At 40.9% G+C, this 72,089-nt stretch overlaps 1 protein-coding gene across 1 annotated transcript; it reads left to right on the forward strand.

The window, feature by feature from the left end:
- Positions 1-2,264: 2,264 nt before the first annotated feature.
- On the forward strand, positions 2,265-58,656 carry stmn2b (stathmin 2b). The gene is made up of 5 exons (XM_087985811.1): positions 2,265-2,405; positions 48,728-48,823; positions 49,314-49,492; positions 54,447-54,638; positions 57,830-58,656. The coding sequence occupies exons 1-5, from the start codon at positions 2,387-2,389 to the stop codon at positions 57,887-57,889; spliced, it is 546 nt and encodes a 181-aa protein (XP_087841937.1). The 5' UTR covers positions 2,265-2,386; the 3' UTR covers positions 57,890-58,656.
- The last annotated feature ends 13,433 nt before the right edge of the window (positions 58,657-72,089 follow it).

A 72,089-nucleotide genomic window follows, 5' to 3' on the forward strand; every position in this document is an offset into this window, starting at 1 on the left:
CTTTTTTCCCAGTTATGTCAAAAACAACTAACAATCATCTTTTTTCTGCATTAAGACGTATGAGTTTTGCTGTAAATTACATTGGAATATTACATTATGCCTTGGTGAAGACAATTCGTAGATTTAACCCTCACTATTTGGGAAAACAATAAATACTTTATTTTTCAATCATAATATGCTACATTTCAAATGTCTAGTGAAATATGTTTCAATTTTACTATCAGTTTAATTACCAATTCAAATATTAGCTCAATTATAAATGACTTAACAAGTCAGCCCTGAAAGAAATCTTAAATGGAAGCTAAATTAATTCAATACAATAGTGATTACATTTTGTTAGACAAGCAGACAATGGGTTAGACAGCCAAAAAGTGCAACATCCGTTGGTTTAGTGAAAGTTATTGACTAAATGTATCAATTCATACAGATTTATTTTGTATGAATATAATGTACATTCAATGTTGCAAAATAATTTAGTTTCTGCATTTATTTCAAATTTTAAGGACCATGATTAATTGCTGAGGCAAGCTTTATGCTTTGACAGACGGGAAATAATCTTCTATGCGAGAACTATGGATCATGAAACCCGTAAGGCACAGATTCACGGACACCTCAGAAACACACAGCAGCATATAGTTCTCTACGTTCTCCTAGTCAGGACTGCAATCCCTGTACTCCACCCACAAACATCAGCACTGCAGCTAAAACCCCATTTTTAAATCTTAGCACTGCCTGTCATCTCTGCTAGTGCCATAATTAACTTGGACATGTTTCATATAGCTTTTCTCTGAAATGCTAATTGTCATGTCAATTTTAGTAATAGTGTCTAGTATCTGTAACATATCTAGAACAAGTTCTTCTTAAATGCTTTAGCGCAATAACAAGACATCTAAAACTAACCTTCAGTGTAGCTAGCTTTGAGTAGTCAGATGCTAGAATTGTGGCAAAAGTGAGGACTGATCTAAACGATGCTAGAATTGTGACATCTTTTTACATTCGGACAGATATGTTAAGAAATAAATGCAGCCCAATATTCAAGCCCACTAAGGTAGCATTTATATTTCATAAATATAAATGGAATTTCTCGACTCGAGTTCGGATTGTTTCGGTTGAACTGGAAGAATGATATTTACTGGTTTTATGCTGTGTCAATTACAATAGAGAGTCAAGTGGACTTTGAATAATCATATTCAACAGTGCTCATTGTGGAAATGAAAGCAGCTTTTATAGTAAGGAAAGCAAACAACTTTGTTGTAGTGACGGCAGTGGTGGTGATGGTGAGTTCAGTCACCCTGCAAGATTTTTGGACACACTTATAAAACCAGGGCTAAATAAATTATACGCGCTGCCTACAATAGGTAAGATCTCAATCAGAAGATCAGTGCATGCTTTTCACCATGTTATGGAAATGCAGCTGCAAAAAAGCTGGCTGCAGTTTTAAACCCTTGGCTTCATTAATAGGAAAAGCTAGAAACAGTGAAACAAATGAGCAGAAACTAAGGGGAAGTGTCTCCACGTACTGTTGCCAATCGTTACAGCACAACACTGCTGTTGAGAATTTGCCGTGAATTTCCATTTTCCACCTGCCAGCACCCTGGAGGCTTGCTTGATCATTTCTCTGTGCTTTCAGTGTGTTGACACCACTTTCTTTTTAATGATAAAAGTACATTAGCTGAATGAAAGCCTTACTTCAAGCATATTTCAACACTGCCAGTTAACCCCCAAAACCCAGGGCATTTGTTACAACTAAAGACTACATAGCAACTGTGGCTGTACTCACAATGGATTCATTGAAACTCGAAGTGTTTCTTTGGAGTTTGCTTTCAGGCAGAATTTAATGGATGTAAGTAAGGGCGCGGCTGTCGCTCCCCCTCACTCTTAAGTGCTGGAACATTGTAGCAAATGTATTGAAAACATCCCATTTTCAACAATTGCGGTTCAGCACCACGGACAGCGCCTAATGCCTGCGCAGGAAAAGCACTCAGAAGAATTTTCAGCTATTATAAAATATACTGCTTCCAAAACATCAATTATTGATAACAGACATTGAACATCTTGCATGGAATGTGCCACTGGAAAAGGAGGGGGGGTGACTCAATATTTATTAGCATTTTTAAACTGCATACTGGCACTTTGTGCTTTAGCATCATTGGTGGATCAATATTTAATACCTGGAGATCCAGAGAATACACCAGTCATGTCAAGGGATCTCTTCAGCCAATCTGCTTTGCTTGGCAGATGATTATTATTCATAGAAGTCAGCCTGTATTCTTTCCCTTCCAGAGCTCCACACTGCTGACTCAGTGCCTTATTCAGTCATCTCTCTCTACGCTGCTGTAGCTGGACCCTTTTCCCTCCCAGCTGCTGAGTATTTGCATCCTCCACCATGTCTAAAACAGCAATCGGTAAGAATTCCTTACTTTTCGTAATACCCGTCTTCTTTTTTCTCTCAGCGGAAAATTTTGTGTCTTCACCTATATAGGTTTTTTTTTCTTTTAAAAAAACAAATCTGTTTTGGATGGGCTTATTTCTAAAAAAAAGGAAACTCATGTAATTGACTCATTCTGCTAATCGCTAAATGGAAAGTCAATTTTCAGCATTTCCTCAAACATATCTGTTCTGTAGTAAAGTGCTTTCCAAAATGTCCAGACATGAGAGCAGCACCTTGAAAATTATTGACATTAGCTTTATTATTCGTAATTTGTTGTAATTGTAGATGAAAAATACTGTCATGGTTAAAAAAAGAAACCTTAAAGTTTTAAAGGCTCGATTAGATGTAAAACATCAGTGTAACAAAAGATAGGAACTTGGTGCAACGTTTGCTTTGTTATTCTGAAATTGGTTTATATTTTATTCCTTAATGGATGTAAAATCCTTAACATCTTCTGAGAATAAAGGTACATTTGGGTATTTTGCGGTGGTGTGCTTGCTACGTTTTTTTTTGTCAGAACACAACACAATGCAGGCAGACCCCACCCATGTGGCTTTTCTTTCAGCATTGAGTTACCATTTAAAATGTATCAGTTTTGATTTTACTTGGATGAAATTCCAGTGGGAGATATGAAGATCAATATTGTAGAAATTGCAGATATTACAAAAATAAAAATAATGAAACCTTAACAGTATTAAATATGTTAGATCAATATAGATGAACAAGTGTCTGCAAAATTACAGTCCACAATTTAATAAGTGAAAAATTGTATTAAAATCAATAATCAAACTATTCAAATGCTGCAGTATTTTGTTATTCACACTTAACAATGGCTTAGAACTCAAAGAAGGAATGATGCAGCAAGACATTGTGTCAGAAAACTACCAGATGCTAATTAGAAGGTTCTGTCCTATTATTAAGTATTACCATCTGGGATTTTCAACAATATGAGCACATCACTGAAATTAGTTCTCTCTTTAGAGACAGATGTCTCCATTTAGGCTTGTTCAGTGGATGAGGAAAAGAGGAAATCTGTATGTAAATTACGTGTGCAGTCAATGGCAAAGAACAAGGTGGGAAGGGTGGGGTGCTTAATCTGAGATGGAGCTGTATGCAAACACATTGAAACTAAACTCTGGGAGAGCAGCCAGCCCTGCAGTGCCTACAACAATGATCCCTCCCCACTGCACCAATCTAGTAATCAGTATTGATAATTTGTAGTTGTGAGAGACTGATCACTGCAGAAAGCCCTATCAAGAATGCTGTTGCCATGGAAAGCTCTTCGATTGATTAATAAGCAGTTCATGTGTGGCAAACTGCAGTTTTGGCAAAAGACAAGGCTGCTGTGAGCAGTAGCTGAAGAAGGCCATCAATGCGAACCAAAGTTCAAAGCAACAGAAATACCAGACATGTTTTGTATTTGGATAGCCAAAACAAGTCTCAGGTGCTGTCTAGGATTAAAGCAATTGCACGGTTATATAACCACATCATCATATTGTTTACATTATCATGCTGGGTACAATTAGACAGGAATTACTCCAATTTCCCTTAATGCAATATCTTTGACTCAGTTGTTCCTTAAGAATATTTGTATTATTCAGCTTTAATGTTGCCAACTCATTTGTTTAATGAAACTGCAGTTATTGTGAAGATTTTAATTTCTAGAAAAGTAGCTAATTCTATTCTGCCACTTTTTTAAATAGTTTAATCCCAGAATAAATATAAAAATTCAAAATAACTGCTATTGTAATCTTATCAAATTAATATCAAGTACAGATAAAAATACAAGACTTTATAGTAAATTGGTTCCTGAAATGGAATCAAAGAATATATACTATTAACTGTGTATAAATGGCATTTTATATATCATATATACCTTCAATAGTTTATTTACTTTGTCTTGCAAACCATAAACCATCTAAGCTTTCTCAGTTAACCAAAAATAATCTTGGTTATTGACTTAGCAAAAATCACTGCCCATGTCATTCCATGACCATCCACCAGACAGTGCTAGTCATGATAAGCAGTACAGACTCAATTAACCCTCCCCTCATTCAAGAGAGGACACCATGTGTCCATATGGTGCTCTTTCTTTGTACTGCCTGGTTGGAAAAAGCAATTTCAAATAATAGACATCTCTTGGATTAAAACCTACAAATTGTAGTTTCATGTGAATTACTCAGCCACTGTATATTGGAATCTACTTTTTAAAAAATCTCTTAAAGGAAGTTTCTATCCAAATTCTTGCCCATTTGACATTTTCCTTTTATTCTGTATGACCTTGAACAGAGGTTGTTTTGTTTAAGCACACAATTAAAATCTGACCTTAATTGCAATTTGATTCTCACCATTTAAATCCCCATTTTCTTTATTATCAAAATATTATCAACACATTCATTGATGTTTACTCAAAACAAAATTAATATTGGGGTAATTTATTTTAGTTATTTGCATTTCATGAATACTAATATTTCAGGGGAAGATTGGATTCCATTTGCATTGCTCTCATTTCAATGAGGTTAATTTTTGTAGCTCGAAAGAAAACAGAATTGACTGTTGATCAGAAATATTACCCAAGAAATCCCTTTCTTTGTTGAAACTTTATTTCATAATAAATAAAAGCATGAAATTACTTTGAGGTAGCATATAGAACTGTCATTGATCAGTAATTGTCTAAACACATTAGCTAGTGTAAAAATGAGTCTTTGAGAACAGTCTATAGTTTGCAACAGATTGATCATTGCTCTTGATATATTATTGCTTGGGTATTAATATGTTCGGAAATATAGAAACATGTATTGTATCTGTAGATCTGATAAGTCGCCAATATGCTTCCCTTCCAATATGGCTGGCTCATCACTATCCTCAGGGGATAAGTAAGACAGTCAATAGCACCAAACCACTATAGGCTATTCCACTATTTTCAGAAAAACAACGGATTAGTTAAGCTATTAGCCTTGCCAACAATGTCCAAATCCTGAGCATGAATTTAAAATAAACCTTCCACATTCTTTCAAACCAAACCTTGTCTCGAACTTCCTCTGTTCTTGTACATTTTGCCATAAAACTACTGCTCAGTCGCAGCAATGAATATATAATTGTGAATTCTTCCTTTGATGACATCATGAATAAAAGCATTGCTGAAATCATTCTTATGATCATATTTAGAATTATGTTAGTAACTGATAGAGATACAATTCTGTTGTAAGGCACTTTGTAAGTAAACAATATACATAGAAAACAATAGGTCTAGTTGCTTTGAATAATGCAAAAGTCACTCAATTGGGTGGAATGTCCAGTCATGTGCAGCATCAAGAAAAATTAAATATTTAAGAGAATATTTCTGGCTTCATGAAAGCAAGTTCTAATTTATTTGATGTTCTCCATGAAAATAATTCTGTCACAAATTTCACCAAAGGAAATTATAGACAGGAGGTAAAGTATTGATGTATTGAAAATAATATAATAACAATAAAATAAATTTTTTGACTGATAAATACAAAGCAATAAGAACTACATATATTGAGAACAGAAGCAAAATACTGTAGGTGCTGGAAATCTGCAATAAAAACAAAAATAATGAAAATATTCAGGGAGTCAGGCAGCAACTGTGAAGAAAGAATGTTTCACTTTTAATCAGAATTGAAGATTTTGGAATAGCAAAACTTTTAGTTAACCTCAAGTAGGAACAGTACAGTTAAGAAATAACGGGCATGTGAGGTGGGGGTGAATGGGAAAGGAGTTAGGGCTGGTTTTTGTGGGTATCACTGAAGCAATAGATGATTTTTTGAAGTAGGAAACAATGTAATAAGACAGATAACTTTGAAAGCAATCTCTGATGTGTGGCAAGAGGAGGCTAAATGCTCTGCCAATAATATTAGAGTAAGACAGGAGAGAATACTCAGTTGGTTAGATTACCACATACAGAATAAGCTGAATGGGATGACAAAGGCAGTTGCTGTAATGTTCTAGAGGTCATTATAGATGGGAATGGGAATTTTGAAATCAATATGCTGAGGAATGAGAGACCAGTGGAGCTTAGCCAGGGCAATCAGTAATTGGCATTGGTGATGGGGAGGTCAACAGCAAAATTCTACATGAATTGAAGTTTATACAGGATAAAGCTTGGCAAATTGGCAGCAAAAAGATTGAAAAAAGCAAAACTAATGGTAATAATGGCGCAACTGAGGGGTTCGGCATCAATGGAGGTGCAGAAAGGAAGGAAACAAAAACAGTTGACATTGAACAGGATAAAAAGGTAAAAACAATGACTGCAGATGCTGGAAACCAGATTCTGGATTAGAGTGGTGCTTGAAAAGCACAGCAGTTCAGGCAGCATCCGAGGAGCAGGAAAATCGACGTTTCGGGCAAAAGCCCTTCATCAGGAATACAGGCAGAGTGCCTGAAGGGTGGAGAGAGGGTGGAACAGGATACTACATAATTGAGTTTGAGCTAGCTTTCAGAAGAGTGACTGTGATCAGGGGCTGCAAGAGTACGGATATCTTAAAAAAAAGGTTGCTTCCAGTTCACCAAGTTACAGAAATATAGTCTATACTTAATTATGCATAAATATGCATTTTAACCAGTGCATTAAAGCAAGGGAGTTGTCAATCCCTTCATAACCCTTCATAATTTAGAAGTTCTAGCTGGAGCTTGCCTGGACATTGAGATTTTAGGCTAATTTCTGACTATATATTCATGCTACTGAATATATTCATGCAAGCATTGAGAAAACTATTTGTTTGGGTTGAATTCCATTTTGTATAAAATACTGAAGGTTCTATTCTGCTGATGACATTGTGGGAGGATAGACTATGAATATCATTCAGTCTGGAGTGGAACTTTGCGGTCACATGAATGGCATTCTATGCATACCAAGTGCTTCATGCAGGAGTGACTCAGAGAAACTAATAACTGAATGTATTTAATTTACAATTGCCTGGCAATCCAATAGACATAACCTCTTCTCCAAACTTTGACAACAAAATAAAGATAATTGTAGCAACATTAAAAACTGAAATTTTAGGCAAATCATTCAGCTTAAGGCTTAATTCTGTGATATGCCATTCTCTGTGAAAGGAGATGCTCACGGAAAATATATTCCAGGAACTTTCAGGTCATCTATCTGTGATTGCCACCCATCCCCATCCTGTCCCATGAAAACTGAGCAAAACCCCTAGTAAAACACAAGTTATTACAATTATCAGGAAATTCACTGATACTTTGTATGTTAGAGCTAACATAGTCATAATCATTTTGATACAAATGTGAATTCTAATTTGTTTTATAGTAAAAAAAAGAGTTGGGGATGTTTCCTTTATATTTAAAAAGACATATAACTCTGTTTACATCTATTTGAGACTTTCATTTACTTTGTTATTAAAATTATTTTGTTAAAATATAACCTGATGTTATAGCTTGCTATGTAATCATTGTACAGTTTGGTTCAATATCATAGTGTTCAGAAAGGTCTATGTACCAAACCCTGGTCTGTGCTGTGATAACAGTATCTCAACCAATAATGACAGCAAGATTACTATGGTTAGTCTGTTGTTGGTGTTCGGTTATGTTTCCAAGTTTCCTGCTAGTAATCTCAGGTATGAGATTTTCTTGGAGTCTGTAGAAACTTGAGATTAATCTCCTGAAAACTGCTGCAAAAATCGAGGTGAGAATGATAGAGGCACTTAAAAATGCTGTTTTGCTTTTTATTTTCACCAAAAGTTTGATTATAAATGAGGGACAATAAAGGCTAACAGCCATGAATTACATCAAGGTAACAAAGTGGCTGCTTTCTAATTGGCATAAGAAAATGGTGAGGCACTTGGAAGAAATCATGTGTTCAAACCTCTTCGATGATATCTAAAAGGAATTGACAACCCTATTGTGATCACCTGTTGGAAAATGCATATACGTGAGCAATTAATAGGGAGTTTGGCTATGAAACTCTGTCCATGGTTGCAAAGCATGCTGAGGCTCTAACATAAAGAGTGGTGGGCTCCTGAGCTCAACTAGTGGAGAAACAATGAGCATGGATCACTACCTTCTGTGTCACTGGGTCAAAATCCTGAAACTCCCCCACCACCCGATACTATTGTGGGGTCTACGTACACCATATGGACTGCAGTGGTTCAAGAAGCCAGCTCGCAACCATCTTCTCGAGGAAACCTGGGAATGGACAATAAAAGTTGGTTCAGCCAATGAAGCTCACAAACCACGAATCAATGTGAAGAGAAAGGGAGGAATTTTTTTAAAAAAGGATAAAATGATTGTTTTTTTTAATGTGTCTAATGCTGTAGATTTTTTTTTAATTGTAGCTTTTATTTTATCTATTTGGAGTTAAGTACAAAGGAGCAGGCTTGTGGAACAGCAAGTCACTGCTTAAACGTTCAGTGTCTCAGGGTGCCAGGATTCAGCCTTGCACCTGCAATTTCCCCATGAGGTAAGTTCACAGATTACACTTGTACAAAACATCACATTCAGGGAAAAAAAAATGGAAAAGTAAAGTCAATTCCCCAGAGTGTCCCTGAAGCAACAGATTACCCTGTAGTGCTGCTAAGCCTTAACAACTGCAATATTTTCCATTATAACCTCCCCTCCCCCACCACCATTTTGATTCAAAATGGTTCTGTTGCAAAGAAAACCTTGAACAGGAAAGAAAATCCCAAAGTGGAGTGCCACTTGACAAAAAGGTTTTGAAGAGCTTTGTCAACTCCAAATCTGCTACAATATGTGAAATCGACGATTTGAAAGCTGAAACAGTCTAAGTGTTCACAAAAAGGAAAATAGTCTGACGTGAAAATACTGTGGTAATTAGCAACTATCATTTCGCTGTGTCAATCATATTGCTGCAGTTTATTATGTTTCATAGTGATAGTTTCCTGATTTTCTAATGCTTTCCACCTAACAAAAATAGTGGGTTGCTATACAGTGACCTTTGCTGATAGCTAAGTAATGGTGTCTCATTTTACACTCATTATCTGATACTTTCAAGAGAGGAAAAATCAATAAATATGCATGACTTAATGACTTTAGAAAGGAAAATTGATGGCCCTCATAATATTGACTACATCTATCAGAAATCCTGACCGAAATCTTATGACATTGAGGACCACCATGGCCCAACTATAACACAGATCCTGTTTCAGAGTAAGGCCATTGACAAAACGATCATTGTAAATGCAAAGAATTAATTATTACCATGGGGAAAAAAATGATGCATAAACTTCAGCAAGTTGTTCTGGAGCTCTCCCACAGCTTTAGTTTTGAATCCTGTTTAGGTTTGGTTATATTCTTAGAAAGCACAGATTCCTTGTTGGAATGGAAAACATTAATTATTACACAAGTGTTTTTTTATTGCTTGAAATGTTTAATGTTTTATATTTGTAACTTGTTATTTGTATGTTTATAATTATCCAATTTATGCCATAAACTCCTTTTCTTCCATACAATACGTTAAAAATTTTAGGTATGTTTATGGAGACTTTATTATAATTTCGAACCTATTCAGCAGTCATATCATGCTCTTCTAATCTATTGAACTCCTTTGTTTCAGTAGAAATCTCAGTCAGTCATGGTGAGAATATTACTCTTAAATACTTTCACATTAAAGCCTGTGCTATAGTCAGTAAATGTTATGATAATGTTGATTATTCAAATATGAGTATCTAAAAGGAACTTGTCTTTGGAAGTATCTATTTTATCTCATAACTAAAAGTACACTGAAATATTAATCGTATTAAATTATAAAACACTACAGCTACATGAACCACGTAATGCTCCTGTCTTGATTATAAATCAGATTAGATAATGTTATGGTCATTTCATGCAAATTCCATCTCCAATCTGTTCTCTCCTTTCTGAAGACAACCGTATACATCTTTTCTGTAGACTGCCATCAGCATCTATCCCCAAACTGCTATTTTTTATCATTCTTACAGGACATCTCATGACTATCTTTTCTGGAACTTAACACCTTTGTCATTGTTGATGCTGTCATTATTATCTTTCCCAAGACACTCACCACTCTCCTTACTGAGGGTGTTTATTTATACCGCCTGGGGTTGCCATTTCTAACTTTTCTGAAACTATCATCACTATTCTTCAGTTCACTACCACAGTTTCCTTAGAAAATTCTTATTCTGATGCAATGAGTCTAAAAAAAATGCTTCAAATATTAGCAGTCATTCAAAATTAGCATCTGATAATTTTTAAGGCCTCTAATCACCCACCAACAATTCCATTTAAATTGATATGCTCAAAAGAAGGAAACAGTTCTTTTTTTTAATATTTGCTAATCTACTTGTTCAGAAAAGTTATTGCACACCTCTGGAGCAGGTGGGAATTGAAGATAGGTCTGCTGGTTCAGAGGTACTGACACTACAACTGTGCCAAGATAGCCTCATAGATTTTTTTATATAAGAAAGTGCTCACACACAACTGATTTTTTTTCCCATCACCAAATCACCCATGGTATCTTTTAAACTAAATGATTAATTTACATACATACCTGTTAAGGACAGTACAAACTATCAAAAGTTAAGGAAAGAGCTAAATCAAGCAGTTATTTTTAATTTAACTTATCCCTCTAATCAACCTATTCAGAGATGTAACTATACACCTCTGGAGCAGATGGGACTTTAAATCAGGTCTCCCAGACCAGTGGCAGGGACACTACCTCTATGCTACAACAGGGCCCTTATAGTTTGTTTTAATGTTACTAGTGATGTGTTAAACCATTTGTAAGTCATTCACATGTAGTGATCTACTTTGAAGTGAAGCTATGATTGGTATTTGGACAAATGCAGCAGCTTTTTACACATGGATATGACAACATTATTGCTTACATTATGAATAAGAAAAGTTAATATCAATCTGAGCCTCTCAACTCTTTCTTTTCTGTTAGAGGCCATTCTTTTCCAATTTCTTTTCCTCTGAATTTTCAAAGAAAATTTTGTGGTTCCAACTGGCCATGCTCTGAATTGACTTTGAATATTTGGGACTAGATTTTACAGCCTCCACTGAAGAGGACATGGAAAATAAATTGAGCAACCAACCTATAAACTCAGCACTATTCCTTTCCCCTACCACATCCTGCCTCACCTCCAATCTGTCCCCACATTACAGCAAGGTGAATAAAGTGTCAGGCAGCCAATCTGCTTTGAATCCTATTGAGGCTGTTAACTATCCAATTGGTGGCCATTTACGGGTTTCCTTCTGCCTCTGACATGCCATTGGGGAAGGGAGAAGAATCATGAACAGCCCAGCATATTTCATGGTTCTGGTTTCCTCAGCTGAGGGTAGTGATGGTGGGAAAGGAATGGGTTACCTTATTTGGGCTTCACTATGCTCTAAGATGGTAAACCCACTTTGTACTTCTCCCCAAGCTCTAAAGCCTGACCTTCTGTCCCCTTGCCTGCCTTGCTGGGGTCTGTAAACTATGCCTGATCAAAATGTTTAGACTTAATTTGAAGTCCAGGAGACATCTTCCTTCCAGACCACTGCCTACAGTGCCAGCAGTGGCCACTACTGTCTCCTGGCACTGTTGTGTTAACAGAGCTGCTAGCCAATGTGACCCTATAAATGTATATAAAATTATGAGGGGCATAGATAAAGTGAAGAGCCAAGATCTTTTCCCGAGGAAAAGTTCAAAACTAGGTGATAGAAGAAATTTTTAAAAGGGACCTGAGGGGGCAACGTTTTCACACAGAGAGTGCTTCATATGTGAAATGAACTGCCCAAGGAAGTGGTAGATGCAGATAAATTGTGATATTTAAAAGACATTTGCATAGGCACATGAATAGGAAAGGTTTGGAAAGGTATAGGTCAAAGGCAGGCAAGTGGAAATAGTTTAGTTTCGGAAACTTGGTCAACATGGATGAGTTGAATGGAAGGATCTGTTACTGTGCTATATGATTCCAAGACTCTATAACTCAAATGCAAGGCTATCCATTCTTGAGGGGAAGCCCCACTCATTGAATTAAGGCCAATTGCTGCCCATTTTGTCTGTGGGAAAGTCAGGTTTAAAGTCAGCATGATGCCACCAACCTTTTCACCAAAGGAGGGGAAAGGGATACATCATCGCAAAGTATTCACCACTTGAAAATTTACACATATTTGCTTAAAAAACTCAGCACATTGCAGTTTGAGTTGAGAGTGTGGTGCTGGAAAAGCACAGCGGGTCAGGCAGCATCTGAGGAACCGGAGAATCGATATTTCAGGCAAAAGCCCTTCATCAAGATTCTCCTGCTCCTCGGATGCTGCCTGACCTGCTGTGCTTTTCCAGCACCACACTCTCGACTCTGATCTCCAGCATCTGCAGTCCTCACTTTCGCCTAGTTCAGTTTATGATCCTACTCGAAATGAGATTGCCTTTGCATAGAATATAAATCTTCAACAATAAAAATTGTTATACCAGCAAAATAAAAATCTTATGGCCCACTTGTAAAGGGAAAACCAACTAGTATAAAGCAAGGAACAAAGGATAACAGGATACTTTCAAATTTTGATCAGAAAAGATTTAAACAATGTTACATTTTCAATATGAAATTATGATAATAATTTAAATGCAGCATTGCGTAACTTTTCCAGACAATATTTTGAACCAAAAAAAGAGAATAAATATTGTGTCTTAATTGTTCCACTCTTACCCATTTTCATTCATTCTATGTTCATTAGAAAATTATCTTGCAATAGGCATGTTGTCTTAAACGTCGATTTTGCCTGTCCTCGGATGCTGCCTGAATTGCTGTGCTCTTCCAGCACCACTGATCCAGAATCTGGTTTCCAGCATCTGCAGTCATTGTTTTTACCATATTGTCTTAAAGACATTTATAGCTATTTTGCCTCTTACTGAATCAAATGGCAGTGATTGAGCTAACCTATCCATTTTAAGCCAAAGAATGACTTTTTCAATCTCTACATAATGATATTGCATCTAAATAAATAATTTATTTGTTCCAAAAGCTCACACTGCGAAGGTTTATTGCTTTCTGTGACAATCTATATACTCTGAAAAATCTATAATAGCCTTTACAAAACTTACAAACTGTTCAGAGAAGGATTTCAATTGAATTATGTTAAGATTTATCATGTTAGTGGAAAGTAATCATTTTAAAAACTGGATCTTTGAAATGCAGTGAAAAGATCAGGGATTATTTCATACTGCTGTCAGAAATACAACCATTACTGGTATGTTGTTAACGCGACATATCCACCATGCCATGTTCTCACATATTCACACATTTAAAAGTATTTATGTCATCATTTTTAAATCAAGGACTTAAATAACTGCCGTAACTTCTGTTAGTTACCTGTGATAGGAAAAGCAATCACACTAAACATGAAATGCTATAAAATGGATTTGTAACTAATTCAATTATTTTTAACTTTACATCTACCAATTAAATTAACAAGTTAGTTTCAATTTCTCAGCCTGTTCCAAAAATGTTTATAACATTGCTTGAGTCACCATCTATATTGTACATGTTTCTATATGTAACATATCAGGGCTGTTGACTAACTGTTATCTACATCAACTGATAGTTAATGATCTTCTTCAGAATTTCTCAAACTGTGAGTCATAACCCCTCTCCCCCCCCCACCCCCGCACAGCAAGTTTGCTACTAAAATTTGGGGTCATGCACTCAGAAGTAGCAATCTGACAGAAAATTGCCATTAACTCTCCTCTTAGCCTTCTCCCCTTCGAGGAAAACAGTTCCATTTTATCCAATCTATCTATCTAACTGAAGTTTCTCAACCTTGGAAGTTTTTTTGGAAATCTTGTCTGCATTCTTTCCAACACATTCACATCCTGATGTGCGGCACCCAAAACTGTACACATTAATCCAGCTAAAGTATTAACTAGTCTCCTATATACATTCAGCATAACCTCCTTGTTCTTGTACTCTGTGCCCCTATTAATAATATCTAGGATACTGAATACCTTCTTAATTGTTCTCTCTACCTGCTTGGCTATCTTTAATGTCTTATACACATATACATCCAGGTCTCTCTGCTCCTTATCATCATTAATAGTTGCTTTTATTTTCTGCTGTTTCTCCATGTTCTTCCTACCAAAATATGTAGTCTCACATTTCTCCGCCTCGGTCTCTATCTGCCCACTTCACCAACTTGTCAATGTACATTTAAAGTTCAATAGTGTCCCCTCGCAGTTTACAATGCTTCCATGTTTTCTATCATTGATAAACTTCAAAGTTATTCCCACCATACCAAGATCCAGATTGTGAATATGTATCAAGAAAAACAATGGTCCTTTTACTGACCCCTGAGGATCTCCACTAGCCCTCTAGCACGTAAAATATCCACTGGCCATTATTCTCAGGATATGGGCCAAATGCTGGCAAATGGAATTAGATTCATTTAGAATATCTTATCAGCATGGATGAGTTGGACCGAAGGGTCTGTTTCCATGCTGCACAACTTTATGACCCTGCATCTATGATTCTGAGTTTCCTGTCACCCAGCCATTTTTAGTCCATGTTGCTACTGTTTCTTTTACTCCATGAGCTCTAAGTTTGCATTAAATGGCACTATATAAATGTGTTTTGGCTATCCATGTACACCACATCAAAAGCATACCCTCATCAAACTTCTCCATTACTTCTTCGAAAAACTCCAAGTTAGCCAAACACAGGCTTTCCCTGAGGAAATCCATGCTGGTTCTCTTTAATTAGCAGATTTGTCCATGTGGCTATAACTTTTGTCTCCGAATGATTGTTTCAAGAGGTTTCTCCACCAATGAAGTGAAACTGACCAGCCTATCATTGTTGGGTTTATCCTCACAAACTTTTTTGAACAAGGGAGTAATATTTGCAATTCTGAAATATGCTGGCACCATTCCTGAGTCCAAGAAAGACTATTAAATTATAGCCAGAAGCTCTAGAATTCCCATCTCACCTGATCCCTGTGGCTTCTCAACTAAATACCATCAGTGTATCTAATACTTTCTGCATATTAATTTGAACTCTCCAGTGACTGAACTTTGTCACCAGAGCTGTGTAGCATCTGTTTCCTAGATAAAGATAAAAAGTATAAATTTAGTGTGCCAACCATGCCCTCTGCTTCCATGTGTAAATCCACCTTTTAGTCCCAAATTGGCCCTATTCCTCCTTTTACTATTTTTGTGGCTACCAAAGACTGGAGAGCTCCCACACATGTTAGCTGCCAGTCGCTTTTCATAATCCCACTTTGCTTTCTCACCTCCCTTCAGAAACTCCTGCATTCAGTCTGGTTCTCAGGAGCATGTTCAGCATTGACAGAGTAGATTGTGAGAATCTGTTCCAATGGCAGACCTGTCTAAGACAAGAAGGCACAGGTTTAAGGTGAGGAGTAAATGGTTTCGAGGAGTTCTGAAGAAAAAGTTTCTTCACCCAGAGAATGGTAGGATTATGGAGCATCCTGCCTGAGAGGACAGTGGAAGTAACTACTCTCACAATATTTAAGAAGCATGGTGAGGACTTACAATGCCAGGACATAGTAGGCTATGGACAAAGTGCAGGGTAAATGGGATTAGTGTAGTTTGTGTTTGTTGGTTAACATTGAGATGGTGGGCTGAAGGCCTGTTTCCACATTGTATTGCTCTATGATTCCAATAAGCTTGCACCTCTCTGTAATGTCCTTGCAGATCTATTTCTCTACATCCATCTCACTAATTGGTGGCTGATAGACTACACCAAACAATGTCAGTAGCTCTTTTTTGGCTCCTCACCTCTAACCAAACAATCTGTCCTTGAATCCTTGGGGACGTAATCTTCCTCTGGCACTGCAATGGTCTACCAATACCCCCACAACTCTGCCCTTTTTGCCCTATCTTTTCTGAATATCTTGTATCCAGAAATGAGCAATACCCAGCCCAGGTATTCCCTGAACCTGGTTCCTATTATAGCCACAATATCATAATTCCATGTAGCAATCCACATTTTGTGCTCAACAATGTTATATCCTGTACTCCATGCACAGAAGCCCTTTTCAGGAGTGTAGTGCCTTTAAGACACAGGGCCAGTACAGACAGAGAGGCAACTGTAGACAGATTCCCTCAAATCCAAGGGCTCATTGAGTGCACTCGCATCAATAAATCAGTTCACCAGATTCCTGAATAGAAAAGGCTTCTGCTCCTATCCAGCTTGTCAATAGTTGGTCAATGATAGAAAATAAGGAAACCCATCTTGCAGGTCTACATTCAGTTCCAGGAGAGTTGATCCCTGGATGGTTCCTTCATCCTGCAAATGCCATAGATGCTGGAGCCCCAGCAGCCAACACCCAGGTTCCAGGTGTGACCGTTGAGGGACATTTGTTATCGTAAGACCATAAGACTATAAGATATGGGAGCTGAATTAAGCCATTTAGCCCGTCAAACCTGTTCTGCTGTTCAATCATGGTTGATATGGTTCTGAACCCCATTCCCCTCCTTTCTCCCAGAAACCCTCAACCCTCTTTCTAATCAAGAAACTATTTTTCTTTGTCTTAAATATGTTCAATGACTTGGCCTCCACAAACATCTGCAGCAAAGAATTCCACAAATTCTGTCTTCTGGCTCAAGAAATCCTTCCTCATCGCAGTTCTAAAGTGTCATCCCTTCACTCTGAGGCTTTGCCTTTGGTGCTAGCCTCTCCTCCTTCTCCAAGTCCAATCTATCCAGGCCTCTCATGTATTGTGTAAGTTTCAATAAGATCCCTCACCATTCTTATAAACTCCACCACATACAAACCCAGAGCTACTGGCTGCCATCCTGAAAAAGACCCTTTTATCCACACTCTCTGCATTCTGCCAGTCAGCCATTCCTCTGTCCCATGACAGTACCTTGTCCCTAACACCATGGTCTCTTATCTTACCTTCTGAATAGGTGGCTTCTGATACCCATCCAATACCCAGACATTGATACAGAAATACACTAGAACCAAATGAACCCTGCATGCATTAAATAGACCACTGGCATCATGAAATTGTGCTTCTCTTGCCATAGCAGATTAGGTGGTGCTGTCCAGTCCAGGTCAGGTGGAGTAACATACCTATATAAAAAAAAGGCTGAACCTGTATAAGGAGGACTGGAACACCACTCTTTTTTTCCCAGAGGAGATTAGGGAGGAGAGGAATCAGCAGGCTGGCACAGTGACAAGATTTGTGTTAATTCACTTGAGCAGCTCCCAGCTCTTGTAACAGATGAATCTGAAACTCAATTCCTATCAAAGAGAGAAATTACCAAACAAGCACACACAACCAAGTCATCCAATGGCCACACAAAAACTATCCAATTCAGGTTTCTACTGCCATTTACTAACCCCCTTCAAGAACACAAAGGTCTGATCAACTGTACAACCAATTGTAATTAATACGGGAGAAATGATTGGTCAAACAAATTTAGTGAGCTTCCTCCAGATGATACAATAATGCAACAACAACATGGTGCCTTCTCATCCAGAGTGCTCCTCCTCTGGCTGAAGATGAGATGGAAACACCGTGCTCCCTTGTCTTTGCTCACGTCTCAGATTACTGGAGCTTTCTATATTCAAGTACTCGCTCTACTTTTGGAACTCCTCCAAAGGCTGCTGTATCTGTATCATTGCAGCGGTGCCCTTTGCCCCAAGACCTAGTTGCATGGACCATTCCTCCTCATAGGGACCATGGAGATGATACCAGTGCCCCACCTCCCCTCAAGGGGTACCTCCTCCTCTGGCTTAATAACCGCCACAATCCTTGCATACTGGATAAAACCACCAGCGGGAATACAGCTGGCATTTACTCTGTGCCATCAATGATTCAAAGCAGCAAAGTTACAGAGCATCTCATTTCTTTTGGTGTGTGTCAGTAGGCTGCTCCTGCTTGTATTTCGAATGATGCTGCATGTGGGTCTTCAAGACCTTGGCTACTCACTCAGTGCAAGAGCTAATGTGCTCAAATCCCTAAGTCATAACACTGTATGGGCTCCTCCGCTGTCTGCCTATGCCTCTGCAATACTTTTGACAATTGGGAGTTCATCAGTCTTTGATTCTTCAGAGGAAACTTGAAGAACCTGAACCCCAGTTTCTTCAGCCAGTGGAGCATGGCTAGTTCTGAACTCCACCCTCTGAAAGGGGCTGTGAACAGTTGATTCATTCTTATTTTTCTCCTCCCTCCTGTTCATCCAGTGCTCCTTATTCTAAAGTAAATTCAGCACCGCTGAGTTAAGTGTGTGTCAGCGTTGGGACATGCTATGGATGTGTTAGCTCTGTGGTGTCTAACGTCTTCCACACACCACTCCCAGCCAATGAGAAGCCAGGCAACAACTACAGTGGGATATTCAACTCTACTTTATTTCCTCTGTGGGTCTGACACAAGTATGGTGATGGGGCTCCCCGCCCCAGCAGATACCTCCACATGATCAACCCAATTGCAGCTTAAGATTGACATGAGCTGTTACCTTCTTCAATCACTCTTCAATAGCTCCTTATCTATTGTGCCCCATCTCTAGGCAATTCACTGCAGAGGAAATTCACTAGGATGCTACCTGAAGTGGAAAATGTAAGTTATGAGGAAAGATTGGATAGGCTGAGGTTGTTTTCGTTGAAGTGAAGAAGATGGGTGGAAGACCTGATATAAGGTGATGAGGGGCACAGACAGAGTGGATAAGGAGTAGCCATTCCCATTAGTTGAAGGGTCAGTCACAAGGGGCCACACATTCAAGGAGAGGGCCAGGAGGTTTTGGGGGGGTGGGGGAATGTGAGGAAAATCCTTTTTACCTCGAGGGTGGTGACGATCTGGAATGTCTGCCTCAGAGGCTGCCTCACACCCTTTAAAAAGACCCTAGATGAGCACTTGGTAAGTCATAACATTCAAGGCCATGGGCCAAGTCCTGGTAAATGGGATTAGGTTGAAGATCAAGTGTTTTTCAAGTGTTGGTACAGACCCAATGGACCAAAGGGCCTCTTTTGCACTGTATGCTTCAATGTAAGGATCACCAACTTTAGTTCTCAATGATGCAACCGGTGAACTTGCTCTGATAATGTTACCACCCTGTGCATCCAGTCGACTCAGCTCTTGTGCAATATACAGTTATCTAGGGGTCGCTTATCTCTCACCTTTCCAGATTGTATCCAGTTATTGAACATTTTACAACGCTGGCCAGTCGCCTGCTGGTGATCTGTGCAACTGCCTCTATCCTGTGGATTTCAATTACTACCCTTAGGACTTTGCAGTCTGGCCTTGGCTAATGACTGCCCCTCACCCCGGGTCACTTAAACACATTGTCTTGAAAAATGGAGCCCCATTATTATCGCCTCAGGAGCTTCTCCGGCAGCCACCTGATGGCTGCGTGACATTTCCCACAGCAAACAGCTGATAAATAGGGCACTTGTGCCACAGTGGTCCTGGCCCAGGAGATCTGGGTTCAAAGTCCCACCTGCTCCAGAGGTATATAAGAGAAAATCTGAATAAGTTGATTAGGAAATATGCGTGGATAAACAACTGATGAAATCCCCAGGGGTGACTGCAAATGACCAGACAAGAGCTGAGCCTGACATGATAAATTGTGTCAGTTTCCAAAGTGCCCACAATTCTGAAGAAGGCTAACAGGACTCAATGCATAAATGCTGTTTTCCCTCTTCACAGATGCTGCTGGGCCTGCTGAGTGTTTCCAGTTGCTTCTGCTTTCATTTTACCCCAGTTTGACAAATAAACAACGGCTGATTGCCTGAAATTAAACAGCAGATACCTTCCTGAAATCTTCCACTTGCGGGAGTTAGGTTGAAAGAGTTCTGATGTAAGGAAGAATTTGTAAGAAGAATTCTGGGCCAGTTAATAGAATGGATCGCTGCAGGTGGTGATGTCGAACTATCAAAGAAAAACTGAGCCCAACAACCTCCGACCCATCAAAAACTCAAGGGCATTTCTGGGGAGTTGGATTCTTTTTGAGTTTTTAATTTCCCAATACTCAAAAATTCTTGAGGTTATCTCATGGGACATTTTACATCATGTACTCCTCTGAATACCATCTCTCCCAAATTAACTTTAATATTTTGATCTTGGAAGGAAGAAGAGGAGGTTCTTTATATATTATTGTAGGCCTCTGGCTACTGTCTCAAAACCATATTGTGTAGGACATCAAGCAGAACATCCACAGACTTGTTCAATATTCAGTAATGTTTACCCTGGCAAAACAAAGAAACTGCATTATTGCATCATTTCCATTGACCTCGTAGCTTCGCATCAATATGATTGAAGACCTTTGTATAATTATCCATTAGAGGACCCATTAATATATTGCAGTATAGTTCCACCATTTAATTAGACTTAAATTCTTTGAATCTACATATTCACTTTTGAAATTGGATTCCAATGTGATGAAGCCAATATACTTGATGCACTTTGCTTGTGGGCTTTAGAACTATTCAATATTCTCTTTCTCCTATTTTCTATCCAATTACCAAATTTTCCCTTATTACCATAAATTTTCACTTTAGCTGCAAATTTAATATGAAGCATCTTAACAAAACCTACTGAAATTCAAGTTATCTCACATCCATCACAGTACCATCATCTAACCAATCAGCTACATGATTAAAAAACTGAGTTAAGTTTTCTATTTGAAAGCTTAATTTTCATTAATTTCTTGGTGGTTTGGGTTTCTATCATTTACTTTTGATAAATGTCTTTAATTCAAATCTTTATATTGGACTCCAAAGATCTCTTATAGACTTCCATCTGCAATCTACAATCATATTCTCCATTACTGTTTTCTTATACACAATGAAAGACTGATAATATATTTTAGCTGCTCCCCTTCTCAACAACTCATCCCAATGTGATATGAATATCCCAACAGATATTAATATTCAGAGTAAGCCTATTTTGCCACGATTTCAAGCACTGAGGTAAATTATTGTCATTAATCCTAATCAAACATTTCCAATCTCTTTCGTTGTACTTAAAGGATCAAAACAATGCATTACCTTGTTTAGTACTATTTCTTTGCACTTTGCCTGAACAGAAACATCTCCATGCAAAACAATTACATTATCTCCTCCTGCCCACCTTGAGTCAACACTGTCTCATATTTTCATGTTTCTGTTAATGATCTTTCCTTACATTTCTGAAATGAAGTAAATATTAAAATGGTCCAATTATCCACAAAACAGTAGCAGAATTATAAAGGAGGAACCCCAGATGATTATTGGCGATTTGCTTATAGTTAGGAGAATTTAGTCTAAATGCCATTTTGCTCTCATTCACAATTTCACTTTCTCTTCTGAAGAATTATTCACAATATTTAAGCTTGTTCCAATGGACAACATCTAGGAATTCTGTCCTCAGCAAAACACTTTGAAATCTCAAATTACTGAAGTGGTTACATAAATTCTGCAGCATTATTATATTTCTATCAACCATTATTAATCTCAGCTAAGTGAATGCTTCTGTTTAGATATGGCGCTCTTTGAATGCAGGTGTGTGAATATACATAGGAACAGGAGTAGGCCATTCAGCCCTTCCAAAGCCTGTTCCACCATTCAGTGGCTGATCCGTGGCCTAACTCCAAGTAGCTGCCTTTGGCCCATATCCAATAATATCTTTCCTTAACAAAAAAAATCTAAGATTTAAAATTAACAACTGATCTAGCATCAATTGCCATTAGTGGAAGAGAGTTCCAAACATCCACCACCCTTTATATGTAGAAGTACTTCCTTACATCGCTCCTGAATGATCTGATCCTAATTTTCAAACCATGTCCCTAATTCCAAAAAGTGAAGGTTTGCAAATCATTTTGCAAACAAACACAAATGCAATAGGCAGAATGGCCAGGAATGTATTCCTCATTACAGCACCCCTGCCCCCTCCCCACCTTACTTCAAATCACAAGTTTAGTGCAAAATCTTTTAGCGAAATTCACATTTTAAGATTGACTTTCAATAATAAAGATAGATACAGGGGTGGCTGGAATGAGAAAACTTGACTATCATTTGAATATTATTGGTCATCCTTTAGCTTTAAAATTGCCTGTCACAAGTGTGCGTTACCAACAGTATGTAAAATGCAATGTGGTGAAAAAGTCTATTTCCAGAAACCATGACATTGAGAAATAACTAGGGAAGGCAATGGGGTAAATTTCTATTCAATGAGGCAGAAAAGGTGAAATAGACGGGTAAAACGAATTGAGAAAAAACAGAGAAGGAAACATTTGGTGAAGCCAACAGCTGAATGACATTATTCAACAGTTATCAAAATTTAAAAATCACAAAACTATCTCTTCACTACAAATTGCTGGAGAGTTTCTGCTGAAATGATTTGAAGCATATTAAATTGTTAATTTCCAAGCAAATGTTGCGCCACTAAATGAGAACTGAAATGAGACGTTTTAACAAGCAATCTCATTTGTAAATCTGTAAATATAACAGTATACTTTCTGTCAAACTAGTTCTTGCGCATTGTTCTGGTAACTCTTCTTCATTAAAACTTCGCCTCAGCTATGACACAGAGGGATTTTATGCATATATCATAAACAGCTAAAAAGCAGAAGTCAATGGAATGTAACAGTTAAACTATGACCCCATTAATTATAGAATACAAAACCCAAAATGTAAGACTATTTTAGTCAAATCAAGTTTTCAAGCCTCTGAGGTCTCTTCTGCAAGTCATTAAAACAAAAACCAAGAACTAAATTCTTAAAAGGATTTCTAAACTACAAATGCATTACATATCAGTGCAGTGTTTAAATAATTATTAAATATAATTGTGTTTTAGTAGCTTCACATTAAACTTGTCTAGAATGAGATGAGTTTTATTTCTTAATAGCTTTTTGAAGAGCTTGCATTATGATAAATTATTTTATCCACTGACTTCCATAGCAGAAACTGACAGTTTCGATATATATCATTTATTGCTCAATTGCACCACACAAAATGAGTACATTTTCTCCCAGAATTTCTCAAAAGGAAAATGTTTGCATGTACAATCTATTCAAATGTATTACTTATCCTTAGAGAACTTTCTGTTGTTGCCTGTTTCTTGTCTCATTTTTAAAGTCAAGCAATAAGGAAATTTGCACAAGACAAGCTAAAACAAATTATTGTGTGGCAGTTGCATTTGTACAGTTTGCAGTGTCTGTGTGAGTATGCAAGAATGTATCTGGTAGTATCTGTACCAGTGTTCATCCTCATATTTCACCCTCACTAATACTCAACACTGGAGCCCCCCAGGGGTGCGTACTCAGCCCCCTACTGTACTCACTGTATACCTATGACTGTGTCACTAAATACTCAACTAATGCCATTTACAAGTTTGCTGATGACACCACCATAGTCGGTTGAATCTCAGATGACAATGAAACAGACTACTGATGGGAGGTGGAAGACCTGGAAAAATGTTGCGCTGGGAACAACCTAGCTCTCAGTGCTGGCAAAACCAAGGAACCTATTGTTGACTTTCAGTGGGATGTTACTCATGCCCCCCCTACACATTAACATCATAGAGGTGGAACGAGTGGAGAGTGTCAAGCTCCTGGGAGTGGTCATCAACAACAAGCTTTCTTGGACTCTTCATGTGGACGCACTGGTTACAAAGGCCCAATGACGTATCTTCTTCCTCAGGCAGATGGGAAAACTTGGCATGATGCTGAATATGCTTGCCAACTTTTATAGGTGCGCCGCTGAGAGCATTCTGTCTGGATATATCACTACCTGTACGGCAACTGTACCATTCAACATCGGAGATCATTACAGAGAGTGGTGAACCTGGCTGGACAATCACAAAGGCCAACCTCCCATCTATAGAATCCATCTATCAGACCCGCTGTCAAGGAAAGGCCGCCAGCATTCTAAAAGATCATCCCACCCTGGCAATATTTTTCTACAACCTCTACCATCGGGGAGAAGGTACAGAAGCCTGAATACACGCACCAGCTGGTTTTGAAACAGTTTCTACCCTACTGTTGTTAGAATACTGAATGGACTCACATACTCTTAGCATTTGCCTGTGCCTGTGTTTTGGTTTTTGTCACTGTTTACCTGCTATTTACTTACCTGTGCTATTTAATTATGTGATCAGCCTGTATTGTTCGCAAGACTAAGCTTTTCACTGTGCCTCGGTATGCGTGACAATAAATTCAACTCAATTTTCAATTCAATCCGTTTACATATTCTTCTCACTTCAGTGAAACAATTAGAGAAAAATATATATTGCGTTCAATACTAATCTATTTACTGTCTAAACTGTACTGAGTGGGAGAAATTGGACCTCTGACTGTGCCCATTTTCATGCATGAAGTTGGTACAAAAATGCCCAATTTTGGGGGCTATGTCCTCAATACCTCAGGTGCCTGAAAGCTGCATTGAACAGGCACTGGTTCCCTTCCATGTGGCACTGACAAGACAAACTCCTTTCTAAGGATTCATCTCAAAGATTCACTTACTCTGAGTAAGCATTCTCTGATGAACAAATAATCTTAAATTTTTCATATGCACATCCCAGCTCCAAAGCACCTACTGCAGGCTACTCCTGTTGTCCTCATTTATTTATGTTTGTCTGTTCCAAACCCCCTGGGTTTACCTGAATATCTTTGTCAGCAACACTGCAAGCCAATATAGGCCTTTCTAAACTGGCAAAGTCACATCAGACAAACAATTGACCTCTGTAGCTCACGATAAATATGCTGACGAAATCTGAGGCCCAGTTGTGGACAAATCCCAGACTTGTCGTCTCTGGCATCTATTTGGGTACCTGAAAACAAGCTTCAGCAAATATTTTGGTTTAAATAAACATAAGTTGAATACCTATAAAGAAATTAATTATCACAATATCACTAATTCTACATCTATGACAGGTAAAGAGTACCATATTAATAAAAGTGGATAAAAAACTCAGGATAAACATCTCATGGGAGAAGTATATAGAATTCAAATTTAAAATATTATAGTGTAATTGCGCACCTGTATAACAATTTATTTATATGTTTGAAGATAGAGATTTAAATATACATTTCATGTCATGCTCTCTCTTTTTTTCCCCAAGTAAACAGCATCCCATTTTGTGATAATCTATCATTTTCTTTTGCAATGGGTAGTAACAATTAGGGCATTACAAAGGCTTCTGAGAGGCAGAAGGTGAGTTAACCACCACAAAATTCCCAGTTTTTGTTCAGCTCTTGGAGCCACAATATTTAAATTGCTGATCCAGTAAAGTTTCTAAGCAATACTAGCCCGAGGACATTGATGGTGAAGATGCAGTGATGACAATGCTATTGAACATCAATGACAGACGGCGAGCTTATTTCTTATTGAAAATGGAAATTACTTGGCACTTGTGTAACACAAACGTTATTTGCCACTTATCATTCCAAACTGGAATCTTGTCAAGTCTTGTTGCATGTTAGAATGGACAGCCTTAGTATTGAAGGGTATTGAATGCTACTGAGCATTGTGAAGTTATGATCAAACATTCCCATTATAACTTCTTCATGTGGGCAAGGTATTTTATAATGCAGTGTAAAATGTCGATATTATGGACATTTGATAATGTTTGAGCCAAGATTCCAAGGAGATATGAAGCAGTGTTGCCCCAATGGAATCCAAACTGAGCATGGGCAAGCAGATTATTGCTCCATAAGTACCGTGAAGCATGATCATTGAAACCTTCCATCATTTGCAATTAAATGAGAGTGGACTGATAGAGCAGTCAGTGGCCAGATTGGATTTGTTCTGTTGTGCTGGATAGAACCAATTTAGGCAATTTATCACATTGTTGAGCAAATGGCAGTGTTATGGTATGCGAAAGGAGCTTACTTAGGGATGTGGATGGTTCTGGGGCGGAGTGCTGTAGCTTTCCTGGCACATCTTGGCTAGGAATGCAACTAGTTGTAGAGCACAAGTCTTCAGTACAAAGAATGGCGTGGCCTTTTCTGTATCCAGTGCTTCATGTGTTTATCATATGGAGTGAATCAAATTGGCTGAGTACTGGTATCTGTTATGCTGGTAACCACAAGAGGAGGCTGAAATGTATCATCACAATAGACAATAGACAATAGGTGCAGGAGTAGGCCATTCTGCCCTTCGAGCCTGCACCACCATTCAATATGATCATGGCTGATCATCCTTAATCAGTATCCTGTTCCTGCCTTATCTCCATAACCCTTCATTCCACAATCCTTGAGAGCTCTATCCAACTCTTTCTTAAATGAATCCAGAGACTGGGCCTCCACTGCCCTCTGGGGCAGAGCATTCCACACTCTCTGGGTGAAGATGTTTCTCCTCATCTCTGTCCTAAATGGTCTACCCTGTATTTTTAAGCTGTGTCCTCTGGTTCGGCACTCACCAATCAATGGAAACAGGTTTCCTGCCTCCAGAGTGTCCAATCCTTCAATAATCTTATATGTCTCAATCAGATCCCCTCTCAGTCTTCTAAACTCAAGGGTATATAAGCCCAGTCGCTCCAGTCTTTCAATGTAAGGTAATCCTGCCATTCCAGTAATTGACCTTGTGAACCTACGCTGTACTCCCTCAATAGCCAGAATGTCTTTCCTCAAATTTGGAGACCAGAACTGCACACAGTACTCCAGGTGTGGTCTCACCAGGGCCCTGTACAGCTGCAGAAGCACCTCTTTGCTTCTATACTCAATCCCTCTTGTTATGAAGGCCAGCATGCTATTAGCCTTCTTCACTACCTGCTACTCCTGCATGCTTACCTTCATTGACTGGTGTACAAGAACACCCAGATCTCTCTGTACTGCCCTTTTACCTAAATTGATTCCATTTAGGTAGTAATCTGCCTTCCTGTTCTTGCCACCAAAGTGGATAACCATACATTTATCCACATTAAACTGCATCTGCCATGCATCTGACCACTCACCTAACTTGTCCAGGTCACCCTGTAATCTCCTAACATCCTCAGCACATTTCACCCTGCCACCCAGCTTAGTATCATCAGCAAATTTGCTAATGTTATTACTAATACCATCTTCTATATCATTAATATATATTTTAAAAAGCTGTGGACCCAGTACTGATCCCTGCGGTACCCCACTGGTCACTGCCTGCCATTCCAAAATGAAGTCGTTTATCACTACTCTTTGTTTCCTATCAGCCAACCAACTTTCAATCCAATCTAGTACTTTCCCCAAATACCATGCGCCCTAATTTTGCTCACTAACCTCCTATGTGGGACTTTATCAAAAGCTTTCTGAAACTCCAGGTACACTACATCTACTGGATCTCCCTCATCCATCTTCAGAGTTACATCCTCAAAAAATTCCAGAAGATTAGTCAAGCGTGATTTTCCCTTCATAAATCCATGCTGACTCTGATCTATCCTGTTACTACTATCCAGATGTGTCGTAATTTCATCCTTTATAATAGGCTCCAGCATCTTTCCCACCACTGAGGTCAGACTAACTGGTCTATAACTTTCTGCTTTCTCTCTCCCACCTTTCTTAAAAAGTGGTACAACATTAGCCAACCTCCAATCCACAGGAACTGATCCCGAATCTATCGAACTCTGGAAAATAATCACCAACGCATCCACAATTTCTCGAGCCACCTCCTTCAGTACCCTGGGATGTAGACCATCAGGCCCCAGGGACTTATCAACCTTCAGACCTAACAGTCTCTCCAACACCAATTCCTGGCAAATATAAATTCCCTTAAGTTCAGGTCCTTCAGCCACTGTTACCTCTGGGAGATTGCTTGTGTCTTCCCCAGTGAACACAGACCTGAAGTACCAATTCAATTCTTCTGCCATTTCTTTGTTCCCCGTAATATATTCCCCTGTTTCTGTCTTCAAGGGCCCAATTTTAGTCTTAACCATTTTTTTGCCTTTCACATACCTAAAAAAACTTTTACTATCCTCCTTTATACTATTGTCCAGTTTACCTTCGTACCTAATTTTTCCTCTGCGTATTTCCTTCTTAGTAATTCTCTGTTGTCTTTAAAAGCTTCCCAATCCTCCGTTTTCCTACTTATCTTTGCTATGTTATACTTTTTCTCTTTTAACTTTATATGTTTCTTAACTTCCCTCGTCAGCCACGGCCACCCATGCCTCCTCCTCGGATCTTTCTTCCTTTTTGGAATGAACTGATCTTGCAACTTCTGCATTATACACAGAAATATCCACCATTGTTCCTCCACTGTCATCCCTGCTAAGGTATTGCACCATTGAACTTTGGCCAGCTCCTCCCTCATAGCTCCATAGTTCCCTTTATTCAACAGAAATATTGTCACTTCCGATTGTACCCTCTCCCTCTCAAATTGCAGATTGAAGCTTATTGTATTATCACATAACATTTCAGGCTCCAAACATGATCAAATTCCCCTAACATCAATGCAACATTTAAAAATGATATCACGGAGCCTTAGCAAAACTGTAGTAAATGGGAATCAGAGACAAAGCTGATCATTATTTTGAGTTACATCCAGCACAAAGGAAACTGGTTATAGTTGATAGAGGTCAAACACCTCAACTCCAGGACATCACGTAGGAGTTCTTTCTGCTAATGTCCTAAGATGGTTGCAAATGCTTTAACCTACGCTGAGCTCCCCTATCATTATGAATGGGAATGTTTGTGGAACCTTTATCCTTTTCAGTTAATTGCTTAATCGTCCACCCACAGCTGGATGTGCCAAGATTGCAGAGCTGTGATCTGATGTGTTGATTGTTGGATTACTTTCTCTGTTTGTCACATGCGGCCCCTGCTATTTGGCTACAAACAGCCCTGTGTTGTAACTTCACCAGGTTGACATCTCATTTTATGGTCTGTGCTGTTCCTGATGCTCTTCTTTGAATCCGGGTTGATCCCCAGCTTCATGGTAATGGTAGTGAGGAACAGGAGGGATGAGGTTGCAATACTTTGACCTTTCTCCTACTTTCATTTTGTTTGGACTCACTTCTTATTTATAATCTGTGAGAAAATATGTTGTGTTACTATTTCTTCTCGCATTTATTAATTAATAAAGTTAAGTCAAGAAAGCCCAATCAAATTGGCTCCTTTTAAAACAGAAGTTCATTTGAGTCTGACTGAAAAGTCTCACCAGGGGAGCATTGTTTTTAAAGTAATCTTGTTTAAAGGGCAGGTCAATAAAAAAAAGGGAACTGATTCATCCTTGACATGGGAAGCTTTCTAATTTCGGTATTAAAATAACTCCTCAGAGACCGGTGTCCCGTCACCAAATCACCCTTTATTTGCATGTGGAAAGTCCTTGTCACTGATCCAGCTCCCTCACAGCCAGCTCTCAGAGTGAACACAATGTCTGATACTTCCTTCTTTTAATCTGTCAGCCAAGGCTTGTTGGTTGGGGCTGTTAATCTGGTCCAATCAGGGAATTCGTATTCTATGAGTTCCAGTTTGCTAACCTCATTACAATCACTGTAGGTATCCGATCTGGAAACATATCAAATTAGGGAACCTTGCCGAGAGTCTGATCGGAACATCAGCAATGTGAAGTAGCAGCGCAACCATTTGAGCTGATACCTGCCACTCTTCACTCCATCAATTTCAACATCATGAAATTTACAATTTAGTCCCATCCAGTGCAGTGAAAGCAAAAACAAATTCACCTAGTGACTTCAGCTGTCTGATAGCTATCAACCAATTACAGCAAGACAAAGACTAGGCATTAAATATCATTGACTGCATTCTAGCCATTAGAGATCTTTGTTAGATTGTCTCATTTAGGAGTGGCCATGAGCAGATTAAGAATCATAACCCACACACCCAAATAGTGGCCTTAAAAAATGTTTACCCCCTTTGTCTCTGCTATGATTGCCACAAACAAAGAGAAGCCAGTGACAATGATAAACTTCAACCCTCCCCAGTCAAATTCTCATTGCTACATATATACCGCAAACAAACCTTAACCATTTGATTTTCAGAAGTCACCTCTCAGGGCTCATACACAGTGCTTACACTGTCATGATGTGTTGCTTAAGCAATGTCCATGCTGTACATTCACAGTTGTATAAAGTAGATAAAAGGGTCATTTCTTCAGATTTTCTCAATCATTGTGAAAAGCTTTGCGACAACACTCTGGGATTGTCACCTTTGTCCAAGAAAACACTAGTCTAAAGGTGAAAACGCAGCGTGATATTGTTCCAATGCATCTTGAAGATCATTTTGTGCCCAGATAACCATCCAGGTTAGAAATGGAGGTCTGATCAACGATAATGCCAATTCTTTGTGGAGATGTGATATGGAAGCAGTCAGTTTAGATTAGATTAGATTAGATTACATTACATTACATTACAGTGTAGAAACAGGCCCTTCGGCCCAACAAGTCCACACCGACCCGCCGAAGCGAAACCCACCCATACCCCCACATTTACCCCCTACCTAACACTACGGGCAATTTAGCATGGCCAATTCACCTGACCCTGCACATCTTTTTGGACTGTGGGAGGAAACCGGAGCACCCGGAGGAAACCCACGCAGACACGGGGAGAACGTGCAAACTCCACACAGTCAGTCGCCTGAGGCGGGAATTGAACCCGGGTCTCAGGCGCTGTGAGGCAGCAGTGCTAACCACTGTGCCACCGTGTCTAGTCAGTTGCACAATAGTCGAAGATTGGGGTCAGGGTACATCATCATTTTACTCCAGATGTGTTGTAGAACCAATAAAAGTTGTAATTCCTTAATCAGAGTTGTACTTCTGGGTCAATATGGAAATCTTAAATTAGCCTCAGGAAAATGTCAGGCATGCTGATGCTCTCTGGAATCTTCCATAAACGCAGTTCTAGTCATGCTGCATCCCTGATAATAGGTATTCTCCTTGGAAATAGCTGAAGTGAAGTTAGTTCCATTGCAAGGCCAACTTCCAACATTGGCTTCATATGAATGATTAACCCTGTCACTAGTTTAAGGCCATAAGTTAAAACAAAATGTCATTCAGCAATGGATTCCTACATACTAAGAAGGTGGAATCAGCTGGTGACTGATTGTCGATTCCCCATTGGGAAAAGCCAATCACTTCGTATGAAGTGTGGCTGAAGTTGAACAAGTACAGCATATGAAACTAAATCAGAAATAGCTGGAGAAATTTAGCAGAACTTCAGGAAGATGAGACACTGGGCCCAAAACATTAACTCTGCTTCATCTCTACAGATGCTGCCAGACCTGTTGAATTCCTCCAGCAATTTCTGTTTTAGTTTTGGATTTCCAGCATCCACAATTCTTCATTTTTGTTTTGTTTAAGTAGGGTATAGGTATAGGTCCTTTTTTGGAACAGAAATGATAGTGATTGGTTTAAAGCTGCTGCCCTCAGTACATGAGCCATAACCTTTACACCATCTGATTATTATCCTTTCCTTTCATCCTTTCATGAGTTCAAACAATGGTTGAACTTATGTCAATTCCATTAAATGCAATAAGAATTGTCTCTGCTCGTGTCTGTAGTTTTTTTCACTGTGTGTGTAACCACAAAAACACATACCTGTATGTGGCAATGTGCTCTGGAAGGTGACTTACTGAAAGTGCTTGAAGAATTAGTGTTACTTCAGTAATATTGTTGGTTGCTTCAGAATCTCATCACCTTCACATGATTCTACCTGTCATTCTCACCTGTCCCTTCACTTATTTCAGCAGCTGGGATGCAAAATACTTTAGTTTGTGTTATAACAATGTCAACACTTGGCTTAGCCTAAGGAAAGAATATTTGGAGACTTCTTCACAAACTGAACCTGATGGTGATGAATTGTTCAGGCCCAGGATCAGACCCATCAGGAAAAGTATTAATCTTTTCATCAGCACGCCAAAGACCAATAGTAAATAATAGTATTATCTGTACATGAAACAAACCCCTCTGTGAGGCAGTGAAGGCAATCAGAACAGGAATCCACCAAACAGCTGGGTAATGTCTCAAGGTCCAGGAGTTCTGGTTCGAAGATTCAATCACCAATCCCAGCAGAGGGTGTAGTCACTGGTTACCATCAAGACCTGACAGAAACAGAGAACTTCCTTCCCACCTTCAGAAGAACTCTGAGATGGGCAATTATGTGCCTCAAAGAGTTGAAGGAGCTCATTTTTGTGCAGGAAATAACAGTTAGCAGAAAGTGGATGAAATGGTAGTTCCTCAATTAGTGCTAGGTCCATTACAACTTCTGATCGATGCAACAATGCACTTCCAGAAAGTTGGTCAAACCCACATAGGGCATTAAATCGGTAAGCAGTTAAAACTGATGAAATAGTTGAAAAATTGCAGAAGGAACTGGATTAATTTAATATAAATTATATGCAAGGTCACATGCCAAAGGAGCAGACCTCTTCAAGACTAATTCACATCAGTGGAAATAAAGATCAGGAGAGATGGGCTGCTGTTTCTCTATTGCTAATGTTGAGCTTCTTCCCAAGGCTCAAGTTGTGAGTGAGTCCAGAAGACAAGGGTTTAAATAAAAGCCACGAGGAGTCACTGAAGAATTTAGGAAGGATTTATTAACAGAGAGTGGTGGGATTGTGCAGCTTGCTGGAACATGAAGTGGATAAATAAAATTGCATCACCTTCTGATTCTATCCACCATCTCAAGACACAGGCAAGGAGTGCAATGGAATACTCCTCACTTGAGTGGATGAGCGCTGCTCCAGAAACATTCAAAAAGTTTGACACCATCCAGAACAAATCATCCCACTTCATTGGTATCACCTGTATGGACATCCACGCTCTCCATCACTGACGCTCAGTGACCACAATCTATAACCTGTACAAAATGTATTGCAGAAAGACACCAACGCTCTCTGGTCAGCACCTTCCAAACCCATGATGAGTAGGACAAAGACAGCAGATACAAAATATAGAAATCAGTGCCACATCCTGTTTTGGTGTTCTTTCTTCTGGAACATGCAGAAAGATCTTCATATGTTCCATCAATATTTATGGCAAGTGCATTAGGCATCTTCAAGGTTTTCTTTTGGATTTTTCTGTTTGTCCACCCTATGACCTCCTCATACTCTCCCCTTTACCCACCTCTCACCCCTCTCCTCTCTCTAATAGTCATGTGCATTTTTCATGATCTTTTTAATCGGAGCTCCCTGCATTGACATCAGAGGGTGTCCATGGTAACTATCTTTTTGGGTTTTGCATCATCATTTGGGTCACGTTTTGTCTACTGCTGCAAAGTTATCTGCCTCAGAATGCTTCATAAGAGAAGAATAGTGATAAAATGTATTCTAAAACTTGGATTTACATTATTGAAGACTGACTGACTATAATCCTGACCCACAGGAATGAGGTGTAAATGAGGTACTGAGGGCAAACCTTCCTTGAAAATATCTTAAGCTTCACCACCTTAAATTCATTTATACGAGATGGTCAATTGCTGGGGCTGTTCTTGCATTCCTCTGTAGATTTAACAGACCATCTCACTACACTGACGATTTATCTTTATCCAATCTCTGTAATGTAATGTAATGTCCCAAAATGTAAAGTAAAGTTTAGTACCACATATTTGGTCTGATGATAAAAGATTAATCAGTTAGTATAAATTAAGGAGCATCATAAAGGAGGAAAGCAAGGTAGAGATGATTAGATTACTTAGTGTGGAAACAGGCCCTTCGGCCCGACAAGTCCACACCGACCCGTCGAAGCGCAACCCATCCAAACCCATTCCCCTACACCTAACACTGCAGGCAATTTAGCATGGCCAATTCACCTAACCTGCACATTTTTGGACTGTGGGAGGAAACCGGAGCACCTGGAGGAAACCCACACAGACACGGGGAGAATGTGCAAACTCCACACAGTCAGTTGCCTGAGACGGGAATTGAACCCAGGTCTCTCGTGCTGTGAGGCAGCAGTGCTAACCACTGTGCCACCGATCTGAAGAGATTTAGGGAGAATATTCCGCAGCCTGTGCCAAAGTTAATTAAAGGCAATGATGGAGTAATATAAAATTAGAGCTACATTAGAGGAACATAGATATCTTGGAAGGTTGTAGGACTGAAGAAGTGTACAAAGAGGTAAGGTCATGGAGGAATTTGAAACCAAGATTGTACATTTTAAAATCAAGATATTGCTTGAACTTGAGTCAGTAGAGGTCATAAGGGAACAGGGTTTATTGTAATAAAGACACAGAGGCAATAGAGTTTTGGATGGCCTCAGTTTTGCAGAGGGTAGAATGTGGAAGGCCAGCGAAAAGTGCACTGGAATCATTAAGGTTAGAGCTAATGAAGGTATAAATAAAGGTTTCAGCAACAGGTGAGCTCAGAAAAGGGCAAGTAGCTAGCTTGAAGCAAGGACTGAAAACAAAGCCTTCTTCTGGTTTACAGGGAGAACATGTCTACTCATCCAGTACTGGATTAGCCGACTGATGATTTCGCACCAGTGGAGCGGTCAAGACAGATGATAGACAGTCAGTGTTTGGAAGTTGTCAGCATAGTTGTGTAAACTCTAACACTGTGCCTTCAGATAATGTCATAGAGTCGTAGAGATATACAGCAAGGAAATAAACCCTCCAGTCCAACTCGTCCATGCTGACCAGATATCCCAACCCAATCTAGTCCCACCTGCCAGCACCCGGCCCATATCCCTCCAAACCCTTCATGTTCATATACCCATCCAGATGCCTTTTAAATGTTGCAATTGTACTAGCCTCCACCACTTCCTCTGGCAGCTCATTCCATACACGCATCACACTCTGCATGAGAAAGTTGCCCCTTGGGTTTCTTTTAGATCTTTCCCCTCTCATCCTAAACCTATGCTCTCTTGTTCTGGACCCCCAACCCCAGGGAAAAGACTTTGTCAATTTATCCTATCCATGCCCCTCATGATTTTATAAACCTCTATAAGGTCACCCCTCAGCCTCTGACGCTCCAGGGAAAACAGCTCAAGCCTATTCAACCTCACCCTGCAGCTCAAATCCTCCAACCCTGGCAACATACTTGTAAACCTTTTCTGAACCCTTTCAAGTTTCACAACATCCTTCCGATGTGTTGAGGAGCAGCGTGGAGTCATAGAGTCATTCAGCTTGGAAACAGCCTTCAGTTCACCAGTCCACGCTGACCATTTCCAAAACTAAACTGGGCCTACCTGCCTGCATTTGGCCCATATCCCTCTAAACCTTTTCTATTCATCTATTTACCAAAATGTCTTTTAAATGTTGTAACTGTACCTGCATCACCACCTCCTCTGGCAATTCATTCCTCACATGAACGACTCTCTGTGCAGAAATGTTGCCCCTCATGTCTTTTTTAAAATGTTCTTCTCTATGCCCCTCCTAATTTTATAAACCTCTATAATGTCACCCCTGAACCTTTTATGTTCCAGCAAAAAGGTTCCCAGCCTATCCAGGCTATTTTTATAACTTAAGCCCTCCATTCCTGACAACATCCTGTTAAATCTTTTCTGAACCTGCTCTAATTTAATATTATCCTTCCTATAACAGGGTGAACAGAACCACCACACCAGAAGAGGCCTTACCAACGTCCTGTAGAACTTCAAGATGAGTTCAGCTCTGGGACTGGGGAGAACTAAAAAAAATTACCAAGATAGAAGAGTATAAGAAAGGAATATTAGATTTCCTACAGTGTCCTTCAGCCCAACTGGTCCACACCGGCCCTCTGAAGAGTAACCCACCAGACCCATTTCCCTCTGACTAATGCACCTAACACTATGGGCAATTTAATGTGGCCAAATCACCTGACCTGCACATCTTTGGACTGTGGGAGAAAACCAGAGCACCCACGCAGCAAATGTGCAAACGCCACACAAACAGTCACCTGAGGCTGGAATCGAACCTGGGACCCTGGCATTGTGAGGTAGCAGTGCTAGCCACTGTGCCACCCCATGTGGCACATGATCATTTAACTCAAACTCAGTGATAAAGCATTTCATGGGCTCTTCGTACTTGTTGTTGGAGGCAAGGGTGGAGAAGGTATGGGAGGAATTGTAAGAAGACAGAAGACAGTAGAATAAAAAAAGCCAACGGTAATCTTTAAATTCTGGGATGGCCTTGGAATAGTGAGCAGTTTTATTAGACGAGGCGAAGACCCAGTTACTGTTTTAAGTAGTGCTGTTAAACTGGTGGTGGATGATCATTGTCCACCACACTTTTATATCTGCATCCTTTGACATTAGGGAGCAGAGACAAGGGCTACAGACAGAGTGAAATAAAGTATAGTCTCATTAGAGATGCAGACATCAAAGATGAAGATAAAGGCGTAGTTGAGAAGATCAATTGCTGCAGAAATGTTTGCAGAATCGAGAGCTAAAGGCTGGACTTCTAACATTTTGAAAGTAGACAGGTCATTCTGCTATAACGCGCGTTTAGTCAACGCGAATTGGCTTTAACACGATTGACTAATAGAGAATGCTGTTTCTAAAGTGCAAGCTTTTAAAACGTGTGTTGGCTATAGCATGATTACATCGCCAACACTTAAAAACTGCGCAATAAAAATAGCATTTTATATAGCATAGGGTCACAAGAATGCAACCATCGCATTATAGAAGAACTACCTGTAGCTGTAAATGAGTTGGAAGATAGTCTTTTTTTCCCAGAAACAAACACAGAAGGAAGTATGGTTGGGACATGGAAGGGAAATGTGTGGAGATGATAAATTGAGGAAGTGTCCAGGAATAACCTTATGTCTAATCGAAATTTATATGGAGTGGGAGATTTAAAGATGAAACAAGGATAGCAAACTCAGAGGACAGAAGGAAAAATGAGTTCAGGGGGAGGTTGAATCCTTCAGAGACTTGAAGGAGAAAAGCAGCAAAGGTATCTCAATCATAACATTTTTATAGGGTCAGGGGTCAGAACGACCATTTAGAAAGGAGGTGAGAGGGATGAAATAGAATGAGAGTCTCCTCCATTGAGAATATCACAGATGAGTAGAGTCTTAATCAAAGCTTTGAACTGATGATGAGCACCACAGTGCTGCTGTGACAGACTTAATGGGGCAAGTGATAAAAGATGGGGAGTCCCAGGTGGGGAGGCTTCAGTCAGTGGCAAGGATTTCCATTAAGGTCATAATGCCAGTGCAGTCATCCAAAGGTTATAGGTGGCAAGGGCATTGGTCACAAAACAATGGCCATGATGGAGGGACATATATTAGACAGGTAGTGAGAGCTAATTTACTGATAGAGTCCTCAGGCTTGGTGATAGGAAGGTGAAGTCAACAGGAATAGGTTTGGAAGGTTGGTCCCTGCAGGTACACTGTTTTACCATCTGTTCCAATCTAGGGTCTGCCCGTTCAGTCTTTGTAATGGGGGCTGAGGGGTTGACAGGTTTCTCAATGTTCTCCAGAAGTTCTCGCTTTCTCTTGACCTCTCTTCTTGTAAAACTTCCCTTGAATGGTCACCACACTTTTACATTTGAATTGCACGATATTTTCCTCATGTATCAGTTCTATTAATCCTAACTCTCCCTGAGTTGTAATAACTTTTGTAAGAGGACTGAGACAGGAAAATCTCACACTTTTAGTATTTGAGGTTTAGGTTAAACAAATCAGTGCCTTTGAACATGGAGAGAATCAAGGGGTATTTGCATACAGGCGTGAATGTGGAGTTGTGGTGCAAGATCAGCCAAGATTTTAATGAATAGTGGAGCTTGGTTGATAGATTATATGGTTCATTCCTGCTACTACTTCAGATGCTCTTAACCCGTGCAAGTCAAATTAGAATCGATTTACAACTGAAGTTGAAAGTTGCTCCTCTCTCTCTCAAATGGCTAACGTTTAAATGATAACTTGTTGAAAAGGGCTGACTTTAACGTACCATGTAATTTTGTGCAGTGGGCAACTAATGACACAGTAAGGAAAACCTTCTTGATTTCTAACATGACTGTGTTTTGATCAAGAACACAATTTAATAACCAGCGTCATGCCACTAGCAGATGAGCCAACCAGTTAGAGAGGGAGGGCACATCCATACTGTCAAAGGAAGGTTTCTGATGGGAGGGATAGATTGGAAGCTTTTTGAAGCTGAAATGACTGTAGCGGTGGCCAGGAGACCTGGGAAAACTGCTCCCTGGGACTCATTTTAACCTAGAGCTCCTCCAGAGAGAAACAAACATCTGCAGATGCTGGAATCCAAAGCAGACAAACAGGAGGCTGGGAGAACACAGCAAGCCAGGCAGCATCAGGAGGTGGAGAAGTCAACATTTCGACTATGACCCTTCTTCAATATGTCAGGATAAGAGAGAGAGGCTGTAGTGAGATGCGCTTACTAAGATGGTTGGAACGGAACCATCTCTCCAACCAAGCAGCCATGGTTGGAATAACTAAGGCAGTCAAAAGCCGAGGTCAGCCAGTCAGGACTCTATTATTATCTCCCCATACAAAGCTTATGGGTGGAATCTTCCCAGGCCCTGAACAAAGTGACTGTGGCAAGACATTTGGGAAAATTCCATGAGAAGTCAAGCAAGGCTTTTCTTGATAGCAGGCCAAGAATGTTGCATTTTCCAATTAAATTTCAGATATCAAGTCATGATTTGCATTCCTGAGCAACAAGAGGCCTACAAGCAGGTATCTATCATTCATTATTACCCTCATTATCTGTTAATCTGGTCTCATTAACCTGCAGTCAACCATTCTACCACCCCTGAACATTAACCAGATGCTGAAAATTCCCAACATGAAAGTCTGAGCGGTTACCTGGTAACTCCAGCTCACCACTTCATCCTCCAGATCTCCATCATGCACACCCAGCACCAATAACTCAGGGCACACTACATGGGCAGTTACTGCATGCATCCCCAGATTCAAAGACACTGGCATCCAACACATGACAGCCTCTCTGCACCGTTGTGGCATATCTCCAACACATCGACAATCAACTTCTGTACTTTGGAGCATGCCAACACCTCCCACTGTAATGCTGTTGCAAGGATACTTTGTCCACAGGGACAGGCACTCAGCTGGAGCAGGCTGCATCTCCAGGCTACACACTCACTCTTTTTGCGCTCAGTCATTTTGAGCCCACCTGGATATTCACAGCATCCTCGGCTTATTTTGCCTCACCATGACTTTTTACTTTGCTGAGCGCAACCGCCGACAGTCCTTCTGTTTTGCCTTGTCTGTTAACACAGGCACAAAGCCAGGCATGGTTGTCAGCAGCGGTCAGTCAGAGGGGTGGACATGTTGCTGTATGGCACTGTGCTACAGCAAATACATATCTGTGCCATATGCCAACAAACAACAACAAACAACACTTCAATTAAATGGCCGTGTCTCAGAATCAAGTCAACGGAGATGCCTTTCAGTCACGGAGTCGTGGCAACTCCAATATCAGTGCAGGGGGTTGGACACAGTCAATCAGTCACTCAGTGGTAGTCAGGGTCAGGATTGTCTCCTTACGGTGCCAAGGAGCCAAATGTCGAATGACCCATCACCCGTCTTGGCTTTCCCTGTCCTGTTCTGGGCTATTTTGATTGAATGAGATGGAAGTAAGTGGCACAGTAGTTGGTGCTGGTTCAGCTGGTGGAAACGTAATTAGGTATTCTGACTGAGTGGGCAGCACAGACGACATGCATGGTTAGTGGTGAGGGAAGGTTGGTTGGGTAAGAGCGAGTGAGGGTGGATATTGCATGTAATAATGAGAGTGGTAGTGCTTGAGCCTTTTTGGAAGGTGGGGGCAGTAGCAGAGATAGAGTGAGTGTGTGGTAACAGTGACACTGGTCGCACTTATCCTGGCAGAGCAGAGAAGGTCAATGACCTCCTCCCTGCATTGCTGAGCATTCCTCCAACTAGCAAGCTCAGAGCAGGCTGGCAGAGTCTGCTAGCATGGCCTGTGTTGAATCAGAGAATCCCTACAGTGTGGAAACAGGCCTTTTGGCTCAACAAGTCCAGACAGACCCACCGAAGAGTATCCCATCCAAACCCATTGCCTTATCCTATTAATTCTCCTGACTAATACACCTAACCTACACAACCCTGAATACTATGGGCAATTTAGCGTGGCCAATTCACCTGATCTGCATATCTTTGGATTGTGGGAGGAAACTGGAGCACCTGGAGGAAACCGTAGACATGGGGAGAATGTGCAAACTCCACACAGACAGTCACTCGAGGCTGGATTCAAACCCAGATCCCTGGCGCTGTGAGGCAGCAGTGCCAACCATTGAGCCTCTGTGCCACCCGTTTACTGGTCCTGAGAGAAGAGAACAGCCCTCCTCTGTACCAGCCTGGCCATCAGGACCACCAGCCTCCTGATTGCAAAGTGAGGCACTAATTTCTCCTTCTTTGCCATTTCTGGGTGTAATGTCATAAACCATCTCGAGCCGCTTCATATTGACAGCTCTTAACTGGGTGCACAATGGCCAATGCTGGGGATCCCAGTGTGTCCCAGGATAGCCCAGCAATGATGAGGCTTCTGGCTGTGGTGAACTGGGCTAGCGTGGGATGAGAGGGGCACTATAGAAGCATTGTCGGTACTTAATGAGGTGAGTTTGGGATGAGAACACTTGTTGGATGTCATGGAAAGAAATCTGCCATGAAACTTGACAAGCTGTCACTGACCCAAAACTATGGGAAGATTCAGCCCAATATTTGTCAAAGCATAAGCCCAAAACATTAGCCAAGTACCAGTGCATTAGGTAATGAGGACAAGAGAAAAAACTTGTTTCAAAGCTACATGGAGAATTTGTTCACCCTAATTGTTAACTGTTAAGAGTATTGATAAAAGATACAGGAATGATTGGCAACAATGATGAGATTAATGTAAGAAGGTGATCAGAATTGTTAAATCTGTGGCATAGGACACCCTTTGTCCTGTTTGTAAATCTTCCATTTGTGTTTAACTTTCACAAAGTAGTTGCCATGGATCCAGAGGTATTGGATAAAGAAATGCTTACACCCTACACTTTATTTTTCTTGACTTTAAGAATTAATCTCTCTGTAATAACATATAAGATATTAATATGTAGGTATAGAATAAGCCATTCGGCCCATTGAATCTGCTCTATCCATGTTGGTACATTTCTCAAATCCATTCTCCAGTCTTCAAACCCATTCTTGATCCCCTTACTAATCAAGACGGTCTTAAATACAGTCAATGACTTTACTTCCACAGCCCTCTGCAGTAGAGTCCCACGGATTCACCACCTGTTAGCTGAACAGACTCCTCCTCATTTCAGTTCCAAAGGGTAATCCCTTCACTCTGAGGCTGTGCCCTCAGATCTTAGTCTCTCCTACTTGTGGAAACATCATCTTCACATCCACTCTATCCAGGGTTGTAATTTTCCATAAGTTTCAATCAGATCCCAGTTTCAATCAGATCCTACCTCATCCTTCTAAACTTAATCAAATACAGACCCAGAGTCCTTCACTGCTTCTCATGTGGCATTCCCTTCATCCCTGAGATCATTCCTGGAAAGCTTACTTACAGGGCCCAAAACAGTTCACAAAATTCCAAGTGCAGTCTGACCAGAGCCATACACAATCTCAGCAGTACATCCCTGCTTTTGTATTCTAGTCCTCTTGAGATGAATGCTAATATTGCATTTGCCTTCCTAACTGCCAACTGAACCTGTATGTTAACCATAAGAGAATCTTGAACTAGTACTCCGAAGTCCCTTTGTGCTTCAGATATACTATGGATAATGAATTTATTACAGACAAATAATGAATAAATGGATAGAGCAGGAATTTGGAGCACAGAAAACCATATGGTTGATGATGGAGGTGAATTTTCTAATGACGAGTTCAGAGATATCTGTGAAAGCAAATATATCATTGTCAGAGTACAGCAGCTGAGAGTTTTTTTAGCAATACACTTTGTGAATGGGCTCATGCTGTGATTGTTGAAATGATGCCAAAACTTTTGGCTTATCGACTCGACTGTAAGTTGACAACAGCTCTGACACAGCACAGACTTTTCATATCTTCATTCATAACTAGCTTTCCTGTCTACCTTTGTATCATCAGCAAACGTGGCTACGATATATTCAGTCCCTTCAGAACTGATCTCTATGGCACTCCACTAGTTACAATTTACCAACCTAAAATTACCTTTTTATCCCAACTCTCTCTTTCCTGTATATTAGACAATCTTCTATTTATGCTAATATATAATATTTATATAGGTATAGTTTATGCAGTAACTTTTTATGAGATAATTTCTGAAAATCCAATGCACTATGTTTATTATTTCCCCTTTACCCACTCTGCCAATAAATCCCTGACCAATCAACACCGTCTCCTCATGCTGTATAAATTGGTTCCATTTCTTTCAGGTCTGTCCCTTTGCCTTAGATAAAAATTTGCTAACTGTGCACCAATTTAAAGTTTAGTTGTAGTTATGCATTGAGGAGTAATCAAGCACTCATTCATGTCCCTGTGAATAGGATCAAACTGAAACAGTTTGGATTTGGAAATATATGTTTGTAATGTGTCAGTGTAAATCTAGGGGTTGGTTAGTTCAGTTGGCTGGACAGCTAGAGAATGACACCAAGAACATGCGTTCAATTCCCAGGTAAGCTGAGGTTACGAGGAAGGAACTTCCCTACTCAACCATTTCCTTTGCCTAGGCATGGTGACCCTCATGTTAAAACATCACCAGTTATAACTCAGAGAGTCATAGAGATGTATAGCATGGAAACAGACCCTTCGGTCCTATTTGTCCATGCTGACTAGATGTCCTAACCCAATCTAATCCCACCTGCCAGCACTTGGCCCATATCCCTCCAAATGCTTCTTATTTATATACCCATCCAGATGCCTTTTAAATGTTGCAATTGTACCAGCCTCCACCACTTCCTCTGGCAGTTCATTCCATATACATGCACCACCCTCTGTATGAAAAAGTTGTCCCTTAGGTCCCTTTTATGTCTTTCCGCTCTCACCCTAAACCTATGCCCTCAAGTTCTGGACTCCCTCAGTCCAGGGAAAAGATCTTGTCTATTTATCCTATCCAAGCCCCTCATGATTTTATAAACCTCCAAAAAACCTCTGAGGCTCCAGGGAAAACAGCCCCACCCTATTCAGGCTCTCCTTATTGCCCAAATCCTCTAATCCTGGCAACATCCTTATAAATCTTTTCTGAACCCTTTCAAGTTTCACAACATCCATCCGATAGGAAGCAGACCAGAATTGCACGGAATAATTCAAAAGTGGCCTAACCAATGTTCTGTCAAGTCCGATGTCCTTCCAACATGACCTCCCAATTCAATGTTCTGACCAATAAAGGAAAGCATACCAAACACCTTCTTCACTATCCTATCTACCTGTGACTCTACTTTCAAGGAACTATGAACCTGCACTGCAAGGTCTCTTTGTTCAGTAACACTCCACAGGACCTTACCATTAAGCGTATAAGTCATGCTCTGATTTGCTTTTCCAAAATACAGCACTTCACATTCATCTAAGTTAAACTCTATCTGCCACTTCTCAGTCCATTGGCCCATCTGATACCATTGCACTCTGAGGTAACCTTCTTTGTGGCCCATTACACCTCCAATTTTGTTTTTATCAGCAATCTTACTAACTATATCTCCTATGTTCACATCCAAATAATTTATGTAAATGATGAAAAACAGTGGATCTAGCACCGATCCTTATGGCACATATTTGGTCACAGGCCTCTAGTCTGAAAAGCAACCCTCCACCACCACCCTCTGTCTTCTACCTGTGAGCCAGTTCTGTATCTGAATGGCTAGTTCTCCCTGTATTCCATGAGATCTAACCTTGCTAATCAGTCTCCCATGGGGAACCTTGCTGAATGCCTTACTGAAGTCTACATAGATCACGTCTACCACTCTGCCTCTTTGTAGCTTCTTTTAAAAACTCAATCAAATTTATGAGACATGATTTCCCCACACACAAAGCCATGTTGACAATCCCTAATTAGTTCTTACCTTTCTAATACATGTAAATCCTGTCCCTCAGGATTCCCTCCAATAATTTGCCCACCATGAAAACTTTTCTGATTCAGTATGTGGATATACCTACTAGAGAAGTTGCAAAACCTGACCTACTCTTGGGAAATAAGGCAGGGCAGGTGTCTGAGGTGTCAGTGGGGGAACGCTTTGGGGCCAGCGACCATAATTCTATTAGTTTTAAAATAGTAATGAAAAAGGGTAGATCGGATCTAAAAATTGAAGTTCTAAAGTGGAGGGAGGCTAATTTTGATGGCATTAGGCAAGAACTTTCAAAAGTTGATTGGGAGCAGATATTCCCAGGTGAAGGGACAGCTGGAAAATGGGAAGCCTTCAAAAATTATATAACAAGAGTCCAGACATAATATATTCTTGTTAGGGTGAAAGGAAAGGCTGGTAGATGTAGAGAAACCTGGATGACTAGAGAAATTGAGATTTTGGTTAAGAAAAAGAAGGAAGCATATGTAAGGTATAGACTGGAGAGATCGAATGAATCCTTAGAAGAGTCATAAGGCAGTAGGAGTATACTTAAGAGGGAAATCAGGAGGGCAAAAAGGGTTAAGGAGAATCCAAAGGGATTTTATAAACACACTAAGGACAAAAGGGTAACTAGGGAGAGAATAGGGTCCCTCAAAGATCAACAAGGCAGCCTTTGTGTGGAGCTGCAGGAGATGGGGAGATACTAATCGGGTATTTTGCATCAGTGTTTACTGTGGAGAAGGGCATGGAAGATATAGAATATGGGGAAATAGATGGTGACATTTCCAAAATTGTCTATACTACAAAGGAGGAGGTGTTGGATATCTTGAAATACATAAAAGTGGATAAATCCCAGGACCTGATCAGGTGCACCCTCGAACTCTGTAGGAAGCTAGAGAAGTGATTGCTGGGCCTCTTGCTGACATATTTGTATCATCGATAGTCACAGGTGAGGTGCCGGAAGACCGGAGATTTGCTAAAATGGTGTTATTATTTCATAAAGATAATAAGGATAAGCCAGGGCACTATAGACCAGTGAGACTGACATCGGTGGTGGGCCAGTTGTTGGAGGGAATTTACCTTATTGTAAATCAAAGTTTGTTAGAATGCAAGGATTAAGTGCCCATCCTATTTTTACCTACACAGTTCTCAGAAATAGCTCAGCAATCGTGACTGTCTCAGCACACAATAATCCTGTAACAGACTATCCTTAATATCTGGGAAAAACTGAGCACTGGAGATCAGAGTCGAAGAGTGCGGTGCTGGAAATGCACAGCAGGTCAGGCAGCAACCGAGGAGCAGGAGAATTGACATTTCAGGCATCATCCCTTCATCGGAATTGTCGATTCTCCTGCTCCTCGGATGCCCCTGAACAGCTATTCTTAGTATCTGTCTTATCTGACAAAGTACTTAAATAAAACATATTAAGTTTTACTCCAAGTTGTAGGGTTTACGTAGCATTTCCAAAGTTCAGTACAATTTTAAGTAAGGGTAAAATTTGTTACTTGAGTTTGTACACTGATGAAATTCACATGCAAGTTCACATAGTATGTCCTTCTGGGCTTGTTATTGAGACTGATCTTATACCTTAGAATCCCTACAGCATGGAAAGAGGCTATTCAGCCCATTGAGTCCACACCATCCCTCTGAAAAGCATTCCATCCAGGCCAAAATCCCCACACCATCCCCATAATCCTGCATTTAGCCTGGCTAATCCACTTAACCTCATCATCCCAGGGCAATTTAACATTCCTAATGAAGGGCTTATGCCTGAAATGTCGACTTTCCTGCTCCTCAGATGCTGCCTGACCTGCCTTGCTTTTCCAGCACCACATTTTTCAACTACGACAATATAGTTGGCCAATTCACCCGACATGCACATCTTTGGACTGTTGGAGGAAACCACAGCACCCAGAGGAGATCCACAGAGACACACTGGGGACATGCAAATTCCACACAGAGAGTGGCCCAAGGCTGGAATCAAACCTAGGTCCATGGCATTGTGAGGCAGCAGGTCTAACCGCTGAGCCACCATGCCAGCCCACAAAACATCTTAAAAACCTCCAAAGAAATGGTCAGGAAAGTAAAACAGTCTCTCTGAACCGTTAGAAACATTGGGTGACATAGAGCACAATTAAACTAGGTTGTGTTTAAACATAGATCAAATTAGAATTTCAGAAACTTGTGGGATCAAGGGATACACAAGTGAACCTTATGAAGGAGAAAATGAAAACACTGCATGTAAAGCAATACTAAGAAGAGAACCTAAACTGGCTGACTATGGACAAATCAAAATTAACCAGTAAGAAAAGGGACAAATAAATTGCAAGAATTAAGTATTTTTCAACCCACTAATGCACATTAAAATAACTTTCAACCAATGTACAACACTGTGAAAAAGAACTACTGGAAGCTAAATTCATTAGCAGTGGCAAATATTTATCAGTGCAGCACTGGATGATGAAGCTAAATTACTAAATGTAGAATTAAACCTTTCTTTTTAAGCGCAGACTATCAATGGAACACAGCTCCATATAAACTTTAGGTTAGAAACAGAGAGACAATACTCCTGCAAAACATTTGTATTATCAGCTTTCCAATAGATTACCACCAGAACCCAAGAAAGCTTCACAACATGGCATGGTGGCTCAGTGGTTAGTAATGCTGCCTCATACTGCTGGGGGACCTGGGCTCGACTCCCACCTCAGGTGACTGTCTGTGTGGTGTTTGTACATTCTCCCTGTATCTGTGTGGGTTTCCTCCAGGTGCTCCGGTTTCCTCCCACAGTCCAAAGATGTGCAGGTTAGATGAAATGGCCATGCTAAGTAGCCCATAATGTTCAGGGATGTGTAGGTCAGGTGCATTAGTCAGGGGTAAATATAGAGTAACAGGGTAGGGGAATGGGTCTGAGTGGGATACTCTTCGGAGGGTCAGTGTGGACTTGGGCCAAATGACCTATTTCCACACTGAAGGGATTCTATCAACATAAAATAATTGCAATAATTAGATGACATCACAAGCATTTCTCTTCAAAGGTACAATATTCACATTGCATTGTTTTCTAAAGTGTGATTTAGCTTCAAAACAACAAATGCTAGAGATCACAGTGGGTCAGACAGCATCCATGGAGAAAGAGCAAGCTAACGTTACGAGTCTAGATGACTCTTCACCAGAGCTGAAGTGAAATGTAAAGGGGACAGCAGTTATGCTATAATGGGTGGATGGGGCGGGGGGTGCTGATTGGGGTGGAGGGGGGAGTTGGGGTGCAGAAGTGCTGTCAGAGAAAAGATATGGATAGTTCAGATTAAGTGATCACAATGTGAGAATGGCAGAACAATGGTGCGTCTAACTGCCAGATTGGAAAGAGAAGACTATCTCCCCTGCCCCAGTGGGAAATGTCGTCTCTTTCCAGTCTGGCAGGAGAGACGCACCATTGTTCTGCCATTCTCACATTGTGATCACTTAATCTGAACTATCCACATCTTTTCTCCATCAGCATCCTGCACCCCATTACTGCCACAACAACCCCCCTACACCCCACCTCCCCCTGCCCTGACCATGGCATAAATGCTGCCCCCTCCACACTTCACATCAGCTCTGATGAAGAGTTATCCAAACTCGAAACGTTAGCTTACTCTCTCTCCATGGATGCTGTCAGACCTGCTGTGATCTCCAGCATTTGTTGTTTTCAGTGCAGATTCAAGCATTTGCAGTAATTTGCTCCTACATTGCGATTTATTTTGAATGGTTCCTCAATGAATTTCAGTAAAATATTTACTCAGGATGTGTGAGAGCACAAGGAGAGGGTTTGCATATCCATTAAAAGTGGAATCTATCTCCGAGAGATGATGTAACAGTGGTCATTGCAATATTTGTTTACTTTATTGAAGCTCCCACCTGTCAGCACCATCTGTCCTCAGTCCCAGAGATCCAGCAGAATGAGCTTTGATTCCTTGCTTTCATTCTGCAATGCTTTTGAGCTAATGTATGTAGCTCTGGAGCATAGATCCCATAACTTTAATTTCAAACGTGATCTCCATCAATATTTAAACTGAGTATGAAAAGGTTGAGGAATGGCTGGACCATATTGTAGTCCCGTGATGTGCTATTGCCATAGAAAGGTGACAATAGCCAGTCAGCTTGTTTTCCTACAATTGAATGGGGGATGTTGGGAAAAGAGTTGCCCCTCGTTAAGCAATATTGCTTTTGGGGACTGCTCTCCATCTGACTTACAAGTTTTGCATTTCTTTCTGATATTATTGATTATAAATTAATAATTTCAATTAAAATATTCTGCATTTTCAAAAAAAAGCTTAGGTATGAGATAGTTCCCTAAATGGAATAAAATCCCACTTTCAAATGATAAACAAATTCTTACCCATTCAGGTCCAAGGCTGTTATTATGGTTATAGATGCTCCCCGATGAACAATTTTGTCTTAGTCTGCCCTTCCCATTGAGTTCCATTGTGTCTAATCTGCAGTTTTGTCAGCCTTCTGTATAACATTGTGTAAAGAGAGTGAAAATTAATCCTTTTTGCTTTTGATTTATTGCAGCATACAAGGAGAAAATGAAGGAGCTCTCCATGCTATCTCTGATATGTTCCTGCTTCTATTCTGAACCACATGCTGCCACGTTCTATAACTATGATGGTGAGCTATTCTTCTTTATCTGAACTCACAGACTAACAGGAAGCAGTTACTCTTAACAATCTTAAAGAGGTGATAGAGTTAATTAAAATAATGGATGTGTTTTATTTAGCTAATCGTCGTTCAGATGAATTTTTTTAAAAATTAGTTTTGATCTGCAAATTAATTTGCTCTAAAGACGTAATAATTTCATATAGGTAACATCCCTAAAATAAAAGCACTTCCTCTTTTCTATATAGTAATGCATAAAGCCTGAAAAATGTTACCAAGTGGGATAACTATGAGTACTAAATGCAACAAAAACTGTTTAAGAGCAACTTGTGCTTACCAGGAAAAAGCAAGGAATAGATTAAAGTTTTTCTCAGTTCAGATTTAGTTCCTCATTATTCATTCTAACTATGCAGAGCCACAAAGGCCTATTTTTCTGACTGTTCCCAATTGATGCCATGGTTTGTAAAATGCATGTGTTTGTATTACATCAAATATCCTTCAGACATGCAAGTTAAACAAATCAACAAGCGAGCCTCGGGTCAGTCCTTTGAGGTGATCTTGAAGCCACCTTCACCAGAAGCAGTGCCAGCACTGGATCGCCCTCTGTCACCTCCAAAGAAAAAAGATCTTTCTTTGGATGAGATCCAGAAGAAGCTTGAGGCTGCTGAAGACAGGAGGAAGGTAAAAATATTTCTTTGGGTCATAGCCAATATAATTCAACCTGAAAAATAAATAACAGATCTGCATTGATGACCGGTAGTTGGCTCTTTGAATTTACTCATGGGACATTTAACTTTTATCCCTGGTCTGTGAAAAAATTGTTAATCGCAGCCAAGTTAGCAATAGAAATATTAGATTTGACTTATATGTGTATATGGTCTGCCCCATGATTCAGTTCATCAATACTCATTACTCAGATTCTAACATGGGCATTTGTGGGAAGATCTGAGCAGCCATCAGAAACTTGAAACTGTCTGTTAATTGACAAAATGTCTTTAGGAGAATTTATTAAACACACGTTCACAGTTAACTCAAATTTATGGAATTATTTAATACTGTACCTTAGCAATATCAGCAATGCTAAGAACTATCAGCCTCATATTTTCCATAAAGTCTACAGAATTAATTTAAAGTACATAGTTCAGGTATTGCATGATAAATTAGCACTGTACTGAGGCAAGAGCATGCATCTATCTCAGTTGATTGCTGCCTCCTGATTATAGTGATTGTCATTTCAATCTTCACTAAAAGATTTATACTCAATTCTATTCAGTACTGGAGGCTAAGTCAAAAGCACCTTCAAAACAACCTCGGGAAAAGACCCAAGTCTCAGAACATAGAGTTTTCAGCCATTCTAAGCTTGCTTATTACTTATGAATAATTCAGGCACATTCATCGTTGCATGTCTATGCTTATAATGAATTTAAGAGCAAAAATATGGATTTGGGTTTTGCATCAACATATGTGAATTTAAGTGAAAATATTCTTTATCATAATTCCAATGTTTTGACTGAAAGCTATGTATTATTGGACCATACATCACAAGTAATTGAATAAATGGAACATAAATTACATTAACGTTTGTTGCTGAAGGCACAGTAAAAATAACTGAATGTTACTGAAAAAAGAGAATTTTCCTGAAGCTTTCCATCTTGCATTCACCAGAGAGAGCTCAAGAATGCTTCATGAATGAACATAACTATACATACTACAGAAGAGAAGGTTGCAGGTTGGCTGGCAAGTCTTTCTCGACTTGCCTTCTGTGGAAAAATGTTGTGATCATTTGAAATCTAGCATTCTTGCCTTTAGCCTGATGAGTGCACAATGAAAAACTTTGTCAACATGACTGCATTTTCTAACATAAAAGCAAGATTGAGTCTCCACTACATGTAGTTGCCTCATAATTTGTTTTAATATTCAAAAAGAGATCATTATAGAATCCCTACAGTGTGGAAGCAGACCATTTGGCCCTTTGAGTTGATTAGGCAAAGGTGAGGACTGCAGATGCTGGAAACCAGAGTTTAGATCAGAGTGGTTCTGGAAAAGCACAGCAGGTCAGGCAGCATCCGAGGAGCAGGAAAATCGACGTTTTGGGCAAAAGCCCATAATCAGGAATAGAGACAGGAAACCTTCAGGGTGGAGAGATCCATTGAGTTGATGCCTATCTTCGAATGGAATACCACAGAGATCCATCCCTACCCTATGACGTTGCATTTACCCTGGCTAATCCACTTAACTTGCACATCCCTGGACACCATGGGCAATTTAGCATGGCCAATCCATCTAACCTGTACATCTTTGGACTGTGGGAGGAAACCGGAGCACCCAGAGGAAACACACACAGACACCGGGAGAATGTGCAAACTCCACACAGTCACCCAAGGGTGGAATCAAACCTGGGTAACCTGGCGCTGTGAGGCAGCAGTGCTAACCACTGTGCCATTGTGCCAGCCAAACTGTGATCAAATTTTCAAAATCAATAATATTTAATGCCAGATTACTGTTGATTAAATCATAAACCAAGGTTTTTTTGACAAGTCTATGGCAAAAACTTCAATGTAATCCATCAAGGATAATGCATTGCTATTGAAGCTAATATTCCATTTGCTTTCTACAGCAGGAATAAACTCATTACTCCAAACTCCATTGACTTCCATGAAAAACTCCCATGTAAAATCAGGCAAGGTAAAAAGACAAGCTTCAGACCTGAATTCTTCCTCCTCCCACTGGGCTGATTAGGTTAGCACTCCCCTTTAGATATCAGAATAAAACTGCTCAAATTGAATTAATTAATGCCAAATTGGGTATGATTCATGGGGTGTGTTTGTGTTCCTGGGAGTCAATGGTGTTGCTAGCCAAATTAATTTTTATTCATCTGTGTGCCTGGATAATGAACTCTACCTCATCAGGGAAACATTGCAAGCAATGTTAGTCTTGGGCTTCCTTTCTTGTATATCTTGTGTAATCAGAATTATAAAACATAGCAAAATTACCACATCCCTAGCCCAGGCAAGATGAGCCCAACTAATATCCTGACATCTTTGTAAACCTACACGCTTTTCAAGCATCTCTTGCTAATAAAAAAACCTAAAGGGCAGAGTCTTGATAGGGTGTTGGGGATCTCACCTGCTAGAGAGCTAGTGAGAGACCATTTGTGGGGGAGGTCTGCTGAGATGCAAATTTGCAAATGGATCTTCCCTTGGACTCAACACCCCAGGGCAGAAGTGCCAGCCAATCAGATGGGAGCAGTTCTTGTGTTCAGCAGCACTACAGAAGAGCCCATGACTAGTGCTAGAAGAATATACCCATAATGATAGGATCACAGAGAGAGCTAGCACAAAGGCAAGTGATGTGGGAGGTCACAGGATGAGTGGAGCAGGATTCTGAACATCTGTCTGATGTCCAATCACTTGATCAGGCACTGATTACCTTGCAGAAAAGGCTGGATTAACTCAACAGGTCTGACAGCTTACCACCTCTTTGAAAAGCCATATTGGTCTCCAAATGTTACCCCTGCTTCCAGGAGTACAGAGTTCCTCCAGCACTTTTATTCTCAGGAAATTCACGTGGTTAGTATTGTCCACTTGCTCAATCTATATGATAAAACAATGCACCAGAAGTCAAGTAGCATGAATAATACACCAGTCAAACATTAGGGCTTCATTACTCACTAGATTAGGTTCACAATGTTTTCCTTCTATTTTGGCACATTAGATAAGTACAAATTTAATTACTGCTTTTGTCATAATTAGCCTTCATGAATACTTGGAAACAGACTCAACCCTCGTTCATAATGTGACACTGCATCTATTATGCAAATGATTATGAAAAATTGATATCTTCACACAATGTAATAATTTGTCAGTCTGACTTTAAAGAACAAGTCTGAATTGTAGAAGGATAGCATGGGGATAAACTACCCTGCGCTGTAACATATACTGACTACAATACCCCTCACTGTAACATATGTTACTATAGCCCCCTTATGTGATACATTGTTAATACGAATGCAATGTCCCTCAAAGTGATTAATGGTTTATACGGATTCAATATTCACTCATTTGTAACACATGGTTTATGACAATATAGACCTCACTCATTGAGCTGGAAATTCAACTTTTCATAATACTGTTCTTACAAAATTTCCAACACCCCATGAAGATCAACTAATCTATTACATCAGCAGAGAAGCAAAACATTAGGTGTTCTGACTGACAATGTATCAATTCAACAACATTACTACTTGCATCAAGGGCCCTAAGTATCATTCTACATGGATTAGAAGAATAGATAGGAAACTATATTCCCATTACTCAATTCTGCTCAGTCAAGGACTATGTTTTTCCTATAACAGTACTGGAGGACAATGAAGTAAAAACTGGCCTATAGCTCCCCATTTTATCCCTGATGCTTTTTTAAGGGAAAGTCATATTTACTGGTGTAAATGTTGATTTCCTGAAGTTTCCATAGCTTATCAAAATGGACTGGAGAAACCCTGAGGAAATTCACCTCCAGTTTTATTTTGTATTTCCACTACCTTTTCATGCTCCATTACAAACTGCCCTATTATAGAGTTGTAGAGTCATAAAGCCCGGAAACAGACCCTTCAGTCCAACTCATCCATGCTAACTCGACATCCCAATTTGACCTTGTTCCATTTGTCAGCATTTGATCCATATCTCTCTAACCCCTTCCTATTTACATATCCATCCAGATGCCTTTTTTAATGTTGTAATTCTACCTACCTCATCATTTCCTCTGGCAACTCATTCCATACACACACCACCCTCTGCATGAAAAAGTTACCCCTCAAGTCCTTTTTAAATCTTTCCCATCTCATTTTAAAAATATGTATATTCTCTAGTTTTGGACTCCCCCACCATAAATAATCTTCTTATTTATCAGGCCCTTCACAGCATTTCCATTCAAATATTCTTGAATTTCACATTGACAACTGCTGTTTTAAACATTGCAAATTGTTGTTCTGTTTACCAGTTTTCCAACTATTTAATCTAGGCAAGGTTCTTATTTTTAAAATTCCATATAATTGGCTTTTACAAATCAAGTCTTTTGCTTTTTCTTTTCTCTATTCTCACAAAAAGTCTAGTTGTGGTCACTGCCAAAGATGGGATTAATGAGCTTGTTTTGTGTTTTTTTTTATTCATCATAAACCAGTGAAAAGGATTTCACCAGAACCTTACTGTAATATGCATGTAATTATGGGTGAATTTGAATCAGTTTATTTGCTGATGGATTTACTCAATCATACATTCCTGCTTGCTCGTGTATTTAAGAGAATAGTTCATCTAATTAGAATCCTTTTGCTTTTGTGCATGTCTGTAAAGAATGTGGCTTCACTTCTATGACAGTGTTTTATTTTAACTATTAATAGTTGCATTGTAATGAAATGAATGCCTTCTAATCTGTGTGCTTCTTCAAAAGCAAGCTCAGTTATCAGAAAACGCAATAAATCCAGTGAATCACACATTCATTTTGGTGTGATCATTTTAAAATGAGAGTAGAATTGAATCTTGATTATCCTATAGCTCTTGCAATGTTGATTTAATGATATGCACTCATAAACACACATTCAAACAAAGCTGTGATAATTTTGTATATACTCTGCTGTCTGCAGTCTCAGGAGGCCCAGATTCTTAAGCAGCTTGCAGAGAAGAGAGAGCATGAGCGAGAGGTCTTGCAAAAGGCCATGGAAGAGAATAATAACTTCAGCAGAACTGCAGAGGAGAAACTGATTATAAAGATGGAACTGAACAAGGAAAACCGCGAGGCTCATTTAGCTGCTCTTATGGAACGTCTCCGCGAGAGGGTAAATATTGAGCAGAGATTTCCTTATTGCCATCAGCATCTATACTCACACACACATACGTGTAGCAGAGTATGTCGACTGTCTGTTAATAAACCAATATGATTTTTCACCCCATTGTGATGGGCTGTACAATGGGTAGTCAATCCACACCCATGTTATCACTCAACTGATGCAGTTGAAAGTTATCTGTCTTGTCAAATTGTTGCTCATATCTAAACATAAATACTTCACAACAATTTTAAAAACCATTAACATCTTTGAACGACAGTAGATTCCCTCTAATGTCACTATCACCAATAGCATGTGCTTATAAATTTCAGGATGCTCTTCATTCCTTAGTGTGATCTCAAGAGATGGTCCACATTTAAACTTACCCAGCAATTTCCAAAATATAGTACCTTCCACATCACAGTCACTTTCTAGAAAAGTGGGGGCAAAGAGCAGGAAATGGTAAAGACTGAACAAAGCTACGGATGAAGAGGCACGTTTGGCAAAATGTTGAAGGTGGGAGCAGAGGAGATGTCTAATTTTGGAAACAACTGTTCAGGGCCATGGGGCAGAACATTTGTCTATCAAATTTGTTTATCAGTGAAAGAGCAAAAGAATGGATATTTGGGGGAACGTTTTGCAGTTAGAGGCATAAATCAGTGAGGGCTGAATTTTAGTGGGTGAACAGGTGTCTCTGCCATTATAAAATGCCATAGCAACCATTGTAAAGAGAAGGCCATCAAATAGAAAGGATGAACTGGTGAATGGGTGCTTGGGAAGGAGAGATGTTTGGAGGCCAGGCAGAGAGATACAAAGAGTGGGGAACACCTTTGACAGGTTATGCTTCCCAACGCACACAGGTCACCCCAAATTTCCTTTGCACCTTTTCAATAAAGTTATTTTAAAAATAGGCTTTGCACTTTTGGCCCTTTGTCCATGCCAATCACATTATGGCCTGAGCAACATAATGTTCAAATTGGGGAGGTGCTGGCCCAAATGGTATGATTGTTGAACTGTCAATCTAGTGACGCAGATAATGTCCTGGGGACCGAGGTTCACATCCAGCCATGGCAGGTAGTGGAATTTGAATTTGATTTTAAAAAAATCTGGAATTAAGAGTCTAATGATGGTGATGAATCCATTTATTGGGAAAAATCCATCTCCATATTTAGATTAGATTACTTACAGTGTGGAAACAGGCCCTGCGGCCCAACCATTCCACACCGACCCACCGAAGTGCAACCCACCCCCCCATTCCCCTACATTTACCCCTGCCCCTAACACTACGGGCTATTTAGCTTGGCCAATGCATCCATCCTGTACATTTTTGGACTGTGGGAGGAAGCCGGAGCACCCAGAGGAAACCCACGCAGACACGGGGAGAATGTGCAAACTCCAGTTAGTCATCTGAGGTGGGAGTTGAACCCAGGTCTATTGTGGTGTGAGGCTAGCCACTGTGCCACCCATCTGGTTCACTTTAGGGAAGGAAACTGCCATCCTTACCTGGTCTGGTCTACATGTGACTCCAGACCCACAGCAAAGTGGTTGACTCTTAACTGCCCTATGGGCAATTAGGGATAGACAATAAATGCTGGCCTAACCAGCAACGCCTTCATCTCATGAATAAATAAAGGAAAAAATTGGCTGGTTGATGCATTCAATTGCCTGTTAATTATTTTTTTTTTTCGTGGCTAGCAGGATACCTATTTCAGTATCTATCATGTTAAGGGAAGTGGATAAGGGGTGGGCAGGAAGGAGATGGACTAGGCTCTTTGCAAAGCCCCTAGGCTGTTTTCAGAGCAAACCTCAAAGGACAGCTACTGAGGTTGCTCAACAGCCGAACGCAAGATGTAGATGAGCAAAGTAGACTCTATGGATGTTTCACACTTTCATAATGACAGGCAGTACAGATCAGATCTAAAGATGTCATACCAGATGTTAACTATGTTTCTCTGTTCGCCGATACTCTCAGACCTGCTGAATTTTTCCAGCATTCTCTGTACTTGAACCAATATAGATGCCTCATTTGTGCATTGAAGCAGCTTCCTGGCTATTTGAAGTTCACAGGCTGCTAGAAATTGTATCAGGCAGCACTCAGTATTAATGGACTGGCCAAGAAATTCCTTGCTGCCACCCCCTCCCCCCATTTTGAGGTAAAAATGGGCATCCATTAGCTGAAAATTGACCACAGCACCATCTCTATTTTCAAAAAGATGAGAGTAACTTAAATGTACTAAATATCTTCCACATCACATTCACTTTCTAGAAAAGTGGGGGAAAAGAGCAGGAAATGGTAAAGGCTGATCAAAGTTGTGGATGAAGAGGCATGTTTTGGCAAAACGTTATAGGTGGAAGCAGCGGTGATGGCTAATTTTGGAAAGAACTGTTCAGGACCACGGCCCAGAGCATTTGTCTATCAGTGACAGAGCAAAAGAAAGGGTATTTGGAGAAACGTGTTGCACGTAGAGGCATAAATAAGTGAGGACTGAATTTTAGTGGGTGAACGGGTGGGAGAAGAGGGTGTATTTCTCTTAGAGATAACATTTAATTTGAGGAATAGTGTAAACTGACCAACAGTAGAGCAGCCCCCCACTCCCTCAATGAGACAATAACAGCAATGAAAATATGGATATCATGGATGGTACGTTTTACGCTATTGTTAAAAATCCCTTCTGTGATGAAACTTCACAGTAAAACAAACAAAACCTCTCTTACTGTGCCACCTACAGGTGTTTTGGATATTGCAGTTACACTGGGATTTCTCAGGAAGCGGGTCTAAATCAGAGTTCTCGATGCAATTTATATTAGAACATTGTGACCCATCTATTCTTTACAATATTTAATAGTTTTATAAATTAGCAATATTAACAATCCTACTGACCATACAATGATCAAACTTAAATGTTACTACATGTTTTAAATCTTCCATCGAGTTGGCTGAATTCATCATTCTTTGCTTCGGGTTATTTTTGTTTGACATCTTCTTTGCTTTATATTGTTTTTCTCTGTGTCTACTTAGAGATGGAACACTGTTTGCCTCTTATGATGAGGACAACAAAGAATGATGAAATGACTGCTGCCCTGAACTTTTCAATAGGGAGTGATCACATCACACCATTCCCACAGATTATTGGTGGCACAGCCAATCTCCATGAGACCACTGCAGTTCCAGATTTTGTAAATATGTTCCATTATCTTCACAGGAGAGGCATGCCACAGAAGTCCGCAGGAACAAGGAACTTCGGGAGGAGATCTCTGGTTGAGAGATGATGTCTAGTGTATTTCGCCATCCTGAACAAAGCCTTCCGCCCATATATTCTGGATAGTGATACATTAGTATGGGTGTCATGAGACATGGTTTAAAAAAAAAGTCAATAAGTCAATTAATATAACCAAACTTTTAGTTTAAAAAAAATACACAAAGGAAAGTGAACCAATCAATTTGCAAGATGATTTGCTTGATGTGGAAACACAATTTGGGTCTTGTTTTATAAATACCAACTTTTTGTTAACAATCATTCATTATACAAGTTGTTTCATATCTTACTACGTCCTGCAACAGGTTCTTTTATGTTGTCTTCTTTCACTGATTTAACATCACTCAATCTGTTCTTTGGAAGCTCTGTATTCATCAGTATAAAGGGAGAACCTGAGGAATATCAAGGTCAGATAGTCAATGGTGCTAGTGATTCCTGCGTACACGTCAACCCAGAACTTCCATGTTCTGTATTCCACAACACACGCTGGCCTTGACCCTTCACTCTAAAGCAACATGGTGTTTTTTTACTTTGTTCAAATCCCGTTGATCTGTGAGCAGGGCGTTGTACTGGTCTTTTTCGAGGGGGGGTGGGGGGTGGGGGGGTTGTGCCAAGTAAGGTCACTGAGAGCACCCAAGACCTAACAATTAGTTCCAGCTGTTAAAGTTATGACCTAAGAAGGTTGCTGCCTGTTTATTCTAATCTTCATTAGTGGTATTTTCATGTATGTCATTGTGAGCAAGCTGTGATAATAAAGAATGGAGTTCTGTGAACTGTAAAATGTACAGTCTGTTCATTGCCTTATTCTCCTCTGAACATGGCTGTTTTCAATGACAGATATTTCATCATTGAGAAGGAATCTGTTTTTTTCCTCAAAGTGCATCAGCAAGGCACTCCCTGATGGTTCACTAGAGCTGATCTGTACTCAACCTTAATTTGTCTGCCTTTGCTCCACATCACTTGAAGATCAATAATAGCTGTTTACAGAAGGAGTCAATGAGCTACCATATTCAGAGGTACCGTGGTTACTGATTTTTTTTTTCATTTATTTCATGAAATGTGAGTGACTTTGCTACCATTCCTAATGCACTTGTGAAGGTGCTAGTGAGCGGCGTTCAACCATTGCAGTCCATGGACGACTCTATGACTCCATGTGGTGCAGTGCTTGTAGAAAAGGAACTCTAGGATATTTGACTAGTGACAGTGAGGAAGAGCTGAAAATGTGTTGCTGGAAAAGTGCAGCAGGTCAGGCAGCATCCAAGGAGCAGGAGAATCGACGTTTCGGGCATGAGCCCTTCTTCAGGAATGAGGAAAGTGTGCCAAGCAGGCTAAGATAAAAGGTAGGGAGGAGGGAAGTCTGGAAGGGGCGTTAGAAATGCGATAGGTGGAAGGAGGTTAACGTGAGGGTGATAAAGTGAGGGTGATAGGCCGGAGTGGGGGTGGGGGCAGAGAGGTCAGGAAGAAGATTGCAGGTTAGGAAGGTGGTGCTGAGTTCGAGGGTTGGGACTGAGACAAGGTGGGGGGAGGGGAAATGAGGAAACTGAAGAAATCTGATTTCATCCCTTGTGGTTGGAGGGTTCCGAGGCGGAAGATGAGGCGCTCTTCCTCCAGCCGTCGTGTTGCTATGGTCTGGCGATGGAGGAGTCCAAGGGCCTGCATGTCCTTGGCGGAGTGGGAGGGGGAGTTGAAGTGTTGGGCTACGGGGTGGTTGGGTTGGTTGGTCCGGGTGTCCCAGAGGTGTTCTCTGAAACGTTCCGCAAGTAGGCAGCCTGTCTCTCCAATATAGAGGAGGCCACATTGTGTGCAGCGGATGCGATAAATGATGTGTGTGGAGGTGCAGGTGAATTTGTGACGGATATGGAAGGATCCCTTGGGGCCTTGGAGGGAAGTAAGGGGGGAGGTGTGGGCGCAAATTTTGCATTTCTTGTGGTTGCAAGGGAAGGTGCCGGAGTGGAGGTTGGGTTGGTGGGGGGTGTGGACCTGACAAGGGAGTCACGGAGGGAGTGGTCTTTTCGGAACGCTGATAGGGGAGGGGAGGGAAATATATCCCTGGTGGTGGGGTCCGTTTGGAGGTGGCGGAAATGACGATGGATGATACGATGTATCTGGAGGTTGGTGGGGTGGTAGGTGAGGACCAGTGGGGTTCTGTCCTGGTGGCGTTTGGAGGGGCGGGGCTCAAGGACGGAGGAGCGGGAAGTGGAGGAGATGTGGTGGAGAGCATTGTCGACTACATCTGGGGGAAAATTGCGGTCTTTGAAGAAAGAGGCCATCTGGGTTGTTCGGTATTGGAACTGGTCCTCCTGGGAGCAGATGCGGCGGAGACGAAGGAATTGGGAATATGGGATGGCGTTTTTACAGGGGGCAGGGTGGGAGGAGGTGTAGTCTAGGTAGCTGTGGGAGTCAGTCGGTTTATAGTAAATGTCCGTGTTGATTCGGTCGCCCGAGATAGAAATGGAGAGGTCTAGGAAGGGGAGGGAGGAGTCTGAGACGGTCCAGGTAAATTTGAGGTTGGGGTGGAAGGTGTTAGTAAAGTGGATGAACTGTTCAACCTCCTCGTGGGAACACGAGGCAGCGCCGATACAGTCATCGATGTAGCGGAGGAAAAGGTGGGGGATGGTGCCAGCGTAGCTGCGGAAGATGGACTGTTCCACATATCCTACGAAGAGGCAGGCATAGCTGGGGCCCATGTGGGTGCCCATGGCTACTCCTTTGGTTTGGAGGAAGTGGGAGGATTGGAAAGAGAAGTTGTTCAGAGTGAGGACCAGTTCAGTCAGTCGAAGGAGGGTGTCAGTGGAAGGGTACTGGTTGGTACGGCGGGAAAGGAAGAAGTTGAGGGCTTTGAGTCCTTTGTGATGGGGGATGGAGGTGTACAGGGACTGGATGTCCATGGTGAAGATAAGGCATTGGGAAGCGAAAATCGTGGAGGGCGTGGGTGGTGTCCCAAACGTAGGTGGGGAGTTCTTGGACTAAGGGGGACAGGGCCGTTGTAGAGGTATGCAGAGATGAGTTCGGTGGGGCAGGAGCAGGCTGAGACAATGGGTCGGCCAGGGCAGTCAGGTTTGTGGATTTTGGGCAGGCGGTGCGGGGTTGTGGGACTATGAGGTTGGAGGCGGTGGATGGGAGATCCCCTGAGGAGATGAGGTTATGGATGGTCTGGGAGATGATAGTTTGGTGGTGGGAGGTGGGGTCATGGTCAAGGGGCAGTAGGAGGAAGTGTCCGTGAGCTGGCGTTTAGCCTCAGCGGTGTAAAGATCGGTGCGCCAAACTACCACCGCACCTCCCTTGTCTGCCAGTTTGATGGTGAGGTTGGGGTTGGAACGGAGGGAGTGGAGGGCCGCATGTTCCGAGGGTGAGAGGTTGGAGTGGGTGAGAGGGGTGGAGAGGTTGAGGCGGTTAATGTCGCGGCGGCAGTTGGCTATGAAGAGATCGAGGGCGGGTAAGAGGCCAGCACGGGGTGTCCAGGTGGATGGGGTGTGTTGGAGGCAGGAGAAGGGGTCATCAAAGGGTGGGCGAGAATCCTGGTTGAAGAAGTAGGCGCGGAGGCGAAGGCGGCGGAAGAATTGTTCGATGTCTCGCCGCGTGTTGAACTCGTTAATCCGGGAGCGTAGGGGAATGAAGGTGAGGTCTCTGCCGAGGACTGATCTTTCATCCTCAGAGAGGGGTAGTTCTGGAGGGATGGTGAAAATACGGCAGGGCTGGGAGCTCGGACCTGGTGTGGGGCTGGAGCTGGGAGTGGAGGCGGGGTTAGGCGTGGGGGCAGGAATCGGGGTTCACCCTCAGAGAGGGGTAGTTCTGGAGAGATGGTGAAAATACGGCAGGGCTGGGAGCTCGGATCACAGTGAGGAAGAGGACAGTGTGTGACTTGAGATGTACTTGCAGCTGATGGTCTATGGTCTGCCACCCTTTTTCGTCAGGCTGGTCGAAGGTTTGGATGATGCTACCAAAGAAGCCTTGACAAGTTGGTGGAGTGCATCTTGCCCACTCTGCTGTCACTGTGCATTAGTGGTGCTCAAGGTGTTGATGTGGTGCCAGACAAATGCAGTGCTTTGTTCTGGATGGTGACAAGTTTCTTGGCTGCTGTTAGAACTACGCTCGTCCAGGCAAATGAGAAGTAATGGGTTAAAGGGGTTATGGAGAGAGGACAGGAAAAGTGGAGTTGAGGCCAGAATGATGTCAGTCATGACCATGTCAAATAGCAGAGCATGCTGAAGGGGCTGAATTGCCTATTCCTGCTCCTAGTTCTTGTGTTCTTATGTTTTTGAAGAGTGGTCCAAAATATGAGGTAACATCATCTGTGACTGATACAATGGAAGTAGTAAGGACGTGACAGATGGAAAGATCAAAGGGGTGGTCAAGATTGGAGTTGGAGTTGGTGAGTTTTGAAAAGATTTGTAACTCAGATTGAGGTACTGGATGTAAGTTTGCTCACTGAGCTGGAAGGTTCATTTTTCAGATGTTTTATCACCATACTAGGTAAAATCATCAGTGAGCTTCCGGTGAAGCTTTCTATTTATGTGTTTAGGTGTCCTTGGGTTGGTTATGTCATTTCCTGAGACAACATATCTATCCTAGGACAAGCCAAACAGAGACACACATGAGAATTCCTAAAAGCATGGCATTCTAACCGGACCTCTATCAACAAACACATCAATTTGGACACCATCTACCACCGTCTGGGAAAAAGAACAGGAAATGACATCACCCACACAGGAAATGGCATCACCAATACCAGAAAATGACATCACCAGCCCACGGAAACCTAAACACATAAATAGAAAGCGGGACATCGGAAAGATGTTGTGAAACTTGAAAGGGTTCAGAAAAGATTTACAAGGATGTTGCCAGGGTTGGAGGATCTGAGCTACAGAGAGAGGCTGAACAGGCTGGGGCTGTTTTCCCTGGAGCGTCGGAGGCTGAGGGGTGACCTTATAGAGGTTTACAAAATTATGAGGGGCATGGGGAGTCCAGAACTAAAGGGCATAGGTTTAGGGTGAGAGGGGAAAGATATAAAAGAGACCTAAGAGGCAACTTTTTCACGCAGAGAGTGGTACGTGTATGGAATGAGCTGCCAGAGGATGTGGTGGAGGCTAGTACAATTGCAACATTTAAGAGGCATTTGGATGGGTATACGAATAGGAAGGGTTTGGAGGGATATGGGCCGGGTGTTGGCAGGTGGGACTAGTTTGGGTTGGGATATCTGGTCGGCATGGACAGGTTAGACCGAAGAGTCTGTTTCCATGCTGTACATCTCTATGACTCTATGACCAGCACTTCACCGGAGGCTCCCTGATGATGTTACATCGTATGGTGATGAAACGTCTGAAAATGAACTTTCCAGCTCAGTGAGCAAACTTACATCCATAGGTTGGAGTGTTTCCCTGAACGCTGAGGACACTGGAGAGAAAACACAAGTTAAAGTAACAAATGTTGAAAAATCATTAAGTACAGAGGCTAAGGGAGAAAAACTGTAAGCTGAGAGGGGTGAAAATACAATAAGCCTCCAGTTTTGCAGAGAACTGGAGAGAAAATTCATCATGGTTTCCACACTTTCACACAGGAGGACTGTTGTCTCAGGAAATGACATAACCAACCCAAGGACACCTAAACACATAAATAGAAAGCTTCACCGGAAGCTCACTGATGATTTTACCTAGTATGGTGATAAAACATCTGAAGAGGTTTGGGTAGGCCATACGGTGATGGTCACAATGATTGAAAAGTCAGTCAAAATTCAAACTTTTCCACCTTGGATGTCGAAGAACAGCCGACACTCATGAAAAGGATACACCAGGAAGGATACTTCAGTTCTTCCAGAGTTGACAGGGGAGGAAGGAAGAGATTACTTGATTAGTAAAGCAACTGCTGAAATACAATCATTCTATTCTCTGATAATAAGCAGACTCCCCATTTACCTGGGCCTCCTAGATGGACAATCTGTTCAAATTTCAGGGACAGCATCACTATTATCACATAGAACATAAGAACAGGAGGAGGCCATTCAGCCCCTCAAGCATGCTCCTCCATTTAATAAGATCATGGCAGATCAGTCTAGGACCCATATCCCTTACATTTTTGTTAAACAAAAGTATTATCTATCTTAGACTTAAAATAAACAACTGACTTAATCTGATGAAGAGAATTCCAAACCTTAAACTGCCCTTTGTGCATAGAAGTGCAGTCCAAGCTCGAACAAGTGAGAACATGCTTTCAAGGAAACTTGTGACATACCATAGTCACATGACCTCAACTGTAAACTGCTTTCGCTTTTGAAACAGTGACCATTAGAGCACATGTACATGAAACATGTGGTCAGCTGAAACTGTCACTATAAGAGAGACAGCTTCTGTAAGAAGCAGTAGGACAACCATCTACAGCTTTTAACTACTGGGTGAATTAGAATGGCTGCGAAATTTCCAATCATTGATGCCATGAAAATATACACATTTGTGATGACAAGTGATAGGAGACTGACGTGAAATTTCTACTAGTGCAAGTGGCACACCTATGCAGGAGCTAGAGAGTTGAATAAACATCTGCACAAGTAAGCAATAAAACTCTGTTATCAATGCTGAGTGTTACAAGCTGTATTGCAGCCAAGATCTCATTGAGAAACAGAATAGCCAGACTGGAGAAATGTTGAAGATGCATTTTGAACCCTCTATTAACATTACTTAGGAGTGGTATGTGTTCAACATCAGACGTCATCGGGAAAAGGAGAATATTTTAGCAGTATGTGAGAGCACAGATGCCTAGCTGAAACCTGAGAGATTGGACAACTGAATAGGTGACCTCATCAGAGAAAGTGGTGACCTATTGGCATTATTGCTTGACTATTCATCAAGAGACCCTGGCAAAATTCTGGTTTGAATCCTGCCATGGCAGGTGGTGAAATTTGAATTCAATAAATTGCTGATTATTTACATTAGAAAAATGTAAAATCTGTGCCCTGAAGTTTCTCTTCTTTGTTGCCAGAAGCAGTTTATCCTAATTTACTCCTCCTCAAAGTGAAGTCTCCCAGGCCACAGCTCCTGCTGTTGTAATGTGGGGCTGGTGCACCCCAAGGATTCTCTCTTGAGTTCAACCTTCTAAATAGATTCCTCCTTCTCCTGCTGCCTCTCTGCATGTGCAGATGATCCCCTCCCTGCCTCTTCCTTTATTCCTCTGCTCATGGAACTGTTGCCATGGTGACCACCAGGCCCGTATCAATCAAAGGTTGTGTCAATCTTTCAGTCTTTCTGTGGTCAGTAAAACATTTCAAGTTGCTCCAGCTGTTCACCTCAGTACTTCCATTGACTTCCCCTGAATGCAGATAAGTCACAAGCACCTTAGCTGCCAATTGAGTAAACTCTCAGTCGCAGCACAGAGCCCATTTTGGCCACACGAGTGAATAAGGAAAGTGTTTGCTGTAGATTCATTAGCCAATTTTGACATTTGTGTGTTGCATCTGCCCATCTAGATTGCATTGCTTCAACCTTTTTGGGCATCTGCAGGGTATTAATCTTCATGCCCCATCATAATTGAGATAGCTTTTGAAGGAACCAGCCAGCTGTACCTGCAACTCCCTGCATCTACAATGGAGAGTTGGCTGTGTAGCACTGTTAGAAGCAGCACTGCCTGCTTGAGTTTTATGCCCTAGGTCTTCCTTTACCTGCATCTCTTTTAGATTATATCATTTGATAATGTCTATCCTTCTTCCTCCATTCAAAATGCCTTCCTGCTTTAAATGTCATAGAGTCATCGAGTCATAAAGATGTACAGCACGGAAACAGACCCTTCGATTCCACCTCGTCCATGCTGACCTGATATCCCAACCCAATCTAGTCCCACCTGCCAGCACCCAGTCCATATCCTTCCAAACCCTTCTCATTCATATAACCATGCAGATGCCTTTTAAATGTTGCAATTGTACTAGCGTCCACCACTTCCTCTGGCAGCTCATTCTATACATGTACCACCCTCTGTGTGAAAACCTTGTCCCTTAGGTCTCTCTTATATCTTTCCCCTCTCACCTTAAACCTATGCCCTCTAGGTCTGGACTCACCCAGCCCAGTGAAATAACCTTGTCTATTTATCCTATCCATGCCCCTCATCATTTAATAAACCTCTATAAGGTCACCCCTCAGCCTCCAATGCTCCAGGGAAAACAGCCCCAGCCTATTCAACCTCTCCCAAAAGTTCAAATCCCTCAACCGTGGCAACATCTGCTTGCCAGCCTATCTAGATTCTTCTATTTCTGCTTCCTGAAAAATCAGATATTCCTGTCAAAAACTTCCATTCACTCTTGCTGGAAGTGGGCTACCAAAGGAATTGGTAATCCACATCTCAGAGACTGGCCCACCGAGGCAGTTAAATTTCCAGAACTCATTGGCATTCTCCCAACTTTGGACGGGCCTCTCATTGGAAGTTGCAAAGGCAGCTATGGAGGGATGGGAACCCCTTCTTTATAGATCAATCAAGGCGTCTCTGGGATAAGAAGTTCACTATTTGAGCCTCAGGCAATCCTGTGGAGGGCAACTGCTCTCCAGACTAATGGCTCTGACAATTGAGCGCATTTGAAACTCTTATGTCACTTGAGACAGTGCATCCATTTCCAGGTGCCTTTGTGGTAATTGGACAGCAAATGCAGGTGGGGCTTCTTAAGAGACTGTCTCTTAGATAGAGCATAGAGTTATACAGGATGGAAACAGACTCTTGGGTCCAACTTGTCCATGCCAACCAGATATCCTAAGTTGATCCAGTCCCATTTGCCAACATTTGGCCCATATCCCTCTAAACTGTTCCTATTCATATACCCATCCAGGTGCCATTGAAATGTTGTAAATTGTTCCAGCCTCCACCACCTCCCCTGGCAGCGCGTTCCAACATGCACAACCCTCTGCATGAAAAAGTTGTCCCTCAGGTCTGGCATGGTGGCACAGTGGTTAGCACTGCTGCCTCATAGTGCCAGAGACCCGGGTTCAATTCCCAGCTTTGGCAACTGTCTGTGTGGAGTTTGCACATTCTCCCCGTTTCTGCATGGGTTTCTTCTGGGTGCTCCGGTTTCCTCCCACAGTCCAAAGATGTGCAGGTTAGATGAATTGGCCATGCTAAATTGTCCATAGTGTTAGGTGAAGGGGTAAATGTAGTAGAATGGGTCTGGGTGGGTTGCTCTTCAGAGGGTCGGTGTGGACTTGTTGGGCCGAAGGGCCTGTTTCCACACTGTAGGTAATCTAAATGCCTTCCCTCTCAACTTAAACTATGCCCTCTGGTTTTGGACTTCTCTCAGCTTCTGACACTCCAGGCAAAAATTAGATTAGATTAGATTACTTACAGTGTGGAAACAGGCCCTTCGGCCCAACAAGTCCACACCGACCCGCCGAAGCGTAACCCACCCATACCCCTACATTTACCCCTTTACCTAACACTACGGGCAATTTAGTATGGCCAATTCACCTGACCTGCACATCTTTGGAGTGTGGGAGGAAACCAGAGCACCCGGAGGAAACCCACGCAGACACGGGGAGAATGTGCAAACTCCACACAGTCAGTCGCCTGAGGCGGGAATTGAACCCGGGTCTCTGGCACTGCGAGGCAGCAGTGCTAACCACTGTGCCACCGTGCCGCCCACTATAGCCTATTCAGCTCTAGCCTATTCAGCCTCACCCTATAATTCAAACCCTCCAATCCTGGCAACATCCTTGTAAATCTTTTCTGAACCTATTCAAGTTTAACAACATCTTTGAGCACACCTCTGACCCATTGAGAATTAGGGCAAGGCTTTGGTCTCTATACCCATCCCTCATATTTTTCCAAATGACACAAGATTCCACTTAAGCAATCTCTTTCAGCATGGACTGTTTTCAAAGACCCTACTAGACTACAATCGCTCATAATTTTTTCAGTTTGATAGCATTTCATACAGACGGGCACTTTAACAAACTTCAAATTCTCTGTGGCCTACTCAAATATCTTGAAAACAAAAAAGTTCAAAACTCGTTTGCTTAGTTATTGAAAATACAGCACTTGTGAAATAAACTAGGAAATTATATTCATTTAAATAAATGGGTATAATTCCCGTCAGATTCTCTTGATCCTCCACAAACAGAGATCTGGAGAGCCCTCGACGGAAATTCCAAGAGATTATTTTTAATACAAGCCACACAAGCAGAAGATGCACTCAATGTTTAGGAACTTAATTGTAGCTTAAGCTAGACTGTGTTCAAACATAGCGGTTAATTACACACTTGACAGAAAACGTCTCTAGATCTTATAACTCAGCCTTTCAAGGTCAGGAAGTTGCTGTCAATGCAACTTTTCTGTTCTGCTTAATTTCCTGTAGTTTCCTGCAGTTGAGAGTAGGATTAACGCTTTTAACAGCATGGGTAAGTGACTATTAAATGGCTTGAAAGTATGAGTGAACATAATTCAGGTGAGGTCCAAGAGGCCAACTTTCTTACAGGCAGGTAATAAAATTCTCCAGAATGAACGACACAAGAAGACTGAACAAGTAACATTTTTGCTGGTGACCACTGAAATGAAAAAGAGTGAGCCCTATAGAAGAAAACGTTTGCTGCCTAGTTATTTGCATTTGATTCGGCAAATGCATGTTTGTGACAAGATATTCGACATTATTTGGCAAACAATTTTAGATTGTGAAGAAAAAGGCAACATGAAGCATTGTGACCATGGATTAGAACTCAGAATCACCTAAGGATGCATTGGCCTTTTAACTGTTACTTAAGTTTTATTAAAAGAGGACTGTCAAACAAAATGACTGTGGGTATAAGTTCATTTGAAAATATCATGGTTGACATGATGTCAAGGGAGCCTCAAAGTGATAATGTAGACACATAGGAACATAGGAATTAGGAGCGAGAGCAAGTAATTCAGACCTTCGAGCCTGCTCCACCGTTTAACATAATATTGGCTGATCTTATCCTTGTCTCAACTTTCCTGCCTGTTCCAGCCCTTTATCCTGCTTTTCATCAGAAACATATCCATTTCTTTCTTGAATCTGATGATTGATTCTGCCCCCACTGCACTCTGGGGCAATAAGCTCCACAGATTCACAACACCCTGAGAGAAGTAATTTCTCCTCATCCCAGTTTTGAACCGATCACCTCTCACTCTATATATACACTTCTTGTTCTAGACTGTCCCGCAAGGGAGAACATCTGGCAACATCTGCCTTATCAATCCCTTTTAGCCCTGCTGCACCCCACTGATTAAAGTTCGCCATCCAGAGTTGGACCCATTTATCCTGAAGCTCTGCTTTCTGTTAATCTGTCAATCCTCTAAACAAGCCAATACTCAATCCTTAATCCCGTGGGATCTAACCTTCTGGATCAGTCTTTTATGGAGCACCTTTACAAATGCCTTTTGCAAGTCTAGATATGCTACATCCTTCAGATAGGCAAAAGTGAGGACTGCAGATGCTGGAAACCAGAGTTCACATCAGAGTGGTGCTGGAAAAGCTCAGCAGGTCAGGCAGCATCCGAGGAGCAGGAAAATCAACATTTCGGGCAAAAGCCCTTCATCAGGAATTCCTGAAGGGCTTTTGCCCGAAACGTTGATTTTCCTGCTCCTCAGATGCTGCCTGACCTGCTGTGCTTTTCCAGCACCACTCTGATGTAAACTACATCCTTCAGATCCCCATTCTCAAACAACTCCAGCAAGTTTGTCAAGCACAACTTGCCCTTCATGAAAGCGTGGTGACACTAGTGAATTGAGATTTGTTTTTCCAAGTGTTCAGTTATCTCCTCCTTTATGATTGACTCCAGCAACTTCCCCACTCCAGAGGTCAAACTAACAGGTCTGTAGCTTCCCACCTTTTGAATAAAGGTGCCCATTGGTATTTTTCCAATACTCTGGTACCTTTCAAGAATCCAGCAAATTTTGGAATATCGTAACTAATGGGTCCACTATTTCCTTTAGTATCTTAGGGTACAGGCCATTAGGCTCCCAGGACTCATCTACCTTTAATCCTATCAGTTATTTAATGCCTTCTCCCTAGTTATAGTAGTTTGACCAAGTTCCTGAGTAGTAATTCCAATTTTTGGGAAGAAATTATTATCTTCCCCAGTGAAATCAGAGACAAATATTGGTTTAGTACCTCTGCCGTTTCTGACTTTCCCATGATTACCTCACCATTTTCATTCCCAAAGGGTCAACATTTACTTTCACTGTTCTCTTCCTTTTTATCCTGATGGTATCAGTGCAAGTGTTTTCTTCTCGTTTCCCTTCATAGTTCACGTTAGCTGTTTTGATTTCATTTTTAGTAACCGGTTGCCGACATTTGAAGTTCTCCCAATCCTCCAGAATGCCATTAACGTTTGCAGTATGATATGCCCTAGTTTTAGCCCTTATGTCATCCTTGGCTTCCTTGTTAAGCAATGGATGATTTTTCACCTTTTTCAAATCCCTCTTCCTCTCAGGAATATGCTTAAATGTGAGGTACTTTGTATCCCCTGAAGCATGTTCAGCTGCACTTTTCCAGCAACACATTTTTAAGCTGTAATATTTTTGCCCAATTCACTAGGACAAACTCTATCCTCAGGCCTTTGTCCACTCCGTCTTCACTCTTCCAACCTGATTTTGAAAGTCTAGCATGTTACGGTCACTCCTTCCAACAGGATTCTTAACTGTAACACCATTTATCAATTCTTCTATGTTATATACTTCCAAATCTAAAGTAGCCAGTTTGCTGGTTGGCTCCATGACATGTTGTTCTGAGGAACAATCCCTCAAACACTCTATAACTTCTCCTCGAGGCTACCCCTACCAAGTTGAATAATTCAGTCAATATGCCTTCTCACAAGCCCTCATTATTTCCTGGTTTATATTATGTGCTACTTCAGAAGTACTGTGCAGGGGCCTCTAAATTTCTCCTACCAAGATGTTTCTTCCCCTGATGGCCTGTACCCTAAGGTATTATTTCCACCCAGACTGATTCAACATTTTGGCCCCTTGTGCCAATATCATTTCTTAATACAGCCTAGATCCCATCCTGAATCAAAAAGCAATTCCACTTCCTGCTCCTTCTTGACTATGTTTTTGGAATACTGAGTATCCTTGGACGTTTAAGGAAGGAATGGACTTAAAAGGGAGGATGCAAGACAAGAACTGTAAGCTCTTGGAAGTTAGCTCAGATTGTGAACAGGAGAGGACAAAAGACAGCAAGCTGTGTGAGATACTTATTTTGAATGTTCCCTTTTCAAGAATACACAGGAACAGGGATTAGAAGCCAGTTCAACTCAGGGCTGTGTGCGCTATTGGAGGAAACTGTGCCCATGATCTGAGGGACTCATGTGTGCCAGTGGGTTGAGGTAATTATGGATATTAACCTGGGTTCAAGTGCCAATATGCAGTGAAGGTCACAGTCAAAGAACGACCCTGTAAATCAAAACTGCACTGCAGCTTTTTGCTTTGAGTGCTAGAAACCAGCTAACCAGCTGGTCAAATGACAACAGGACAAAATGATTTCAACTAACCTGAACTGCCTAGAATTCTGAAATCAACTATTTAACAATCCATTATCTACTGCTTATAAATGACGTGGAGGTGCCGTTGTTGGACTAGGTCAAAAATTACACAACACCAAGGAGGAGGAGTGTGGCTCTGAAAGTTTGCGATTTCAAATGTTGGAGTATAATGTGGTGTTATGTTATTTTTGACCTTTATAAATGACCCAGAGACAATCCAGTAAATCTTTTAAGTTTCATCTTCATTGGAGTAATTTCTCATTTCTAATCTGCACAAATGTGCCTTGGCTCATTATTTTTCTTACAGTTAGTAACGAATAAACACAGTCTTCCTTTAATTCAAGAAGGCTGATTAAACTGGCTCCTTTGTGAACATAAATTAATTTGGTCTGGGAGACAGGCATTCTCAAGGAAGGGAATCCTTTGTAATGGTTGCAACCAATTGAAAAGGGAGGTGAATAGAGAAAGGAAGCCAATTTGTCCCTCTTCAACTTGGAGCTTAACGATTTGAGGCATGTGATCTGGAATTATAATCTACGGAAAGCTGTTCAGGTTCTGATTGTCATGGAACGCACAATCACCTTGGATGTAACATTTGATTGTTTTTCAAAATTTTGATCAGAACAGTAGAACATCTTAAAAGAAATTGTGTTGTGCTTTGAAAGAGGTATAGCGATTGTAATGATTGTAATAGAATATGAGTTTCTTGATTGGGCTGTTACCATGACCCAATCAGGGAGCCCTGG

Source organism: Chiloscyllium plagiosum, unplaced genomic scaffold, assembly GCF_037043375.1.
Source record: "Chiloscyllium plagiosum isolate Xiang-an unplaced genomic scaffold, Cpla_swu_hap1 HiC_scaffold_4, whole genome shotgun sequence".
Taxonomy (NCBI): Eukaryota; Metazoa; Chordata; class Chondrichthyes; order Orectolobiformes; family Hemiscylliidae; genus Chiloscyllium; species Chiloscyllium plagiosum.

Bases quoted from the DNA above. Each gene is read 5' to 3' on its own strand.
- stmn2b (XM_087985811.1), top strand. The intron at 48,824-49,313 runs GTGAGCTATTCT...AATATCCTTCAG, and splicing joins CACGTTCTATAACTATGATG to ACATGCAAGTTAAACAAATC. The intron at 54,639-57,829 runs GTAAATATTGAG...TTATCTTCACAG, and splicing joins TGGAACGTCTCCGCGAGAGG to GAGAGGCATGCCACAGAAGT.